The following is a 72,089-nucleotide window of genomic DNA, read 5'->3' on the forward strand; positions in this document are numbered from 1 at the left end:
CTTCTCTCCCAGCACAAAGCCCCTCCAAGCCTCTACACATACAGGTACTACCAATACAAAAACAGACACAAATACCTTCTCCTCCAACAGAACTCCCACTCAAACTCCCCTGTTTACAGCTCTGTTTGCTAGCTCCTGTGCCGCTGCAGCTGTCTGTTCCGCTGCCTGACTGGCTGCTACCTTTATAGGACCCCTAGTCAGTGAAGCCCCGCCCCCTAATCAGGGTTCAGCTTCTCTCCCAGCACAAAGCCCCTCCAAGCCTCTACATATACAGATACTACCAATACAAAAAACCACACAAATACCTTCTCCTCCAACAGAACTCCCACTCAAACTCCCCTGCTTACAGCTCTGTTTGCTAGCTCCTGTGCCGCTGCCTGACTGGCTGCTCCCTTTCTAGGACCCCTAATCAGTGAAGCCCCGCCCCCTAATCAGGGCCCAGCTTCTCTCCCATCACAAAGCCCCTCCAAGCCTCTACACATACAGATAATACCAATACAAAAAGACACACAAATACCTTCTCCTCCAAAAGAACTCCCACTCAAACCCCCCTGTTTACAGCTCAGTTTGCTAGCTCCTGTGCCGCTGCAGCTGTCTGTGCCGCTGCCTGACTGGCTGCTCCCTTTATAGGACACCTAGTCAGTGAAGCCCCGCCCCCTAATCAGGGCTCAGCTTCTCTCGCAGCACCTAGCCCCTCCAAGCCTCTACACATACAGATACTACCAATACAAAAACACACACAAATACCTTCTCCTCCAACAGAACTCCCACTCAAACTCCCCTGTTCACAGCTCTGTTTGCTAGCTCCTGTGCCGCTGCCTGACTGGCTGCTACCTTTATAGGACCCCTCGTCAGTGAAGCCCCGCCCCCTAATCAGGGCTCAGCTTCTCTCGCAGCACCTAGCCCCTCCAAGCCTCTACACATACAGATACTACCAATACAAAAACACACACAAATACCTTCTCCTCCAACAGAACTCCCACTCAAACTCCCCTGTTCACAGCTCTGTTTGCTAGCTCCTGTGCCGCTGCCTGACTGGCTGCTACCTTTATAGGACCCCTAGTCAGTGAAGCCCCGCCCCCTAATCAGGGCTCAGCTTCTCTCGCAGCACCTAGCCACTGCAAGCCTCTACACATACAGATACTACCAATACAAAAACACACAAATACCTTCTCCTCCAACAGAACTCCCACTCAAACTCCCCTGTTCACAGCTCTGTTTGCTAGCTCCTGTGCCGCTGCCTGACTGGCTGCTACCTTTATAGGACCCCTAGTCAGTGAAGCCCCGCCCCCTAATCAGGGCTCAGCTTCTCTCGCAGCACCTAGCCACTCCAAGCCTCTACACATACAGATACTACCAATACAAAAACACACACAAATACCTTCTCCTCCAACAGAACTCCCACTCAAACTCCCCTGTTCACAGCTCTGTTTGCTAGCTCCTGTGCCGCTGCCTGACTGGCTGCTACCTTTATAGGACCCCTAGTCAGTGAAGCCCCGCCCCCTAATCAGGGCTCAGCTTCTCTCCCAGCACAAAGCCCCTCCAAGCCTCTACATATACAGATACTACCAATACAAAAAAACACACAAATACCTTCTCCAACAGAACTCCCACTCAAACTCCCCTGTTCACAGCTCTGTTTGCTAGCTCCTGTGCCACTGCAGCTGTCTGTGCCGCTGCCTGACTGGCTGCTACCTTTATAGGACCCCTAGTCAGTGAAGCCCCGCCCCTAATCAGGGCTCAGCTTCTCTCACAGCACCTAGCCCCTCCAAGCCTCTACACATACAGATAATACCAATACAAAAACACACACAAATACCTTCTCCTCCTACAGAACTCCCACTCAAACGCCCCTGTTCACAGCTCTGTTTGCTAGCTCCTGTGCCACTGCAGCTGTCTGTTCCGCTGCCTGACTGGTTGCTACCTTTATAGGACCCCTAGTCAGTGAAGCCCCGCCCCCTAATCAGGGCTCAGCTTCTCTCCCAGCACAAAGCCCCTCCAAGCCTCTACACATACAGATACTACCAATACAAAACCAAACACACACAAATACCTTCTCCTCCAACAGAACTCCCACTCAAACTCCCCTGTTTAGAGCTCTGTTTGCTAGCTCCTGTGCCGCTGCCTGACAGGCAGCTAGCTTTATAGGACCCCTTGTCAGTGGAGCCCCGCCCCCTAATCAGGGTTCAGCTTCTCTGCCAGCACAAAGCCCCTCCAAGCCTCTACACATACAGATACTACCAATACAAAACCAAACACACACAAATACCTTCTCCTCCAACAGAACTCCCACTCAAACTCCCCTGTTTAGAGCTCTGTTTGCTAGCTCCTGTGCCGCTGCAGCTGTCTGTGCCGCTGCCTGACTGGCTGCTACCTTTATAGGACCCCTAGTCAGTGAAGCCCCGCCCCCTAATCAGGGTTCAGCTTCTCTCCAAGCACAAAGCTCCGCCAAACCCCGACACATACAGATACTACCAATAAAAAACCAAACACACACAAATACCATCTCCTCCAACAGAACTCCCACTCAAACTCCCCTGCTTACAGCTCTGTTTGCTAGCTCCTGTGCCGCTGCCTGACTGGCTCCAACCTTTATAGGACCCCTAGTCAGTGAAGCCCCGCCCCCTAATCAGGGCTCAGTTTCTCTCACAGCACCTAGCCCCTCCAAGCCTCTACACATACAGATACTACCAATACAAAAACACACACAAATACCTTCTCCTCCAACAGAACTCCCACTCAAACTCCCATGTTCACAGCTCTGTTTGCTAGCTCCTGTGCCGCTGCCTGACTGGCTGCTACCTTTATAGGACCCCTCGTCAGTGAAGCCCCGCCCCCTAATCAGGGCTCAGCTTCTCTCGCAGCACCTAGCCCCTCCAAGCCTCTACACATACAGATACTACCAATACAAAAACACACACAAATACCTTCTCCTCCAACAGAACTCCCACTCAAACTCCCCTGTTCACAGCTCTGTTTGCTAGCTCCTGTGCCGCTGCCTGACTGGCTGCTACCTTTATAGGACCCCTAGTCAGTGAAGCCCCGCCCCCTAATCAGGGCTCAGCTTCTCTCCCAGCACAAAGCCCCTCCAAGCCTCTACACATACAGATACTACCAATACAAAACCAAACACACACAAATACCTTCTCCTCCAACAGAACTCCCACTCAAACTCCCCTGTTCACAGCTCTGTTTGCTAGCTCCTGTGCCGCTGCCTGACTGGCTGCTACCTTTATAGGACCCCTAGTCAGTGAAGCCCCGCCCCCTAATCAGGGCTCAGCTTCTCTCGCAGCACCTAGCCACTGCAAGCCTCTACACATACAGATACTACCAATACAAAAACACACAAATACCTTCTCCTCCAACAGAACTCCCACTCAAACTCGCCTGTTTAGAGCTCTGTTTGCTAGCTCCTGTGCCGCTGCAGCTGTCTGTGCCGCTGCCTGACTGGCTGCTAGCTTTATAGGACGCCTAGTCAGTGAAGCCCCGCCCCCTAATCAGGGCTCAGCTTCTCTCCCAGCACAAAGCCCCTTCAAACCTCTACACATACAGGAACTACCAATACAAAAACACACACAAATACCTTCTCCTCCAACAGAACTCCCACTCAAACTCCCCTGTTTCCAGCTCTGTTTCCTAGCTCCTGTGCCGCTGCAGCTGTCTCTTCCGCTGCCTGACTGGCTGCTACCTTTATAGGATCGCTAGTCAGTGAAGCCCCGCCCCCTAATCAGGGTTCAGCTTCTCTCCCAGCACAAAGCCCCTCCAAGCCTCTACATATACAGATACTACCAATACAAAAAAACACACAAATACCTTCTCCTCCAACAGAACTCCCACTCAAACTCCCCTGCTTACAGCTCTGTTTGCTAGCTCCTGTGCCGCTGCCTGACTGGCTGCTACCTTTATAGGACCCCTCGTCAGTGAAGCCCCGCCCCCTAATCAGGGTTCAGCTTCTCTCCCAGCACAAAGCCCCTCCAAGCCTCTACATATACAGATACTACCAATACAAAAAAACACACAAATACCTTCTCCTCCAACAGAACTCCCACTCAAACTCCCCTGTTCACAGCTCTGTTTGCTAGCTCCTGTGCCACTGCAGCTGTCTGTGCCGCTGCCTGACTGGCTGCTACCTTTATAGGACCCCTAGTCAGTGAAGCCCCGCCCCTAATCAGGGCTCAGCTTCTCTCACAGCACCTAGCCCCTCCAAGCCTCTACACATACAGATAATACCAATACAAAAAAACACACAAATACCTTCTCCTCCAACAGAACTCCCACTCAAACGCCCCTGTTCACAGCTCTGTTTGCTAGCTCCTGTGCCACTGCAGCTGTCTGTTCCACTGCCTGACTGGCTGCTACATTTATAGGACCCCTAGTCAGTGAAGCCCCGCCCCCTAATCAGGGTTCAGCTTCTCTCCAAGCACAAAGCTCCGCCAAACCCCGACACATACAGATACTACCAATAAAAAACCAAACACACACAAATACCATCTCCTCCAACAACTCCCACTCAAACTCCCCTGTTCACAGCTCTGTTTGCTAGCTCCTGTGCCACTGCAGCTGTCTGTGCCGCTGCCTGACTGGCTGCTCCCTTTCTAGGACCCCTAATCAGTGAAGCCCCGCCCCCTAAACAGGGCCCAGCTTCTCTCCCAGCACAAAGCCCCTCCAAGCCTCTACACATACAGATAATACCAATACAAAAACACACACAAATACGTTCTCCTCCAACAGAACTCCCACTCAAACTCCCCTGTTTACAGGTCTGTTTGCTAGCTCCTGTGCCGCTGCCTGACTGGCTGCTACCTTTATAGGACCCCTAGTCAGTGAAGCCCCGCCCCCTAATCAGGGCTCTGCTTCTCTCGCAGCACCTAGCCCCTCCAAGCCTCTACACATACAGATAATACCAATACAAAAACACACACAAATACGTTCTCCTCCAACAGAACTCCCACTCAAACTCCCCTGTTTACAGGTCTGTTTGCTAGCTCCTGTGCCGCTGCCTGACTGGCTGCTACCTTTATAGGACCCCTAGTCAGTGAAGCCCCGCCCCCAAACCAGGGCTCAGCTTCTCTCCCAGCACAAAGCCCCTCCAAGCCTCTACACATACAGGTACTACCAATACAAAAACAGACACAAATACCTTCTCCTCCAACAGAACTCCCACTCAAACTCCCCTGTTTACAGCTCTGTTTGCTAGCTCCTGTGCCGCTGCAGCTGTCTGTTCCGCTGCCTGACTGGCTGCTACCTTTATAGGACCCCTAGTCAGTGAAGCCCCGCCCCCTAATCAGGGTTCAGCTTCTCTCCCAGCACAAAGCCCCTCCAAGCCTCTACATATACAGATACTACCAATACAAAAAACCACACAAATACCTTCTCCTCCAACAGAACTCCCACTCAAACTCCCCTGCTTACAGCTCTGTTTGCTAGCTCCTGTGCCGCTGCCTGACTGGCTGCTCCCTTTCTAGGACCCCTAATCAGTGAAGCCCCGCCCCCTAATCAGGGCCCAGCTTCTCTCCCATCACAAAGCCCCTCCAAGCCTCTACACATACAGATAATACCAATACAAAAAGACACACAAATACCTTCTCCTCCAAAAGAACTCCCACTCAAACCCCCCTGTTTACAGCTCAGTTTGCTAGCTCCTGTGCCGCTGCAGCTGTCTGTGCCGCTGCCTGACTGGCTGCTCCCTTTATAGGACCCCTAGTCAGTGAAGCCCCGCCCCCTAATCAGGGCCCAGCTTCTCTCCCAGCACAAAGCCCCTCCAAGCCTCTACACATACAGATAATACCAATACAAAAACACACACAAATACCTTCTCCTCCAACAGAACTCCCACTCAAACGCCCCTGTTCACAGCTCTGTTTGCTAGCTCCTGTGCCACTGCAGCTGTCTGTTCCGCTGCCTGACTGGCTGCTACCTTTATAGGACCCCTAGTCAGTGAAGCCCCGCCCCCTAATCAGGGCTCAGCTTCTCTCCCAGCACAAAGCCCCTCCAAGCCTCTACACATACAGATACTACCAATACAAAACCAAACACACACAAATACCTTCTCCTCCAACAGAACTCCCACTCAAACTCCCCTGTTTAGAGCTCTGTTTGCTTGCTCCTGTGCCGCTGCCTGACAGGCAGCTAGCTTTATAGGACCCCTAGTCAGTGGAGCCCCGCCCCCTAATCAGGGTTCAGCTTCTCTGCCAGCACAAAGCCCCTCCAAGCCTCTACACATACAGATACTACCAATACAAAACCAAACACACACAAATACCTTCTCCTCCAAAAGAACTCCCACTCAAACTCCCCTGCTTACAGCTCTGTTTGCTAGCTCCTGTGCCGCTGCCTGACTGGCTCCAACCTTTGTAGGACCCCTAGTCAGTGAAGCCCCGCCCCCTAATCAGGGCTCAGTTTCTCTCACAGCACCTAGCCCCTCCAAGCCTCTACACATACAGATACTACCAATACAAAAACACACACAAATACCTTCTCCTCCAACAGAACTCCCACTCAAACTCCCCTGTTCACAGCTCTGTTTGCTAGCTCCTGTGCCGCTGCCTGACTGGCTGCTACCTTTATAGGACCCCTAGTCAGTGAAGCCCCGCCCCCTAATCAGGGCCCAGCTTCTCTCCCAGCACAAAGCCCCTCCAAGCCTCTACACATACAGATAATACCAATACAAAAACACACACAAATACGTTCTCCTCCAACAGAACTCCCACTCAAACTCCCCTGTTTACAGGTCTGTTTGCTAGCTCCTGTGCCGCTGCCTGACTGGCTGCTACCTTTATAGGACCCCTAGTCAGTGAAGCCCCGCCCCCAAACCAGGGCTCAGCTTCTCTCCCAGCACAAAGCCCCTCCAAGCCTCTACACATACAGGTACTACCAATACAAAAACAGACACAAATACCTTCTCCTCCAACAGAACTCCCACTCAAACTCCCCTGTTTACAGCTCTGTTTGCTAGCTCCTGTGCCGCTGCAGCTGTCTGTTCCGCTGCCTGACTGGCTGCTACCTTTATAGGACCCCTAGTCAGTGAAGCCCCGCCCCCTAATCAGGGTTCAGCTTCTCTCCCAGCACAAAGCCCCTCCAAGCCTCTACATATACAGATACTACCAATACAAAAAAACACACAAATACCTTCTCCTCCAACAGAACTCCCACTCAAACTCCCCTGCTTACAGCTCTGTTTGCTAGCTCCTGTGCCGCTGCCTGACTGGCTGCTCCCTTTCTAGGACCCCTAATCAGTGAAGCCCCGCCCCCTAATCAGGGCCCAGCTTCTCTCCCATCACAAAGCCCCTCCAAGCCTCTACACATACAGATAATACCAATACAAAAAGACACACAAATACCTTCTCCTCCAAAAGAACTCCCACTCAAACCCCCCTGTTTACAGCTCAGTTTGCTAGCTCCTGTGCCGCTGCAGCTGTCTGTGCCGCTGCCTGACTGGCTGCTCCCTTTATAGGACACCTAGTCAGTGAAGCCCCGCCCCCTAATCAGGGCCCAGCTTCTCTCCCAGCACAAAGCCCCTCCAAGCCTCTACACATACAGATAATACCAATACAAAAACACACACAAATACCTTCTCCTCCAACAGAACTCCCACTCAAACTCCCATGTTCACAGCTCTGTTTGCTAGCTCCTGTGCCGCTGCCTGACTGGCTGCTACCTTTATAGGACCCCTCGTCAGTGAAGCCCCGCCCCCTAATCAGGGCTCAGCTTCTCTCGCAGCACCTAGCCCCTCCAAGCCTCTACACATACAGATACTACCAATACAAAAACACACACAAATACCTTCTCCTCCAACAGAACTCCCACTCAAACTCCCCTGTTCACAGCTCTGTTTGCTAGCTCCTGTGCCGCTGCCTGACTGGCTGCTACCTTTATAGGACCCCTAGTCAGTGAAGCCCCGCCCCCTAATCAGGGCTCAGCTTCTCTCGCAGCACCTAGCCACTGCAAGCCTCTACACATACAGATACTACCAATACAAAAACACACAAATACCTTCTCCTCCAACAGAACTCCCACTCAAACTCCCCTGTTCACAGCTCTGTTTGCTAGCTCCTGTGCCGCTGCCTGACTGGCTGCTACCTTTATAGGACCCCTAGTCAGTGAAGCCCCGCCCCCTAATCAGGGCTCAGCTTCTCTCGCAGCACCTAGCCACTCCAAGCCTCTACACATACAGATACTACCAATACAAAAACACACACAAATACCTTCTCCTCCAACAGAACTCCCACTCAAACTCCCCTGTTCACAGCTCTGTTTGCTAGCTCCTGTGCCGCTGCCTGACTGGCTGCTACCTTTATAGGACCCCTAGTCAGTGAAGCCCCGCCCCCAAATCAGGGCTCAGCTTCTCTCCCAGCACAAAGCCCCTCCAAGCCTCTACATATACAGATACTACCAATACAAAAAAACACACAAATACCTTCTCCAACAGAACTCCCACTCAAACTCCCCTGTTCACAGCTCTGTTTGCTAGCTCCTGTGCCACTGCAGCTGTCTGTGCCGCTGCCTGACTGGCTGCTACCTTTATAGGACCCCTAGTCAGTGAAGCCCCGCCCCTAATCAGGGCTCAGCTTCTCTCACAGCACCTAGCCCCTCCAAGCCTCTACACATACAGATAATACCAATACAAAAACACACACAAATACCTTCTCCTCCAACAGAACTCCCACTCAAACGCCCCTGTTCACAGCTCTGTTTGCTAGCTCCTGTGCCACTGCAGCTGTCTGTTCCGCTGCCTGACTGGCTGCTACCTTTATAGGACCCCTAGTCAGTGAAGCCCCGCCCCCTAATCAGGGCTCAGCTTCTCTCCCAGCACAAAGCCCCTCCAAGCCTCTACACATACAGATACTACCAATACAAAACCAAACACACACAAATACCTTCTCCTCCAACAGAACTCCCACTCAAACTCCCCTGTTTAGAGCTCTGTTTGCTAGCTCCTGTGCCGCTGCCTGACAGGCAGCTAGCTTTATAGGACCCCTTGTCAGTGGAGCCCCGCCCCCTAATCAGGGTTCAGCTTCTCTGCCAGCACAAAGCCCCTCCAAGCCTCTACACATACAGATACTACCAATACAAAACCAAACACACACAAATACCTTCTCCTCCAACAGAACTCCCACTCAAACTCCCCTGTTTAGAGCTCTGTTTGCTAGCTCCTGTGCCGCTGCAGCTGTCTGTGCCGCTGCCTGACTGGCTGCTACCTTTATAGGACCCCTAGTCAGTGAAGCCCCGCCCCCTAATCAGGGTTCAGCTTCTCTCCAAGCACAAAGCTCCGCCAAACCCCGACACATACAGATACTACCAATAAAAAACCAAACACACACAAATACCATCTCCTCCAACAGAACTCCCACTCAAACTCCCCTGCTTACAGCTCTGTTTGCTAGCTCCTGTGCCGCTGCCTGACTGGCTCCAACCTTTATAGGACCCCTAGTCAGTGAAGCCCCGCCCCCTAATCAGGGCTCAGTTTCTCTCACAGCACCTAGCCCCTCCAAGCCTCTACACATACAGATACTACCAATACAAAAACACACACAAATACCTTCTCCTCCAACAGAACTCCCACTCAAACTCCCATGTTCACAGCTCTGTTTGCTAGCTCCTGTGCCGCTGCCTGACTGGCTGCTACCTTTATAGGACCCCTCGTCAGTGAAGCCCCGCCCCCTAATCAGGGCTCAGCTTCTCTCGCAGCACCTAGCCCCTCCAAGCCTCTACACATACAGATACTACCAATACAAAAACACACACAAATACCTTCTCCTCCAACAGAACTCCCACTCAAACTCCCCTGTTCACAGCTCTGTTTGCTAGCTCCTGTGCCGCTGCCTGACTGGCTGCTACCTTTATAGGACCCCTAGTCAGTGAAGCCCCGCCCCCTAATCAGGGCTCAGCTTCTCTCCCAGCACAAAGCCCCTCCAAGCCTCTACACATACAGATACTACCAATACAAAACCAAACACACACAAATACCTTCTCCTCCAACAGAACTCCCACTCAAACTCCCCTGTTTAGAGCTCTGTTTGCTAGCTCCTGTGCCGCTGCAGCTGTCTGTGCCGCTGCCTGACTGGCTGCTACCTTTATAGGACCCCTAGTCAGTGAAGCCCCGCCCCCTAATCAGGGCTCAGCTTCTCTCGCAGCACCTAGCCCCTCCAAGCCTCTACACATACAGATACTACCAATACAAAAACACACACAAATACCTTCTCCTCCAACAGAACTCCCACTCAAACTCCCCTGTTCACAGCTCTGTTTGCTAGCTCCTGTGCCGCTGCCTGACTGGCTGCTACCTTTATAGGACCCCTAGTCAGTGAAGCCCCGCCCCCTAATCAGGGCTCAGCTTCTCTCGCAGCACCTAGCCACTGCAAGCCTCTACACATACAGATACTACCAATACAAAAACACACAAATACCTTCTCCTCCAACAGAACTCCCACTCAAACTCCCCTGTTCACAGCTCTGTTTGCTAGCTCCTGTGCCGCTGCCTGACTGGCTGCTACCTTTATAGGACCCCTAGTCAGTGAAGCCCCGCCCCCTAATCAGGGCTCAGCTTCTCTCGCAGCACCTAGCCACTCCAAGCCTCTACACATACAGATACTACCAATACAAAAACACACACAAATACCTTCTCCTCCAACAGAACTCCCACTCAAACTCCCCTGTTCACAGCTCTGTTTGCTAGCTCCTGTGCCGCTGCCTGACTGGCTGCTACCTTTATAGGACCCCTAGTCAGTGAAGCCCCGCCCCCTAATCAGGGCTCAGCTTCTCTCCCAGCACAAAGCCCCTCCAAGCCTCTACATATACAGATACTACCAATACAAAAAAACACACAAATACCTTCTCCAACAGAACTCCCACTCAAACTCCCCTGTTCACAGCTCTGTTTGCTAGCTCCTGTGCCACTGCAGCTGTCTGTGCCGCTGCCTGACTGGCTGCTACCTTTATAGGACCCCTAGTCAGTGAAGCCCCGCCCCTAATCAGGGCTCAGCTTCTCTCACAGCACCTAGCCCCTCCAAGCCTCTACACATACAGATAATACCAATACAAAAACACACACAAATACCTTCTCCTCCAACAGAGCTCCCACTCAAACGCCCCTGTTCACAGCTCTGTTTGCTAGCTCCTGTGCCACTGCAGCTGTCTGTTCCGCTGCCTGACTGGCTGCTACCTTTATAGGACCCCTAGTCAGTGAAGCCCCGCCCCCTAATCAGGGCTCAGCTTCTCTCCCAGCACAAAGCCCCTCCAAGCCTCTACACATACAGATACTACCAATACAAAACCAAACACACACAAATACCTTCTCCTCCAACAGAACTCCCACTCAAACTCCCCTGTTTAGAGCTCTGTTTGCTAGCTCCTGTGCCGCTGCCTGACAGGCAGCTAGCTTTATAGGACCCCTTGTCAGTGGAGCCCCGCCCCCTAATCAGGGTTCAGCTTCTCTGCCAGCACAAAGCCCCTCCAAGCCTCTACACATACAGATACTACCAATACAAAACCAAACACACACAAATACCTTCTCCTCCAACAGAACTCCCACTCAAACTCCCCTGTTTAGAGCTCTGTTTGCTAGCTCCTGTGCCGCTGCAGCTGTCTGTGCCGCTGCCTGACTGGCTGCTACCTTTATAGGACCCCTAGTCAGTGAAGCCCCGCCCCCTAATCAGGGTTCAGCTTCTCTCCAAGCACAAAGCTCCGCCAAACCCCGACACATACAGATACTACCAATAAAAAACCAAACACACACAAATACCATCTCCTCCAACAGAACTCCCACTCAAACTCCCCTGCTTACAGCTCTGTTTGCTAGCTCCTGTGCCGCTGCCTGACTGGCTCCAACCTTTATAGGACCCCTAGTCAGTGAAGCCCCGCCCCCTAATCAGGGCTCAGTTTCTCTCACAGCACCTAGCCCCTCCAAGCCTCTACACATACAGATACTACCAATACAAAAACACACACAAATACCTTCTCCTCCAACAGAACTCCCACTCAAACTCCCCTGTTCACAGCTCTGTTTGCTAGCTCCTGTGCCGCTGCCTGACTGGCTGCTACCTTTATAGGACCCCTAGTCAGTGAAGCCCCGCCCCCTAATCAGGGCCCAGCTTCTCTCCCAGCACAAAGCCCCTCCAAGCCTCTACACATACAGATAATACCAATACAAAAACACACACAAATACGTTCTCCTCCAACAGAACTCCCACTCAAACTCCCCTGTTTACAGGTCTGTTTGCTAGCTCCTGTGCCGCTGCCTGACTGGCTGCTACCTTTATAGGACCCCTAGTCAGTGAAGCCCCGCCCCCAAACCAGGGCTCAGCTTCTCTCCCAGCACAAAGCCCCTCCAAGCCTCTACACATACAGGTACTACCAATACAAAAACAGACACAAATACCTTCTCCTCCAACAGAACTCCCACTCAAACTCCCCTGTTTACAGCTCTGTTTGCTAGCTCCTGTGCCGCTGCAGCTGTCTGTTCCGCTGCCTGACTGGCTGCTACCTTTATAGGACCCCTAGTCAGTGAAGCCCCGCCCCCTAATCAGGGTTCAGCTTCTCTCCCAGCACAAAGCCCCTCCAAGCCTCTACATATACAGATACTACCAATACAAAAAACCACACAAATACCTTCTCCTCCAACAGAACTCCCACTCAAACTCCCCTGCTTACAGCTCTGTTTGCTAGCTCCTGTGCCGCTGCCTGACTGGCTGCTCCCTTTCTAGGACCCCTAATCAGTGAAGCCCCGCCCCCTAATCAGGGCCCAGCTTCTCTCCCATCACAAAGCCCCTCCAAGCCTCTACACATACAGATAATACCAATACAAAAAGACACACAAATACCTTCTCCTCCAAAAGAACTCCCACTCAAACCCCCCTGTTTACAGCTCAGTTTGCTAGCTCCTGTGCCGCTGCAGCTGTCTGTGCCGCTGCCTGACTGGCTGCTCCCTTTATAGGACACCTAGTCAGTGAAGCCCCGCCCCCTAATCAGGGCCCAGCTTCTCTCCCAGCACAAAGCCCCTCCAAGCCTCTACACATACAGATAATACCAATACAAAAACACACACAAATACCTTCTCCTCCAACAGAACTCCCACTCAAACTCCCATGTTCACAGCTCTGTTTGCTAGCTCCTGTGCCGCTGCCTGACTGGCTGCTACCTTTATAGGACCCCTCGTCAGTGAAGCCCCGCCCCCTAATCAGGGCTCAGCTTCTCTCGCAGCACCTAGCCCCTCCAAGCCTCTACACATACAGATACTACCAATACAAAAACACACACAAATACCTTCTCCTCCAACAGAACTCCCACTCAAACTCCCCTGTTCACAGCTCTGTTTGCTAGCTCCTGTGCCGCTGCCTGACTGGCTGCTACCTTTATAGGACCCCTAGTCAGTGAAGCCCCGCCCCCTAATCAGGGCTCAGCTTCTCTCCCAGCACAAAGCCCCTCCAAGCCTCTACACATACAGATAATACCAATACAAAAACACACACAAATACGTTCTCCTCCAACAGAACTCCCACTCAAACTCCCCTGTTCACAGCTCTGTTTGCTAGCTCCTGTGCCGCTGCCTGACTGGCTGCTACCTTTATAGGACCCCTAGTCAGTGAAGCCCCGCCCCCTAATCAGGGCTCAGCTTCTCTCCCAGCACAAAGCCCCTTCAAGCCTCTACACATACAGATACTACCAATACAAAACCAAACACACACAAATACCTTCTCCTCCAACAGAACTCCCACTCAAACTCCCCTGTTTACAGCTCTGTTTGCTAGCTCCTGTGGCGCTGCAGCTGTCTGTTCCGCTGCCTGACTGGCTGCTACCTTTATAGGACCCCTAGTCAGTGAAGCCCCGCCCCCTAATCAGGGTTCAGCTTCTCTCCAAGCACAAAGCCCCGCCAAACCCCTTCACATACAGATACTTCCAATAAAAAACCAAACACACATAAATACCTTCTCCTCCAACAGAACTCCCACTCAAACTCCCCTGCTTACAGCTCTGTTTGCTAGCTCCTGTGCCGCTGCCTGACTGGCTCCTACCTTTATAGGACCGCTAGTCAGTGAAGCCCCGCCCCCTAATCAGGGCTCAGCTTCTGTCCCAGCACAAAGCCCGTACACAAACAGATACTACCAATACAAAACCGAACACACACAAATACCTTCTCCTCCAACAGAACTCCCACTCAAACTGCCCTGTTTACAGGTCTGTTTGCAAGCTCCTATGCCGCTGCCTGACGGGCTGCTACCTTTATAGGACCCCTAGTCAGTGAAGCCCCGCCCCCTAATCAGGGCTCAGCTTCTCTCGCAGCACCTAGCCACTGCAAGCCTCTACACATACAGATACTACCAATACAAAAACACACAAATACCTTCTCCTCCAACAGAACTCCCACTCAAACTCCCCTGTTCACAGCTCTGTTTGCTAGCTCCTGTGCCGCTGCCTGACTGGCTGCTACCTTTATAGGACCCCTAGTCAGTGAAGCCCCGCCCCCTAATCAGGGCTCAGCTTCTCTCGCAGCACCTAGCCACTCCAAGCCTCTACACATACAGATACTACCAATACAAAAACACACACAAATACCTTCTCCTCCAACAGAACTCCCACTCAAACTCCCCTGTTCACAGCTCTGTTTGCTAGCTCCTGTGCCGCTGCCTGACTGGCTGCTACCTTTATAGGACCCCTAGTCAGTGAAGCCCCGCCCCCTAATCAGGGCTCAGCTTCTCTCCCAGCACAAAGCCCCTCCAAGCCTCTACATATACAGATACTACCAATACAAAAAAACACACAAATACCTTCTCCAACAGAACTCCCACTCAAACTCCCCTGTTTACAGCTCTGTTTGTTAGCTCCTGTGCCGCTGCCTGACTGGCAGCTAGCTTTATAGGACCCCTAGTCAGTGAAGCCCCGCCCCCTAATCAGGGCTCAGCTTCTCTCCCAGCACAAAGCCCCTCCAAGCCTCTACACATACAGATAATACCAATACAGAAAAACACACAAATACCTTCTCCTCCAAAAGAACTCCCACTCAAACTCCCCTGCTTACAGCTCTGTTTGCTAGCTCCTGTGCCGCTGCCTGACTGGCTCCAACCTTTATAGGACCCCTAGTCAGTGAAGCCCCGCCCCCTAATCAGGGCTCAGTTTCTCTCACAGCACCTAGCCCCTCCAAGCCTCTACACATACAGATACTACCAATACAAAAACACACACAAATACTTTCTCCTCCAACAGAACTCCCACTCAAACTCCCCTGTTCACAGCTCTGTTTGCTAGCTCCTGTGCCACTGCAGCTGTCTGTGCCGCTGCCTGACTGGCTGCTAGCTTTATAGGACCCCTAGTCAGTGAAGCCCCGCCCCTAATCAGGGCTCAGCTTCTCTCACAGCACCTAGCCCCTCCAAGCCTCTACACATACAGATAATACCAATACAAAAACACACACAAATACCTTCTCCTCCAACAGAACTCCCACTCAAACTCCCCTGTTTAGAGCTCTGTTTGCTAGCTCCTGTGCCGCTGCAGCTGTCTGTGCCGCTGCCTGACTGGCTGCTACCTTTATAGGACCCCTAGTCAGTGAAGCCCCGCCCCCTAATCAGGGTTCAGCTTCTCTCCAAGCACAAAGCTCCGCCAAACCCCGACACATACAGATACTACCAATAAAAAACCAAACACACACAAATACCATCTCCTCCAACAACTCCCACTCAAACTCCCCTGTTCACAGCTCTGTTTGCTAGCTCCTGTGCCACTGCAGCTGTCTGTGCCGCTGCCTGACTGGCTGCTCCCTTTCTAGGACCCCTAATCAGTGAAGCCCCGCCCCCTAATCAGCGCCCAGCTTCTCTCCCAGCACAAAGCCCCTCCAAGCCTCTACACATACAGATAATACCAATACAAAAACACACACAAATACGTTCTCCTCCAACAGAACTCCCACTCAAACTCCCCTGTTTACAGGTCTGTTTGCTAGCTCCTGTGCCGCTGCCTGACTGGCTGCTACCTTTATAGGACCCCTAGTCAGTGAAGCCCCGCCCCCTAATCAGGGCTCTGCTTCTCTCGCAGCACCTAGCCCCTCCAAGCCTCTACACATACAGATACTACCAATACAAAAACACACACAAATACCTTCTCCTCCAACAGAACTCCCACTCAAACTCCCCTGTTCACAGCTCTGTTTGCTAGCTCCTGTGCCGCTGCCTGACTGGCTGCTACCTTTATAGGACCCCTAGTCAGTGAAGCCCCGCCCCCTAATCAGGGCTCAGCTTCTCTCCCAGCACAAAGCCCCTCCAAGCCTCTACATATACAGATACTACCAATACAAAAACACACACAAATACGTTCTCCTCCAACAGAACTCCCACTCAAACTCCCCTGTTTACAGGTCTGTTTGCTAGCTCCTGTGCCGCTGCCTGACTGGCTGCTACCTTTATAGGACCCCTAGTCAGTGAAGCCCCGCCCCCAAACCAGGGCTCAGCTTCTCTCCCAGCACAAAGCCCCTCCAAGCCTCTACACATACAGGTACTACCAATACAAAAACAGACACAAATACCTTCTCCTCCAACAGAACTCCCACTCAAACTCCCCTGTTTACAGCTCTGTTTGCTAGCTCCTGTGCCGCTGCAGCTGTCTGTTCCGCTGCCTGACTGGCTGCTACCTTTATAGGACCCCTAGTCAGTGAAGCCCCGCCCCCTAATCAGGGTTCAGCTTCTCTCCCAGCACAAAGCCCCTCCAAGCCTCTACATATACAGATACTACCAATACAAAAAACCACACAAATACCTTCTCCTCCAACAGAACTCCCACTCAAACTCCCCTGCTTACAGCTCTGTTTGCTAGCTCCTGTGCCGCTGCCTGACTGGCTGCTCCCTTTCTAGGACCCCTAATCAGTGAAGCCCCGCCCCCTAATCAGGGCCCAGCTTCTCTCCCATCACAAAGCCCCTCCAAGCCTCTACACATACAGATAATACCAATACAAAAAGACACACAAATACCTTCTCCTCCAAAAGAACTCCCACTCAAACCCCCCTGTTTACAGCTCAGTTTGCTAGCTCCTGTGCCGCTGCAGCTGTCTGTGCCGCTGCCTGACTGGCTGCTCCCTTTATAGGACACCTAGTCAGTGAAGCCCCGCCCCCTAATCAGGGCCCAGCTTCTCTCCCAGCACAAAGCCCCTCCAAGCCTCTACACATACAGATAATACCAATACAAAAACACACACAAATACCTTCTCCTCCAACAGAACTCCCACTCAAACTCCCATGTTCACAGCTCTGTTTGCTAGCTCCTGTGCCGCTGCCTGACTGGCTGCTACCTTTATAGGACCCCTCGTCAGTGAAGCCCCGCCCCCTAATCAGGGCTCAGCTTCTCTCGCAGCACCTAGCCCCTCCAAGCCTCTACACATACAGATAATACCAATACAAAAACAGACACAAATACCTTCTCCTCCAACAGAACTCCCACTCAAACTCCCCTGTTCACAGCTCTGTTTGCTAGCTCCTGTGCCGCTGCCTGACTGGCTGCTACCTTTATAGGACCCCTCGTCAGTGAAGCCCCGCCCCCTAATCAGGGCTCAGCTTCTCTCGCAGCACCTAGCCCCTCCAAGCCTCTACACATACAGATACTACCAATACAAAAACACACACAAATACCTTCTCCTCCAACAGAACTCCCACTCAAACTCCCCTGTTCACAGCTCTGTTTGCTAGCTCCTGTGCCGCTGCCTGACTGGCTGCTACCTTTATAGGACCCCTAGTCAGTGAAGCCCCGCCCCCTAATCAGGGCTCAGCTTCTCTCCCAGCACAAAGCCCCTCCAAGCCTCTACACATACAGATAATACCAATACAAAAACACACACAAATACGTTCTCCTCCAACAGAACTCCCACTCAAACTCCCCTGTTCACAGCTCTGTTTGCTAGCTCCTGTGCCGCTGCCTGACTGGCTGCTACCTTTATAGGACCCCTAGTCAGTGAAGCCCCGCCCCCTAATCAGGGCTCAGCTTCTCTCCCAGCACAAAGCCCCTTCAAGCCTCTACACATACAGATACTACCAATACAAAACCAAACACACACAAATACCTTCTCCTCCAACAGAACTCCCACTCAAACTCCCCTGTTTACAGCTCTGTTTGCTAGCTCCTGTGGCGCTGCAGCTGTCTGTTCCGCTGCCTGACTGGCTGCTACCTTTATAGGACCCCTAGTCAGTGAAGCCCCGCCCCCTAATCAGGGTTCAGCTTCTCTCCAAGCACAAAGCCCCGCCAAACCCCTTCACATACAGATACTTCCAATAAAAAACCAAACACACATAAATACCTTCTCCTCCAACAGAACTCCCACTCAAACTCCCCTGCTTACAGCTCTGTTTGCTAGCTCCTGTGCCGCTGCCTGACTGGCTCCTACCTTTATAGGACCGCTAGTCAGTGAAGCCCCGCCCCCTAATCAGGGCTCAGCTTCTGTCCCAGCACAAAGCCCGTACACAAACAGATACTACCAATACAAAACCGAACACACACAAATACCTTCTCCTCCAACAGAACTCCCACTCAAACTGCCCTGTTTACAGGTCTGTTTGCTAGCTCCTGTGCCGCTGCCTGACTGGCTGGTACCTTTATAGGACCCCTAGTCAGTGAAGCCCCGCCCCCTAATCAGGGCTCAGCTTCTCTCCCAGCACAGAGCCCCTCCAAGCCTCTACACATAGAGATACTACCAATACAAAACCAAACACACACAAATACCTTCTCCTCCAACAGAACTCCCACTCAAACTCCCCTGTTTACAGCTCTGTTTGCTAGCTCCTGTGCCGCTGCCTGACTGGCTGCTCCCTTTCTAGGACCCCTTATCAGTGAAGCCCCGCCCCCTAATCAGGGCCCAGCTTCTCTCCCAGCACAAAGCCCCTCCAAGCCTCTACACATACAGATAATACCAATACAAAAACACACACAAATACGTTCTCCTCCAACAGAACTCCCACTCAAACTCCCCTGTTTACAGGTCTGTTTGCAAGCTCCTATGCCGCTGCCTGACGGGCTGCTACCTTTATAGGACCCCTAGTCAGTGAAGCCCCGCCCCCTAATCAGGGCTCAGCTTCTCTCGCAGCACCTAGCCACTGCAAGCCTCTACACATACAGATACTACCAATACAAAAACACACAAATACCTTCTCCTCCAACAGAACTCCCACTCAAACTCCCCTGTTCACAGCTCTGTTTGCTAGCTCCTGTGCCGCTGCCTGACTGGCTGCTACCTTTATAGGACCCCTAGTCAGTGAAGCCCCGCCCCCTAATCAGGGCTCAGCTTCTCTCGCAGCACCTAGCCACTCCAAGCCTCTACACATACAGATACTACCAATACAAAAACACACACAAATACCTTCTCCTCCAACAGAACTCCCACTCAAACTCCCCTGTTCACAGCTCTGTTTGCTAGCTCCTGTGCCGCTGCCTGACTGGCTGCTACCTTTATAGGACCCCTAGTCAGTGAAGCCCCGCCCCCTAATCAGGGCTCAGCTTCTCTCCCAGCACAAAGCCCCTCCAAGCCTCTACATATACAGATACTACCAATACAAAAAAACACACAAATACCTTCTCCAACAGAACTCCCACTCAAACTCCCCTGTTCACAGCTCTGTTTGCTAGCTCCTGTGCCACTGCAGCTGTCTGTGCCGCTGCCTGACTGGCTGCTACCTTTATAGGACCCCTAGTCAGTGAAGCCCCGCCCCTAATCAGGGCTCAGCTTCTCTCACAGCACCTAGCCCCTCCAAGCCTCTACACATACAGATAATACCAATACAAAAACACACACAAATACCTTCTCCTCCAACAGAACTCCCACTCAAACGCCCCTGTTCACAGCTCTGTTTGCTAGCTCCTGTGCCACTGCAGCTGTCTGTTCCGCTGCCTGACTGGCTGCTACCTTTATAGGACCCCTAGTCAGTGAAGCCCCGCCCCCTAATCAGGGCTCAGCTTCTCTCCCAGCACAAAGCCCCTCCAAGCCTCTACACATACAGATACTACCAATACAAAACCAAACACACACAAATACCTTCTCCTCCAACAGAACTCCCACTCAAACTCCCCTGTTTAGAGCTCTGTTTGCTAGCTCCTGTGCCGCTGCCTGACAGGCAGCTAGCTTTATAGGACCCCTAGTCAGTGGAGCCCCGCCCCCTAATCAGGGTTCAGCTTCTCTGCCAGCACAAAGCCCCTCCAAGCCTCTACACATACAGATACTACCAATACAAAACCAAACACACACAAATACCTTCTCCTCCAACAGAACTCCCACTCAAACTCCCCTGTTTAGAGCTCTGTTTGCTAGCTCCTGTGCCGCTGCAGCTGTCTGTGCCGCTGCCTGACTGGCTGCTACCTTTATAGGACCCCTAGTCAGTGAAGCCCCGCCCCCTAATCAGGGTTCAGCTTCTCTCCAAGCACAAAGCTCCGCCAAACCCCGACACATACAGATACTACCAATAAAAAACCAAACACACACAAATACCATCTCCTCCAACAGAACTCCCACTCAAACTCCCCTGTTTACAGCTCTGTTTGTTAGCTCCTGTGCCGCTGCCTGACTGGCAGCTAGCTTTATAGGACCCCTAGTCAGTGAAGCCCCGCCCCCTAATCAGGGCTCAGCTTCTCTCCCAGCACAAAGCCCCTCCAAGCCTCTACACATACAGATAATACCAATACAGAAAAACACACAAATACCTTCTCCTCCAAAAGAACTCCCACTCAAACTCCCCTGCTTACAGCTCTGTTTGCTAGCTCCTGTGCCGCTGCCTGACTGGCTCCAACCTTTATAGGACCCCTAGTCAGTGAAGCCCCGCCCCCTAATCAGGGCTCAGTTTCTCTCACAGCACCTAGCCCCTCCAAGCCTCTACACATACAGATACTACCAATACAAAAACACACACAAATACCTTCTCCTCCAACAGAACTCCCACTCAAACTCCCCTGTTCACAGCTCTGTTTGCTAGCTCCTGTGCCGCTGCCTGACTGGCTGCTACCTTTATAGGACCCCTAGTCAGTGAAGCCCCGCCCCCTAATCAGGGCCCAGCTTCTCTCCCAGCACAAAGCCCCTCCAAGCCTCTACACATACAGATAATACCAATACAAAAACACACACAAATACTTTCTCCTCCAACAGAACTCCCACTCAAACTCCCCTGTTCACAGCTCTGTTTGCTAGCTCCTGTGCCACTGCAGCTGTCTGTGCCGCTGCCTGACTGGCTGCTAGCTTTATAGGACCCCTAGTCAGTGAAGCCCCGCCCCTAATCAGGGCTCAGCTTCTCTCACAGCACCTAGCCCCTCCAAGCCTCTACACATACAGATAATACCAATACAAAAACACACACAAATACCTTCTCCTCCAACAGAACTCCCACTCAAACTCCCCTGTTTAGAGCTCTGTTTGCTAGCTCCTGTGCCGCTGCAGCTGTCTGTGCCGCTGCCTGACTGGCTGCTACCTTTATAGGACCCCTAGTCAGTGAAGCCCCGCCCCCTAATCAGGGTTCAGCTTCTCTCCAAGCACAAAGCTCCGCCAAACCCCGACACATACAGATACTACCAATAAAAAACCAAACACACACAAATACCATCTCCTCCAACAACTCCCACTCAAACTCCCCTGTTCACAGCTCTGTTTGCTAGCTCCTGTGCCACTGCAGCTGTCTGTGCCGCTGCCTGACTGGCTGCTCCCTTTCTAGGACCCCTAATCAGTGAAGCCCCGCCCCCTAATCAGCGCCCAGCTTCTCTCCCAGCACAAAGCCCCTCCAAGCCTCTACACATACAGATAATACCAATACAAAAACACACACAAATACGTTCTCCTCCAACAGAACTCCCACTCAAACTCCCCTGTTTACAGGTCTGTTTGCTAGCTCCTGTGCCGCTGCCTGACTGGCTGCTACCTTTATAGGACCCCTAGTCAGTGAAGCCCCGCCCCCTAATCAGGGCTCTGCTTCTCTCGCAGCACCTAGCCCCTCCAAGCCTCTACACATACAGATACTACCAATACAAAAACACACACAAATACCTTCTCCTCCAACAGAACTCCCACTCAAACTCCCCTGTTCACAGCTCTGTTTGCTAGCTCCTGTGCCGCTGCCTGACTGGCTGCTACCTTTATAGGACCCCTAGTCAGTGAAGCCCCGCCCCCTAATCAGGGCTCAGCTTCTCTCCCAGCACAAAGCCCCTCCAAGCCTCTACATATACAGATACTACCAATACAAAAACACACACAAATACGTTCTCCTCCAACAGAACTCCCACTCAAACTCCCCTGTTTACAGGTCTGTTTGCTAGCTCCTGTGCCGCTGCCTGACTGGCTGCTACCTTTATAGGACCCCTAGTCAGTGAAGCCCCGCCCCCAAACCAGGGCTCAGCTTCTCTCCCAGCACAAAGCCCCTCCAAGCCTCTACACATACAGGTACTACCAATACAAAAACAGACACAAATACCTTCTCCTCCAACAGAACTCCCACTCAAACTCCCCTGTTTACAGCTCTGTTTGCTAGCTCCTGTGCCGCTGCAGCTGTCTGTTCCGCTGCCTGACTGGCTGCTACCTTTATAGGACCCCTAGTCAGTGAAGCCCCGCCCCCTAATCAGGGTTCAGCTTCTCTCCCAGCACAAAGCCCCTCCAAGCCTCTACATATACAGATACTACCAATACAAAAAACCACACAAATACCTTCTCCTCCAACAGAACTCCCACTCAAACTCCCCTGCTTACAGCTCTGTTTGCTAGCTCCTGTGCCGCTGCCTGACTGGCTGCTCCCTTTCTAGGACCCCTAATCAGTGAAGCCCCGCCCCCTAATCAGGGCCCAGCTTCTCTCCCATCACAAAGCCCCTCCAAGCCTCTACACATACAGATAATACCAATACAAAAAGACACACAAATACCTTCTCCTCCAAAAGAACTCCCACTCAAACCCCCCTGTTTACAGCTCAGTTTGCTAGCTCCTGTGCCGCTGCAGCTGTCTGTGCCGCTGCCTGACTGGCTGCTCCCTTTATAGGACACCTAGTCAGTGAAGCCCCGCCCCCTAATCAGGGCCCAGCTTCTCTCCCAGCACAAAGCCCCTCCAAGCCTCTACACATACAGATAATACCAATACAAAAACACACACAAATACCTTCTCCTCCAACAGAACTCCCACTCAAACTCCCATGTTCACAGCTCTGTTTGCTAGCTCCTGTGCCGCTGCCTGACTGGCTGCTACCTTTATAGGACCCCTCGTCAGTGAAGCCCCGCCCCCTAATCAGGGCTCAGCTTCTCTCGCAGCACCTAGCCCCTCCAAGCCTCTACACATACAGATACTACCAATACAAAAACACACACAAATACCTTCTCCTCCAACAGAACTCCCACTCAAACTCCCCTGTTCACAGCTCTGTTTGCTAGCTCCTGTGCCGCTGCCTGACTGGCTGCTACCTTTATAGGACCCCTAGTCAGTGAAGCCCCGCCCCCTAATCAGGGCTCAGCTTCTCTCCCAGCACAAAGCCCCTCCAAGCCTCTACACATACAGATAATACCAATACAAAAACACACACAAATACGTTCTCCTCCAACAGAACTCCCACTCAAACTCCCCTGTTCACAGCTCTGTTTGCTAGCTCCTGTGCCGCTGCCTGACTGGCTGCTACCTTTATAGGACCCCTAGTCAGTGAAGCCCCGCCCCCTAATCAGGGCTCAGCTTCTCTCCCAGCACAAAGCCCCTTCAAGCCTCTACACATACAGATACTACCAATACAAAACCAAACACACACAAATACCTTCTCCTCCAACAGAACTCCCACTCAAACTCCCCTGTTTACAGCTCTGTTTGCTAGCTCCTGTGGCGCTGCAGCTGTCTGTTCCGCTGCCTGACTGGCTGCTACCTTTATAGGACCCCTAGTCAGTGAAGCCCCGCCCCCTAATCAGGGTTCAGCTTCTCTCCAAGCACAAAGCCCCGCCAAACCCCTTCACATACAGATACTTCCAATAAAAAACCAAACACACATAAATACCTTCTCCTCCAACAGAACTCCCACTCAAACTCCCCTGCTTACAGCTCTGTTTGCTAGCTCCTGTGCCGCTGCCTGACTGGCTCCTACCTTTATAGGACCGCTAGTCAGTGAAGCCCCGCCCCCTAATCAGGGCTCAGCTTCTGTCCCAGCACAAAGCCCGTACACAAACAGATACTACCAATACAAAACCGAACACACACAAATACCTTCTCCTCCAACAGAACTCCCACTCAAACTGCCCTGTTTACAGCTCTGTTTGCTAGCTCCTGTGCCGCTGCCTGACTGGCTGGTACCTTTATAGGACCCCTAGTCAGTGAAGCCCCGCCCCCTAATCAGGGCTCAGCTTCTCTCCCAGCACAGAGCCCCTCCAAGCCTCTACACATACAGATACTACCAATACAAAACCAAACACACACAAATACCTTCTCCTCCAACAGAACTCCCACTCAAACTCCCCTGTTTACAGCTCTGTTTGCTAGCTCCTGTGCCGCTGCCTGACTGGCTGCTCCCTTTCTAGGACCCCTAATCAGTGAAGCCCCGCCCCCTAATCAGGGCCCAGCTTCTCTCCCAGCACAAAGCCCCTCCAAGCCTCTACACATACAGATAATACCAATACAAAAACACACACAAATACGTTCTCCTCCAACAGAACTCCCACTCAAACTCCCCTGTTTACAGGTCTGTTTGCAAGCTCCTATGCCGCTGCCTGACGGGCTGCTACCTTTATAGGACCCCTAGTCAGTGAAGCCCCGCCCCCTAATCAGGGCTCAGCTTCTCTCGCAGCACCTAGCCACTGCAAGCCTCTACACATACAGATACTACCAATACAAAAACACACAAATACCTTCTCCTCCAACAGAACTCCCACTCAAACTCCCCTGTTCACAGCTCTGTTTGCTAGCTCCTGTGCCGCTGCCTGACTGGCTGCTACCTTTATAGGACCCCTAGTCAGTGAAGCCCCGCCCCCTAATCAGGGCTCAGCTTCTCTCGCAGCACCTAGCCACTCCAAGCCTCTACACATACAGATACTACCAATACAAAAACACACACAAATACCTTCTCCTCCAACAGAACTCCCACTCAAACTCCCCTGTTCACAGCTCTGTTTGCTAGCTCCTGTGCCGCTGCCTGACTGGCTGCTACCTTTATAGGACCCCTAGTCAGTGAAGCCCCGCCCCCTAATCAGGGCTCAGCTTCTCTCCCAGCACAAAGCCCCTCCAAGCCTCTACATATACAGATACTACCAATACAAAAAAACACACAAATACCTTCTCCAACAGAACTCCCACTCAAACTCCCCTGTTCACAGCTCTGTTTGCTAGCTCCTGTGCCACTGCAGCTGTCTGTTCCGCTGCCTGACTGGCTGCTACCTTTATAGGACCCCTAGTCAGTGAAGCCCCGCCCCCTAATCAGGGCTCAGCTTCTCTCCCAGCACAAAGCCCCTCCAAGCCTCTACACATACAGATACTACCAATACAAAACCAAACACACACAAATACCTTCTCCTCCAACAGAACTCCCACTCAAACTCCCCTGTTTAGAGCTCTGTTTGCTAGCTCCTGTGCCGCTGCCTGACAGGCAGCTAGCTTTATAGGACCCCTAGTCAGTGGAGCCCCGCCCCCTAATCAGGGTTCAGCTTCTCTGCCAGCACAAAGCCCCTCCAAGCCTCTACACATACAGATACTACCAATACAAAACCAAACACACACAAATACCTTCTCCTCCAACAGAACTCCCACTCAAACTCCCCTGTTTAGAGCTCTGTTTGCTAGCTCCTGTGCCGCTGCAGCTGTCTGTGCCGCTGCCTGACTGGCTGCTACCTTTATAGGACCCCTAGTCAGTGAAGCCCCGCCCCCTAATCAGGGTTCAGCTTCTCTCCAAGCACAAAGCTCCGCCAAACCCCGACACATACAGATACTACCAATAAAAAACCAAACACACACAAATACCATCTCCTCCAACAGAACTCCCACTCAAACTCCCCTGTTTACAGCTCTGTTTGTTAGCTCCTGTGCCGCTGCCTGACTGGCAGCTAGCTTTATAGGACCCCTAGTCAGTGAAGCCCCGCCCCCTAATCAGGGCTCAGCTTCTCTCCCAGCACAAAGCCCCTCCAAGCCTCTACACATACAGATAATACCAATACAGAAAAACACACAAATACCTTCTCCTCCAAAAGAACTCCCACTCAAACTCCCCTGCTTACAGCTCTGTTTGCTAGCTCCTGTGCCGCTGCCTGACTGGCTCCAACCTTTGTAGGACCCCTAGTCAGTGAAGCCCCGCCCCCTAATCAGGGCTCAGTTTCTCTCACAGCACCTAGCCCCTCCAAGCCTCTACACATACAGATACTACCAATACAAAAACACACACAAATACCTTCTCCTCCAACAGAACTCCCACTCAAACTCCCCTGTTCACAGCTCTGTTTGCTAGCTCCTGTGCCGCTGCCTGACTGGCTGCTACCTTTATAGGACCCCTAGTCAGTGAAGCCCCGCCCCCTAATCAGGGCCCAGCTTCTCTCCCAGCACAAAGCCCCTCCAAGCCTCTACACATACAGATAATACCAATACAAAAACACACACAAATACGTTCTCCTCCAACAGAACTCCCACTCAAACTCCCCTGTTTACAGGTCTGTTTGCTAGCTCCTGTGCCGCTGCCTGACTGGCTGCTACCTTTATAGGACCCCTAGTCAGTGAAGCCCCGCCCCCAAACCAGGGCTCAGCTTCTCTCCCAGCACAAAGCCCCTCCAAGCCTCTACACATACAGGTACTACCAATACAAAAACAGACACAAATACCTTCTCCTCCAACAGAACTCCCACTCAAACTCCCCTGTTTACAGCTCTGTTTGCTAGCTCCTGTGCCGCTGCAGCTGTCTGTTCCGCTGCCTGACTGGCTGCTACCTTTATAGGACCCCTAGTCAGTGAAGCCCCGCCCCCTAATCAGGGTTCAGCTTCTCTCCCAGCACAAAGCCCCTCCAAGCCTCTACATATACAGATACTACCAATACAAAAAACCACACAAATACCTTCTCCTCCAACAGAACTCCCACTCAAACTCCCCTGCTTACAGCTCTGTTTGCTAGCTCCTGTGCCGCTGCCTGACTGGCTGCTCCCTTTCTAGGACCCCTAATCAGTGAAGCCCCGCCCCCTAATCAGGGCCCAGCTTCTCTCCCATCACAAAGCCCCTCCAAGCCTCTACACATACAGATAATACCAATACAAAAAGACACACAAATACCTTCTCCTCCAAAAGAACTCCCACTCAAACCCCCCTGTTTACAGCTCAGTTTGCTAGCTCCTGTGCCGCTGCAGCTGTCTGTGCCGCTGCCTGACTGGCTGCTCCCTTTATAGGACACCTAGTCAGTGAAGCCCCGCCCCCTAATCAGGGCCCAGCTTCTCTCCCAGCACAAAGCCCCTCCAAGCCTCTACACATACAGATAATACCAATACAAAAACACACACAAATACCTTCTCCTCCAACAGAACTCCCACTCAAACTCCCATGTTCACAGCTCTGTTTGCTAGCTCCTGTGCCGCTGCCTGACTGGCTGCTACCTTTATAGGACCCCTCGTCAGTGAAGCCCCGCCCCCTAATCAGGGCTCAGCTTCTCTCGCAGCACCTAGCCCCTCCAAGCCTCTACACATACAGATACTACCAATACAAAAACACACACAAATACCTTCTCCTCCAACAGAACTCCCACTCAAACTCCCCTGTTCACAGCTCTGTTTGCTAGCTCCTGTGCCGCTGCCTGACTGGCTGCTACCTTTATAGGACCCCTAGTCAGTGAAGCCCCGCCCCCTAATCAGGGCTCAGCTTCTCTCGCAGCACCTAGCCACTGCAAGCCTCTACACATACAGATACTACCAATACAAAAACACACACAAATACCTTCTCCTCCAACAGAACTCCCACTCAAACTCCCCTGTTCACAGCTCTGTTTGCTAGCTCCTGTGCCGCTGCCTGACTGGCTGCTACCTTTATAGGACCCCTAGTCAGTGAAGCCCCGCCCCCTAATCAGGGCTCAGCTTCTCTCCCAACACAAAGCCCCTCCAAGCCTCTACATATACAGATACTACCAATACAAAAAAACACACAAATACCTTCTCCAACAGAACTCCCACTCAAACTCCCCTGTTCACAGCTCTGTTTGCTAGCTCCTGTGCCACTGCAGCTGTCTGTGCCGCTGCCTGACTGGCTGCTACCTTTATAGGACCCCTAGTCAGTGAAGCCCCGCCCCTAATCAGGGCTCAGCTTCTCTCACAGCACCTAGCCCCTCCAAGCCTCTACACATACAGATAATACCAATACAAAAACACACACAAATACCTTCTCCTCCAACAGAACTCCCACTCAAACGCCCCTGTTCACAGCTCTGTTTGCTAGCTCCTGTGCCACTGCAGCTGTCTGTTCCGCTGCCTGACTGGCTGCTACCTCTATAGGACCCCTAGTCAGTGAAGCCCCGCCCCCTAATCAGGGCTCAGCTTCTCTCCCAGCACAAAGCCCCTCCAAGCCTCTACACATACAGATACTACCAATACAAAACCAAACACACACAAATACCTTCTCCTCCAACAGAACTCCCACTCAAACTCCCCTGTTTAGAGCTCTGTTTGCTAGCTCCTGTGCCGCTGCCTGACAGGCAGCTAGCTTTATAGGACCCCTTGTCAGTGGAGCCCCGCCCCCTAATCAGGGTTCAGCTTCTCTGCCAGCACAAAGCCCCTCCAAGCCTCTACACATACAGATACTACCAATACAAAACCAAACACACACAAATACCTTCTCCTCCAACAGAACTCCCACTCAAACTCCCCTGCTTACAGCTCTGTTTGCTAGCTCCTGTGCCGCTGCCTGACTGGCTCCAACCTTTATAGGACCCCTAGTCAGTGAAGCCCCGCCCCCTAATCAGGGCTCAGTTTCTCTCACAGCACCTAGCCCCTCCAAGCCTCTACACATACAGATACTACCAATACAAAAACACACACAAATACCTTCTCCTCCAACAGAACTCCCACTCAAACTCCCCTGTTCACAGCTCTGTTTGCTAGCTCCTGTGCCACTGCCTGACTGGCTGCTACCTTTATAGGACCCCTAGTCAGTGAAGCCCCGCCCCCTAATCAGGGCCCAGCTTCTCTCCCAGCACAAAGCCCCTCCAAGCCTCTACACATACAGATACTACCAATACAAAACCAAACACACACAAATACCTTCTCCTCCAACAGAACTCCCACTCAAACTCCCCTGTTTACAGCTCTGTTTGCTAGCTCCTGTGGCGCTGCAGCTGTCTGTTCCGCTGCCTGACTGGCTGCTACCTTTATAGGACCCCTAGTCAGTGAAGCCCCGCCCCCTAATCAGGGTTCAGCTTCTCTCCAAGCACAAAGCCCCGCCAAACCCCTTCACATACAGATACTTCCAATAAAAAACCAAACACACATAAATACCTTCTCCTCCAACAGAACTCCCACTCAAACTCCCCTGCTTACAGCTCTGTTTGCTAGCTCCTGTGCCGCTGCCTGACTGGCTCCTACCTTTATAGGACCGCTAGTCAGTGAAGCCCCGCCCCCTAATCAGGGCTCAGCTTCTGTCCCAGCACAAAGCCCGTACACAAACAGATACTACCAATACAAAACCGAACACACACAAATACCTTCTCCTCCAACAGAACTCCCACTCAAACTGCCCTGTTTACAGGTCTGTTTGCTAGCTCCTGTGCCGCTGCCTGACTGGCTGGTACCTTTATAGGACCCCTAGTCAGTGAAGCCCCGCCCCCTGATCAGGGCTCAGCTTCTCTCCCAGCACAGAGCCCCTCCAAGCCTCTACACATACAGATACTACCAATACAAAACCAAACACACACAAATACCTTCTCCTCCAACAGAACTCCCACTCAAACTCCCCTGTTTACAGCTCTGTTTGCTAGCTCCTGTGCCGCTGCCTGACTGGCTGCTCCCTTTCTAGGACCCCTAATCAGTGAAGCCCCGCCCCCTAATCAGGGCCCAGCTTCTCTCCCAGCACAAAGCCCCTCCAAGCCTCTACACATACAGATAATACCAATACAAAAACACACACAAATACGTTCTCCTCCAACAGAACTCCCACTCAAACTCCCCTGTTTACAGGTCTGTTTGCAAGCTCCTATGCCGCTGCCTGACGGGCTGCTACCTTTATAGGACCCCTAGTCAGTGAAGCCCCGCCCCCTAATCAGGGCTCAGCTTCTCTCGCAGCACCTAGCCACTGCAAGCCTCTACACATACAGATACTACCAATACAAAAACACACAAATACCTTCTCCTCCAACAGAACTCCCACTCAAACTCCCCTGTTCACAGCTCTGTTTGCTAGCTCCTGTGCCGCTGCCTGACTGGCTGCTACCTTTATAGGACCCCTAGTCAGTGAAGCCCCGCCCCCTAATCAGGGCTCAGCTTCTCTCGCAGCACCTAGCCACTCCAAGCCTCTACACATACAGATACTACCAATACAAAAACACACACAAATACCTTCTCCTCCAACAGAACTCCCACTCAAACTCCCCTGTTCACAGCTCTGTTTGCTAGCTCCTGTGCCGCTGCCTGACTGGCTGCTACCTTTATAGGACCCCTAGTCAGTGAAGCCCCGCCCCCTAATCAGGGCTCAGCTTCTCTCCCAGCACAAAGCCCCTCCAAGCCTCTACATATACAGATACTACCAATACAAAAAAACACACAAATACCTTCTCCAACAGAACTCCCACTCAAACTCCCCTGTTCACAGCTCTGTTTGCTAGCTCCTGTGCCACTGCAGCTGTCTGTGCCGCTGCCTGACTGGCTGCTACCTTTATAGGACCCCTAGTCAGTGAAGCCCCGCCCCTAATCAGGGCTCAGCTTCTCTCACAGCACCTAGCCCCTCCAAGCCTCTACACATACAGATAATACCAATACAAAAACACACACAAATACCTTCTCCTCCAACAGAACTCCCACTCAAACGCCCCTGTTCACAGCTCTGTTTGCTAGCTCCTGTGCCACTGCAGCTGTCTGTTCCGCTGCCTGACTGGCTGCTACCTTTATAGGACCCCTAGTCAGTGAAGCCCCGCCCCCTAATCAGGGCTCAGCTTCTCTCCCAGCACAAAGCCCCTCCAAGCCTCTACACACACAGATACTACCAATACAAAACCAAACACACACAAATACCTTCTCGTCCAACAGAACTCCCACTCAAACTCCCCTGTTTAGAGCTCTGTTTGCTAGCTCCTGTGCCGCTGCAGCTGTCTGTGCCGCTGCCTGACTGGCTGCTACCTTTATAGGACCCCTAGTCAGTGAAGCCCCGCCCCCTAATCAGGGTTCAGCTTCTCTCCAAGCACAAAGCTCCGCCAAACCCCGACACATACAGATACTACCAATAAAAAACCAAACACACACAAATACCATCTCCTCCAACAACTCCCACTCAAACTCCCCTGTTTACAGCTCTGTTTGCTAGCTCCTGTGCCGCTGCCTGACTGGCAGCTAGCTTTATAGGACCCCTAGTCAGTGAAGCCCCGCCCCCTAATCAGGGCTCAGCTTCTCTCCCAGCACAAAGCCCCTCCAAGCCTCTACACATACAGATACTACCAATACAAAAAACCACACAAATACCTTCTCCTCCAAAAGAACTCCCACTCAAACTCCCCTGCTTACAGCTCTGTTTGCTAGCTCCTGTGCCGCTGCCTGACTGACTCCTACCTTTATAGGACCCCTAGTCAGTGAAGCCCCGCCCCCTAATCAGGGCTCAGCTTCTCTCGCAGCACCTAGCCCCTCCAAGCCTCTACACATACAGATACTACCAATACAAAAACACACACAAATACCTTCTCCTCCAACAGAACTCCCACTCAAACTCCCCTCTTTACAGCTCTGTTTGCTAGCTCCTGTGCCACTGCAGCTGTCTGTGCCGCTGCCTGACTGGCTGCTCCCTTTCTAGGACCCCTAATCAGTGAAGCCCCGCCCCCTAATCAGGGCCCAGCTTCTCTCCCAGCACAAAGCCCCTCCAAGCCTCTACACATACAGATAATACCAATACAAAAACACACACAAATACGTTCTCCTCCAACAGAACTCCCACTCAAACTCCCCTGTTTACAGTTCTGTTTGCTAGCTCCTGTGCCGCTGCCTGACGGGCTGCTACCTTTATAGGACCCCTAGTCAGTGAAGCCCCGCCCCCTAATCAGGGCTCAGCTTCTCTCGCAGCACCTAGCCCCTCCAAGCCTCTACACATACAGATACTACCAATACAAAAACACACACAAATACCTTCTCCTCCAACAGAACTCCCACTCAAACTCCCCTGTTCACAGCTCTGTTTGCTAGCTCCTGTGCCGCTGCCTGACGGGCTGCTACCTTTATAGGACCCCTAGTCAGTGAAGCCCCGCCCCCGAATCAGGGCTCAGCTTCTCTCGCAGCACCTAGCCACTCCAAGCCTCTACACATACAGATACTACCAATACAAAAACACACACAAATACCTTCTCCTCCAACAGAACTCCCACTCAAACTCCCCTGTTCACAGCTCTGTTTGCTAGCTCCTGTGCCGCTGCCTGACTGGCTGCTACCTTTATAGGACCCCTAGTCAGTGAATCCCCGCCCCCTAATCAGGGCTCAGCTTCTCTCCCAGCACAAAGCCCCTCCAAGCCTCTACATATACAGATACTACCAATACAAAAAAACACACAAATACCTTCTCCTCCAACAGAACTCCCACTCAAACTCCCCTCTTTACAGCTCTGTTTGCTAGCTCCTGTGCCACTGCAGCTGTCTGTGCCGCTGCCTGACTGGCTGCTCCCTTTCTAGGGCCCCTAATCAGTGAAGCCCCGCCCCCTAATCAGGGCCCAGCTTCTCTCCCAGCACAAAGCCCCTCCAAGCCTCTACACATACAGATACTACCAATACAAAACCAAACACACACAAATACCTTCTCCTACAACAGAACTCCCACTCAAACTCCCCTGTTTACAGCTCTGTTTGCTAGCTCCTGTGCCGCTGCAGCTGTCTGTTCCGCTGCCTGACTGGCTGCTACCTTTATAGGATCCCTAGTCAGTGAAGCCCCGCCCCCTAATCAGGGTTCAGCTTCTCTCCCAGCACAAAGCCCCTCCAAGCCTCTACATATACAGATACTACCAATACAAAAAAACACACAAATACCTTCTCCTCCAACAGAACTCCCACTCAAACTCCCCTGCTTACAGCTCTGTTTGCTAGCTCCTGTGCCGCTGCCTGACTGGCTGCTACCTTTATAGGACCCCTAGTCAGTGAAGCCCCGCCCCCTAATCAGGGTTCAGCTTCTCTCCAAGCACAAAGCTCCGCCAAACCCCGACACATACAGATACTACCAATAAAAAACCAAACACACACAAATACCATCTCCTCCAACAACTCCCACTCAAACTCCCCTGTTCACAGCTCTGTTTGCTAGCTCCTGTGCCACTGCAGCTGTCTGTGCCGCTGCCTGACTGGCTGCTACCTTTATAGGACCCCTAGTCAGTGAAGCCCCGCCCCCTAATCAGGGCCCAGCTTCTCTCCCAGCACAAAGCCCCTCCAAGCCTCTACACATACAGATAATACCAATACAAAAACACACACAAATACTTTCTCCTCCAACAGAACTCCCACTCAAACTCCCCTGTTTACAGGTCTGTTTGGTAGCTCCTATGCCGCTGCCTGACGGGCTGCTACCTTTATAGGACCCCTAGTCAGTGAAGCCCCGCCCCCTAATCAGGGCTCAGCTTCTCTCGCAGCACCTCGCCCCTCCAAGGCTCTACACATACAGATACTACCAATACAAAAACACACACAAATACCTTCTCCTCCAACAGAACTCCCACTCAAACTCCCCTGTTCACAGCTCTGTTTGCTAGCTCCTGTGCCGCTGCCTGACTGGCTGCTACCTTTATAGGACCCCTAGTCAGTGAAGCCCCGCCCCTAATCAGGGCTCAGCTTCTCTCACAGCACCTAGCCCCTCCAAGCCTCTACACATACAGATAATACCAATACAAAAACACACACAAATACCTTCTCCTCCAACAGAACTCCCACTCAAACGCCCCTGTTCACAGCTCTGTTTGCTAGCTCCTGTGCCACTGCAGCTGTCTGTTCCGCTGCCTGACTGGTTGCTACCTTTATAGGACCCCTAGTCAGTGGAGCCCCGCCCCCTAATCAGGGTTCAGCTTCTCTGCCAGCACAAAGCCCCTCCAAGCCTCTACACATACAGATACTACCAATACAAAACCAAACACACACAAATACCTTCTCCTCCAACAGAACTCCCACTCAAACTCCCCTGTTTAGAGCTCTGTTTGCTAGCTCCTGTGCCGCTGCAGCTGTCTGTGCCGCTGCCTGACTGGCTGCTACCTTTATAGGACCCCTAGTCAGTGAAGCCCCGCCCCCTAATCAGGGTTCAGCTTCTCTCCAAGCACAAAGCTCCGCCAAACCCCGACACATACAGATACTACCAATAAAAAACCAAACACACACAAATACCATCTCCTCCAACAGAACTCCCACTCAAACTCCCCTGTTTACAGCTCTGTTTGTTAGCTCCTGTGCCGCTGCCTGACTGGCAGCTAGCTTTATAGGACCCCTAGTCAGTGAAGCCCCGCCCCCTAATCAGGGCTCAGCTTCTCTCCCAGCACAAAGCCCCTCCAAGCCTCTACACATACAGATAATACCAATACAGAAAAACACACAAATACCTTCTCCTCCAAAAGAACTCCCACTCAAACTCCCCTGCTTACATCTCTGTTTGCTAGCTCCTGTGCCACTGCAGCTGTCTGTGCCGCTGCCTGACTGGCTGCTAGCTTTATAGGACCCCTAGTCAGTGAAGCCCCGCCCCTAATCAGGGCTCAGCTTCTCTCACAGCACCTAGCCCCTCCAAGCCTCTACACATACAGATAATACCAATACAAAAACACACACAAATACCTTCTCCTCCAACAGAACTCCCACTCAAACGCCCCTGTTCACAGCTCTGTTTGCTAGCTCCTGTGCCACTGCAGCTGTCTGTTCCGCTGCCTGACTGGCTGCTACCTTTATAGGACCCCTAGTCAGTGAAGCCCCGCCCCCTAACCAGGGTTCAGCTTCTCTCCAAGCACAAAGCTCCGCCAAACCCCGACACATACAGATACTACCAATAAAAAACCAAACACACACAAATACCATCTCCTCCAACAACTCCCACTCAAACTCCCCTGTTTACAGCTCTGTTTGCTAGCTCCTGTGCCGCTGCCTGACTGGCAGCTAGCTTTATAGGACCCCTAGTCAGTGAAGCCCCGCCCCCTAATCAGGGCTCAGCTTCTCTCCCAGCACAAAGCCCCTCCAAGCCTCTACACATACAGATACTACCAATACAAAAAACCACACAAATACCTTCTCCTCCAAAAGAACTCCCACTCAAACTCCCCTGCTTACAGCTCTGTTTGCTAGCTCCTGTGCCGCTGCCTGACTGACTCCTACCTTTATAGGACCCCTAGTCAGTGAAGCCCCGCCCCCTAATCAGGGCTCAGCTTCTCTCGCAGCACCTAGCCCCTCCAAGCCTCTACACATACAGATACTACCAATACAAAAACACACACAAATACCTTCTCCTCCAACAGAACTCCCACTCAAACTCCCCTGTTCACAGCTCTGTTTTCTAGCTCCTGTGCCGCTGCCTGACTGGCTGCTACCTTTATAGGACCCCTAGTCAGTGAAGCCCCGCCCCCTAATCAGGGCCCAGCTTCTCTCCCAGCACAAAGCCCCTCCAAGCCTCTACACATACAGATAATACCAATACAAAAACACACACAAATACCTTCTCCTCCAACAGAACTCCCACTCAAACTCCCCTGTTTACAGGTCTGTTTGCTAGCTCCTGTGCCGCTGCCTGACGGGCTGCTACCTTTATAGGACCCCTAGTCAGTGAAGCCCCGCCCCCTAATCAGGGCTCAGCTTCTCTCGCAGCACCTAGCCCCTCCAAGCCTCTACACATACAGATACTACCAATACAAAAACACACACAAATACCTTCTCCTCCAACAGAACTCCCACTCAAACTCCCCTGTTCACAGCTCTGTTTGCTAGCTCCTGTGCCGCTGCCTGACGGGCTGCTACCTTTATAGGACCCCTAGTCAGTGAAGCCCCGCCCCCGAATCAGGGCTCAGCTTCTCTCGCAGCACCTAGCCACTCCAAGCCTCTACACATACAGATACTACCAATACAAAAACACACACAAATACCTTCTCCTCCAACAGAACTCCCACTCAAACTCCCCTGTTCACAGCTCTGTTTGCTAGCTCCTGTGCCGCTGCCTGACTGGCTGCTCCCTTTCTAGGGCCCCTAATCAGTGAAGCCCCGCCCCCTAATCAGGGCCCAGCTTCTCTCCCAGCACAAAGCCCCTCCAAGCCTCTACACATACAGATACTACCAATACAAAACCAAACACACACAAATACCTTCTCCTACAACAGAACTCCCACTCAAACTCCCCTGTTTACAGCTCTGTTTGCTAGCTCCTGTGCCGCTGCAGCTGTCTGTGCCGCTGCCTGACTGGCTGCTAGCTTTATAGGACCCCTAGTCAGTGAAGCCCCGCCCCCTAATCAGGGCTCAGCTTCTCTCCCAGCACAAAGACCCTTCAAACCTCTACACATACAGGAACTACCAATACAAAAACACACACAAATACCTTCTCCTCCAACAGAACTCCCACTCAAACTCCCCTGTTTACAGCTCTGTTTGCTAGCTCCTGTGCCGCTGCAGCTGTCTGTTCCGCTGCCTGACTGGCTGCTACCTTTATAGGATCCCTAGTCAGTGAAGCCCCGCCCCCTAATCAGGGTTCAGCTTCTCTCCCAGCACAAAGCCCCTCCAAGCCTCTACATATACAGATACTACCAATACAAAAACACACACAAATACCTTCTCCTCCAACAGAACTCCCACTCAAACTCCCCTGCTTACAGCTCTGTTTGCTAGCTCCTGTGCCGCTGACTGACTGGCTGCTACCTTTATAGGACCCCTAGTCAGTGAAGCCCCGCCCCCTAATCAGGGTTCAGCTTCTCTCCAAGCACAAAGCTCCGCCAAACCCCGACACATACAGATACTACCAATAAAAAACCAAACACACACAAATACCATCTCCTCCAACAACTCCCACTCAAACTCCCCTGTTCACAGCTCTGTTTGCTAGCTCCTGTGCCACTGCAGCTGTCTGTGCCGCTGCCTGACTGGCTGCTACCTTTATAGGACCCCTAGTCAGTGAAGCCCCGCCCCCTAATCAGGGCCCAGCTTCTCTCCCAGCACAAAGCCCCTCCAAGCCTCTACACATACAGATAATACCAATACAAAAACACACACAAATACTTTCTCCTCCAACAGAACTCCCACTCAAACTCCCCTGTTTACAGGTCTGTTTGCTAGCTCCTATGCCGCTGCCTGACGGGCTGCTACCTTTATAGGACCCCTAGTCAGTGAAGCCCCGCCCCCTAATCAGGGCTCAGCTTCTCTCGCAGCACCTCGCCCCTCCAAGGCTCTACACATACAGATACTACCAATACAAAAACACACACAAATACCTTCTCCTCCAACAGAACTCCCACTCAAACTCCCCTGTTCACAGCTCTGTTTGCTAGCTCCTGTGCCGCTGCCTGACTGGCTGCTACCTTTATAGGACCCCTAGTCAGTGAAGCCCCGCCCCTAATCAGGGCTCAGCTTCTCTCACAGCACCTAGCCCCTCCAAGCCTCTACACATACAGATAATACCAATACAAAAAAACACACAAATACCTTCTCCTCCAACAGAACTCCCACTCAAACGCCTCTGTTCACAGCTCTGTTTGCTAGCTCCTGTGCCACTGCAGCTGTCTGTTCCGCTGCCTGACTGGCTGCTACCTTTATAGGACCCCTAGTCAGTGAAGCCCCGCCCCCTAATCAGGGTTCAGCTTCTCTCCAAGCACAAAGCTCCGCCAAACCCCGACACATACAGATACTACCAATAAAAAACCAAACACACACAAATACCATCTCCTCCAACAACTCCCACTCAAACTCCCCTGTTCACAGCTCTGTTTGCTAGCTCCTGTGCCACTGCAGCTGTCTGTGCCGCTGCCTGACTGGCTGCTCCCTTTCTAGGACCCCTAATCAGTGAAGCCCCGCCCCCTAAACAGGGCCCAGCTTCTCTCACAGCACAAAGCCCCTCCAAGCCTCTACACATACAGATAATACCAATACAAAAACACACACAAATACGTTCTCCTCCAACAGAACTCCCACTCAAACTCCCCTGTTTACAGGTCTGTTTGCTAGCTCCTGTGCCGCTGCCTGACTGGCTGCTACCTTTATAGGACCCCTAGTCAGTGAAGCCCCGCCCCCTAATCAGGGCTCTGCTTCTCTCGCAGCACCTAGCCCCTCCAAGCCTCTACACATACAGATAATACCAATACAAAAACACACACAAATACGTTCTCCTCCAACAGAACTCCCACTCAAACTCCCCTGTTTACAGGTCTGTTTGCTAGCTCCTGTGCCGCTGCCTGACTGGCTGCTACCTTTATAGGACCCCTAGTCACTGAAGCCCCGCCCCCAAACCAGGGCTCAGCTTCTCTCCCAGCACAAAGCCCCTCCAAGCCTCTACACATACAGGTACTACCAATACAAAAACAGACACAAATACCTTCTCCTCCAACAGAACTCCCACTCAAACTCCCCTGTTCACAGCTCTGTTTGCTAGCTCCTGTGCCACTGCAGCTGTCTGTGCCGCTGCCTGACTGGCTGCTCCCTTTATAGGACACCTAGTCAGTGAAGCCCCGGCCCCTAATCAGGGCTCAGCTTCTCTCGCAGCACCTAGCCCCTCCAAGCCTCTACACATACAGATACTACCAATACAAAAACACACACAAATACCTTCTCCTCCAACAGAACTCCCACTCAAACTCCCCTGTTCACAGCTCTGTTTGCTAGCTCCTGTGCCGCTGCCTGACTGGCTGCTACCTTTATAGGACCCCTAGTCAGTGAAGCCCCGCCCCCTAATCAGGGCTCAGCTTCTCTCGCAGCACCTAGCCCCTCCAAGCCTCTACACATACAGATACTACCAATACAAAAACACACACGAATACCTTCTCCTCCAACAGAACTCCCACTCAAACTCCCCTGTTCACAGCTCTGTTTGCTAGCTCCTGTGCCACTGCCTGACTGGCTGCTCCCTTTCTAGGACCCCTAATCAGTGAAGCCCCGCCCCCTAATCAGGGCCCAGCTTCTCTCCCATCACAAAGCCCCTCCAAGCCTAAACACATACAGATAATACCAATACAAAAACACACACAAATACCTTCTCCTCCAAAAGAACTCCCACTCAAACCCCCCTGTTTACAGCTCAGTTTGCTAGCTCCTGTGCCGCTGCAGCTGTCTGTGCCGCTGCCTGACTGGCTGCTCCCTTTATAGGACACCTAGTCAGTGAAGTCCCGCCCCCTAATCAGGGCCCAGCTTCTCTCCCAGCACAAAGCCCCTCCAAGCCTCTACACATACAGATAATACCAATACAAAAACACACACAAATACCTTCTCCTCCAACAGAACTCCCACTCAAACTCCCCTGTTCACAGCTCTGTTTGCTAGCTCCTGTGCCGCTGCCTGACTGGCTGCTACCTTTATAGGACCCCTCGTCAGTGAAGCCCCGCCCCCTAATCAGGGCTCAGCTTCTCTCGCAGCACCTAGCCCCTCCAAGCCTCTACACATACAGATAATACCAATACAAAAAAACACACAAATACCTTCTCCTCCAACAGAACTCCCACTCAAACTCCCCTGCTTACAGCTCTGTTTGCTAGCTCCTGTGCCGCTGCCTGACTGGCTGCTACCTTTATAGGACCCCTAGTCAGTGAAGCCCCGCCCCCTAATCAGGGTTCAGCTTCTCTCCAAGCACAAAGCTCCGCCAAACCCCGACACATACAGATACTACCAATAAAAAACCAAACACACACAAATACCATCTCCTCCAACAACTCCCACTCAAACTCCCCTGTTCACAGCTCTGTTTGCTAGCTCCTGTGCCACTGCAGCTGTCTGTGCCGCTGCCTGACTGGCTGCTACCTTTATAGGACCCCTAGTCAGTGAAGCCCCGCCCCCTAATCAGGGCCCAGCTTCTCTCCCAGCACAAAGCCCCTCCAAGCCTCTACACATACAGATAATACCAATACAAAAACACACACAAATACTTTCTCCTCCAACAGAACTCCCACTCAAACTCCCCTGTTTACAGGTCTGTTTGCTAGCTCCTATGCCGCTGCCTGACGGGCTGCTACCTTTATAGGACCCCTAGTCAGTGAAGCCCCGCCCCCTAATCAGGGCTCAGCTTCTCTCGCAGCACCTCGCCCCTCCAAGGCTCTACACATACAGATACTACCAATACAAAACCACACACAAATACCTTCTCCTCCAACAGAACTCCCACTCAAACTCCCCTGTTCACAGCTCTGTTTGCTAGCTCCTGTGCCGCTGCCTGACTGGCTGCTACCTTTATAGGACCCCTAGTCAGTGAAGCCCCGCCCCTAATCAGGGCTCAGCTTCTCTCACAGCACCTAGCCCCTCCAAGCCTCTACACATACAGATAATACCAATACAAAAACACACACAAATACGTTCTCCTCCAACAGAACTCCCACTCAAACTCCCCTGTTTACAGGTCTGTTTGCTAGCTCCTGTGCCGCTGCCTGACTGGCTGCTACCTTTATAGGACCCCTAGTCACTGAAGCCCCGCCCCCAAACCAGGGCTCAGCTTCTCTCCCAGCACAAAGCCCCTCCAAGCCTCTACACATACAGGTACTACCAATACAAAAACAGACACAAATACCTTCTCCTCCAACAGAACTCCCACTCAAACTCCCCTGTTCACAGCTCTGTTTGCTAGCTCCTGTGCCACTGCAGCTGTCTGTGCCGCTGCCTGACTGGCTGCTCCCTTTATAGGACACCTAGTCAGTGAAGCCCCGCCCCCTAATCAGGGCTCAGCTTCTCTCGCAGCACCTAGTCCCTCCAAGCCTCTACACATACAGATACTACCAATACAAAAACACACACGAATACCTTCTCCTCCAACAGAACTCCCACTCAAACTCCCCTGTTCACAGCTCTGTTTGCTAGCTCCTGTGCCACTGCCTGACTGGCTGCTCCCTTTCTAGGACCCCTAATCAGTGAAGCCCCGCCCCCTAATCAGGGCCCAGCTTCTCTCCCATCACAAAGCCCCTCCAAGCCTAAACACATACAGATAATACCAATACAAAAACACACACAAATACCTTCTCCTCCAAAAGAACTCCCACTCAAACCCCCCTGTTTACAGCTCAGTTTGCTAGCTCCTGTGCCGCTGCAGCTGTCTGTGCCGCTGCCTGACTGGCTGCTCCCTTTATAGGACACCTAGTCAGTGAAGCCCCGCCCCCTAATCAGGGCCCAGCTTCTCTCCCAGCACAAAGCCCCTCCAAGCCTCTACACATACAGATAATACCAATACAAAAACACACACAAATACCTTCTCCTCCAACAGAACTCCCACTCAAACTCCCCTGTTCACAGCTCTGTTTGCTAGCTCCTGTGCCGCTGCCTGACTGGCTGCTACCTTTATAGGACCCCTCGTCAGTGAAGCCCCGCCCCCTAATCAGGGCTCAGCTTCTCTCGCAGCACCTAGCCCCTCCAAGCCTCTACACATACAGATACTACCAAAACAAAAAAACACACAAATACCTTCTCCTCCAACAGAACTCCCACTCAAACTCCCCTGCTTACAGCTCTGTTTGCTAGCTCCTGTGCCGCTGCCTGACTGGCTGCTACCTTTATAGGACCCCTAGTCAGTGAAGCCCCGCCCCCTAATCAGGGTTCAGCTTCTCTCCAAGCACAAAGCTCCGCCAAACCCCGACACATACAGATACTACCAATAAAAAACCAAACACACACAAATACCATCTCCTCCAACAACTCCCACTCAAACTCCCCTGTTCACAGCTCTGTTTGCTAGCTCCTGTGCCACTGCAGCTGTCTGTGCCGCTGCCTGCCTGGCTGCTACCTTTATAGGACCCCTAGTCAGTGAAGCCCCGCCCCCTAATCAGGGCCCAGCTTCTCTCCCAGCACAAAGCCCCTCCAAGCCTCTACACATACAGATAATACCAATACAAAAACACACACAAATACTTTCTCCTCCAACAGAACTCCCACTCAAACTCCCCTGTTTACAGGTCTGTTTGCTAGCTCCTATGCCGCTGCCTGACGGGCTGCTACCTTTATAGGACCCCTAGTCAGTGAAGCCCCGCCCCCTAATCAGGGCTCAGCTTCTCTCGCAGCACCTCGCCCCTCCAAGGCTCTACACATACAGATACTACCAATACAAAACCACACACAAATACCTTCTCCTCCAACAGAACTCCCACTCAAACTCCCCTGTTCACAGCTCTGTTTGCTAGCTCCTGTGCCGCTGCCTGACTGGCTGCTACCTTTATAGGACCCCTAGTCAGTGAAGCCCCGCCCCTAATCAGGGCTCAGCTTCTCTCACAGCACCTAGCCCCTCCAAGCCTCTACACATACAGATAATACCAATACAAAAACACACACAAATACCTTCTCCTCCAACAGAACTCCCACTCAAACGCCCCTGTTCACAGCTCTGTTTGCTAGCTCCTGTGCCACTGCAGCTGTCTGTTCCGCTGCCTGACTGGCTGCTACCTTTATAGGACCCCTAGTCAGTGGAGCCCCGCCCCCTAATCAGGGTTCAGCTTCTCTGCCAGCACAAAGCCCCTCCAAGCCTCTACACATACAGATACTACCAATACAAAACCAAACACACACAAATACCTTCTCCTCCAACAGAACTCCCACTCAAACTCCCCTGTTTAGAGCTCTGTTTGCTAGCTCCTGTGCCGCTGCAGCTGTCTGTGCCGCTGCCTGACTGGCTGCTACCTTTATAGGACCCCTAGTCAGTGAAGCCCCGCCCCCTAATCAGGGTTCAGCTTCTCTCCAAGCACAAAGCTCCGCCAAACCCCGACACATACAGATACTACCAATAAAAAACCAAACACACACAAATACCATCTCCTCCAACAGAACTCCCACTCAAACTCCCCTGTTTACAGCTCTGTTTGTTAGCTCCTGTGCCGCTGCCTGACTGGCAGCTAGCTTTATAGGACCCCTAGTCAGTGAAGCCCCGCCCCCTAATCAGGGCTCAGCTTCTCTCCCAGCACAAAGCCCCTCCAAGCCTCTACACATACAGATAATACCAATACAGGAAAACACACAAATACCTTCTCCTCCAAAAGAACTCCCACTCAAACTCCCCTGCTTACAGCTCTGTTTGCTAGCTCCTGTGCCACTGCAGCTGTCTGTGCCGCTGCCTGACTGGCTGCTAGCTTTATAGGACCCCTAGTCAGTGAAGCCCCGCCCCTAATCAGGGCTCAGCTTCTCTCACAGCACCTAGCCCCTCCAAGCCTCTACACATACAGATAATACCAATACAAAAACACACACAAATACCTTCTCCTCCAACAGAACTCCCACTCAAACGCCCCTGTTCACAGCTCTGTTTGCTAGCTCCTGTGCCACTGCAGCTGTCTGTTCCGCTGCCTGACTGGCTGCTACCTTTATAGGACCCCTAGTCAGTGAAGCCCCGCCCCCTAATCAGGGCTCAGCTTCTCTCCCAGCACAAAGCCCCTCCAAGCCTCTACACACACAGATACTACCAATACAAAACCAAACACACACAAATACCTTCTCGTCCAACAGAACTCCCACTCAAACTCCCCTGTTTAGAGCTCTGTTTGCTAGCTCCTGTGCCACTGCAGCTGTCTGTGCCGCTGCCTGACTGGCTGCTACCTTTATAGGACCCCTAGTCAGTGAAGCCCCGCCCCCTAATCAGGGTTCAGCTTCTCTCCAAGCACAAAGCTCCGCCAAACCCCGACACATACAGATACTACCAATAAAAAACCAAACACACACAAATACCTTCTCCTCCAAAAGAACTCCCACTCAAACTCCCCTGCTTACAGCTCTGTTTGCTAGCTCCTGTGCCGCTGCCTGACTGACTCCTACCTTTATAGGACCCCTAGTCAGTGAAGCCCCGCCCCCTAATCAGGGCTCAGCTTCTCTCGCAGCACCTAGCCCCTCCAAGCCTCTACACATACAGATACTACCAATACAAAAACACACACAAATACCTTCTCCTCCAACAGAACTCCCACTCAAACTCCCCTGTTCACAGCTCTGTTTTCTAGCTCCTGTGCCGCTGCCTGACTGGCTGCTACCTTTATAGGACCCCTAGTCAGTGAAGCCCCGCCCCCTAATCAGGGCTCAGCTTCTCTCCCAGCACAAAGCCCCTCCAAGCCTCTACACATACAGATAATACCAATACAAAAACACACACAAATACGTTCTCCTCCAACAGAACTCCCACTCAAACTCCCCTCTTTACAGCTCTGTTTGCTAGCTCCTGTGCCACTGCAGCTGTCTGTGCCGCTGCCTGACTGGCTGCTCCCTTTCTAGGACCCCTAATCAGTGAAGCCCCGCCCCCTAATCAGGGCCCAGCTTCTCTCCCAGCACAAAGCCCCTCCAAGCCTCTACACATACAGATAATACCAATACAAAAACACACACAAATACGTTCTCCTCCAACAGAACTCCCACTCAAACTCCCCTGTTTACAGGTCTGTTTGCTAGCTCCTGTGCCGCTGCCTGACGGGCTGCTACCTTTATAGGACCCCTAGTCAGTGAAGCCCCGCCCCCTAATCAGGGCTCAGCTTCTCTCGCAGCACCTAGCCCCTCCAAGCCTCTACACATACAGATACTACCAATACAAAAACACACACAAATACCTTCTCCTCCAACAGAACTCCCACTCAAACTCCCCTGTTCACAGCTCTGTTTGCTAGCTCCTGTGCCGCTGCCTGACGGGCTGCTACCTTTATAGGACCCCTAGTCAGTGAAGCCCCGCCCCCGAATCAGGGCTCAGCTTCTCTCGCAGCACCTAGCCACTCCAAGCCTCTACACATACAGATACTACCAATACAAAAACACACACAAATACCTTCTCCTCCAACAGAACTCCCACTCAAACTCCCCTGTTCACAGCTCTGTTTGCTAGCTCCTGTGCCGCTGCCTGACTGGCTGCTACCTTTATAGGACCCCTAGTCAGTGAATCCCCGCCCCCTAATCAGGGCTCAGCTTCTCTCCCAGCACAAAGCCCCTCCAAGCCTCTACATATACAGATACTACCAATACAAAAAAACACACAAATACCTTCTCCTCCAACAGAACTCCCACTCAAACTCCCCTCTTTACAGCTCTGTTTGCTAGCTCCTGTGCCACTGCAGCTGTCTGTGCCGCTGCCTGACTGGCTGCTCCCTTTCTAGGGCCCCTAATCAGTGAAGCCCCGCCCCCTAATCAGGGCCCAGCTTCTCTCCCAGCACAAAGCCCCTCCAAGCCTCTACACATACAGATACTACCAATACAAAACCAAACACACACAAATACCTTCTCCTACAACAGAACTCCCACTCAAACTCCCCTGTTTACAGCTCTGTTTGCTAGCTCCTGTGCCGCTGCAGCTGTCTGTGCCGCTGCCTGACTGGCTGCTAGCTTTATAGGACCCCTAGTCAGTGAAGCCCCGCCCCCTAATCAGGGCTCAGCTTCTCTCCCAGCACAAAGACCCTTCAAACCTCTACACATACAGGAACTACCAATACAAAAACACACACAAATACCTTCTCCTCCAACAGAACTCCCACTCAAACTCCCCTGTTTACAGCTCTGTTTGCTAGCTCCTGTGCCGCTGCAGCTGTCTGTTCCGCTGCCTGACTGGCTGCTACCTTTATAGGATCCCTAGTCAGTGAAGCCCCGCCCCCTAATCAGGGTTCAGCTTCTCTCCCAGCACAAAGCCCCTCCAAGCCTCTACATATACAGATACTACCAATACAAAAAAACACACAAATACCTTCTCCTCCAACAGAACTCCCACTCAAACTCCCCTGCTTACAGCTCTGTTTGCTAGCTCCTGTGCCGCTGCCTGACTGGCTGCTACGTTTATAGGACCCCTAGTCAGTGAAGCCCCGCCCCCTAATCAGGGTTCAGCTTCTCTCCAAGCACAAAGCTCCGCCAAACCCCGACACATACAGATACTACCAATAAAAAACCAAACACACACAAATACCATCTCCTCCAACAACTCCCACTCAAACTCCCCTGTTCACAGCTCTGTTTGCTAGCTCCTGTGCCACTGCAGCTGTCTGTGCCGCTGCCTGACTGGCTGCTCCCTTTCTAGGACCCCTAGTCAGTGAAGCCCCGCCCCCTAATCAGGGCCCAGCTTCTCTCCCAGCACAAAGCCCCTCCAAGCCTCTACACATACAGATAATACCAATACAAAAACACACACAAATACTTTCTCCTCCAACAGAACTCCCACTCAAACTCCCCTGTTTACAGGTCTGTTTGCTAGCTCCTATGCCGCTGCCTGACGGGCTGCTACCTTTATAGGACCCCTAGTCAGTGAAGCCCCGCCCCCTAATCAGGGCTCAGCTTCTCTCGCAGCACCTCGCCCCTCCAAGCCTCTACACATACAGATACTACCAATACAAAACCAAACACACACAAATACCTTCTCCTACAACAGAACTCCCACTCAAACTCCCCTGTTTACAGCTCTGTTTGCTAGCTCCTGTGCCGCTGCAGCTGTCTGTGCCGCTGCCTGACTGGCTGCTAGCTTTATAGGACCCCTAGTCAGTGAAGCCCCGCCCCCTAATCAGGGCTCAGCTTCTCTCGCAGCACCTCGCCCCTCCAAGGCTCTACACATACAGATACTACCAATACAAAAACACACACAAATACCTTCTCCTCCAACAGAACTCCCACTCAAACTCCCCTGTTCACAGCTCTGTTTGCTAGCTCCTGTGCCGCTGCCTGACTGGCTGCTACCTTTATAGGACCCCTAGTCAGTGAAGCCCCGCCCCTAATCAGGGCTCAGCTTCTCTCACAGCACCTAGCCCCTCCAAGCCTCTACACATACAGATAATACCAATACAAAAACACACACAAATACCTTCTCCTCCAACAGAACTCCCACTCAAACTCCCCTGTTCACAGCTCTGTTTGCTAGCTCCTGTGCCACTGCAGCTGTCTGTTCCGCTGCCTGACTGGCTGCTACCTTTATAGGACCCCTAGTCAGTGAAGCCCCGCCCCCTAATCAGGGCTCAGCTTCTCTCCCAGCACAAAGCCCCTCCAAGCCTCTACACATACAGATACTACCAATACAAAACCAAACACACACAAATACCTTCTCCTCCAACAGAACTCCCACTCAAACTCCCCTGTTTAGAGCTCTGTTTGCTAGCTCCTGTGCCGCTGCCTGACAGGCAGCTAGCTTTATAGGACCCCTAGTCAGTGGAGCCCCGCCCCCTAATCAGGGTTCAGCTTCTCTCCCAGCACAAAGCCCCTCCAAGCCTCTACACATACAGATAATACCAATACAGAAAAACACACAAATACCTTCTCCTCCAAAAGAACTCCCACTCAAACTCCCCTGCTTACAGCTCTGTTTGCTAGCTCCTGTGCCACTGCAGCTGTCTGTGCCGCTGCCTGACTGGCTGCTAGCTTTATAGGACCCCTAGTCAGTGAAGCCCCGCCCCTAATCAGGGCTCAGCTTCTCTCACAGCACCTAGCCCCTCCAAGCCTCTACACATACAGATAATACCAATACAAAAACACACACAAATACCTTCTCCTCCAACAGAACTCCCACTCAAACGCCCCTGTTCACAGCTCTGTTTGCTAGCTCCTGTGCCACTGCAGCTGTCTGTTCCGCTGCCTGACTGGCTGCTACCTTTATAGGACCCCTAGTCAGTGAAGCCCCGCCCCCTAATCAGGGCTCAGCTTCTCTCCCAGCACAAAGCCCCTCCAAGCCTCTACACACACAGATACTACCAATACAAAACCAAACACACACAAATACCTTCTCGTCCAACAGAACTCCCACTCAAACTCCCCTGTTTAGAGCTCTGTTTGCTAGCTCCTGTGCCACTGCAGCTGTCTGTGCCGCTGCCTGACTGGCTGCTACCTTTATAGGACCCCTAGTCAGTGAAGCCCCGCCCCCTAATCAGGGTTCAGCTTCTCTCCAAGCACAAAGCTCCGCCAAACCCCGACACATACAGATACTACCAATAAAAAACCAAACACACACAAATACCATCTCCTCCAACAACTCCCACTCAAACTCCCCTGTTTACAGCTCTGTTTGCTAGCTCCTGTGCCGCTGCCTGACTGGCAGCTAGCTTTATAGGACCCCTAGTCAGTGAAGCCCCGCCCCCTAATCAGGGCTCAGCTTCTCTCCCAGCACAAAGCCCCTCCAAGCCTCTACACATACAGATACTACCAATACAAAAAACCACACAAATACCTTCTCCTCCAAAAGAACTCCCACTCAAACTCCCCTGCTTACAGCTCTGTTTGCTAGCTCCTGTGCCGCTGCCTGACTGACTCCTACCTTTATAGGACCCCTAGTCAGTGAAGCCCCGCCCCCTAATCAGGGCTCAGCTTCTCTCGCAGCACCTAGCCCCTCCAAGCCTCTACACATACAGATACTACCAATACAAAAACACACACAAATACCTTCTCCTCCAACAGAACTCCCACTCAAACTCCCCTGTTCACAGCTCTGTTTTCTAGCTCCTGTGCCGCTGCCTGACTGGCTGCTACCTTTATAGGACCCCTAGTCAGTGAAGCCCCGCCCCCTAATCAGGGCTCAGCTTCTCTCCCAGCACAAAGCCCCTCCAAGCCTCTACACATACAGATAATACCAATACAAAAACACACACAAATACGTTCTCCTCCAACAGAACTCCCACTCAAACTCCCCTCTTTACAGCTCTGTTTGCTAGCTCCTGTGCCACTGCAGCTGTCTGTGCTGCTGCCTGACTGGCTGCTCCCTTTCTAGGACCCCTAATCAGTGAAGCCCCGCCCCCTAATCAGGGCCCAGCTTCTCTCCCAGCACAAAGCCCCTCCAAGCCTCTACACATACAGATAATACCAATACAAAAACACACACAAATACGTTCTCCTCCAACAGAACTCCCACTCAAACTCCCCTGTTTACAGGTCTGTTTGCTAGCTCCTGTGCCGCTGCCTGACGGGCTGCTACCTTTATAGGACCCCTAGTCAGTGAAGCCCCGCCCCCTAATCAGGGCTCAGCTTCTCTCGCAGCACCTAGCCCCTCCAAGCCTCTACACATACAGATACTACCAATACAAAAACACACACAAATACCTTCTCCTCCAACAGAACTCCCACTCAAACTCCCCTGTTCACAGCTCTGTTTGCTAGCTCCTGTGCCGCTGCCTGACGGGCTGCTACCTTTATAGGACCCCTAGTCAGTGAAGCCCCGCCCCCGAATCAGGGCTCAGCTTCTCTCGCAGCACCTAGCCACTCCAAGCCTCTACACATACAGATACTACCAATACAAAAACACACACAAATACCTTCTCCTCCAACAGAACTCCCACTCAAACTCCCCTGTTCACAGCTCTGTTTGCTAGCTCCTGTGCCGCTGCCTGACTGGCTGCTACCTTTATAGGACCCCTAGTCAGTGAATCCCCGCCCCCTAATCAGGGCTCAGCTTCTCTCCCAGCACAAAGCCCCTCCAAGCCTCTACATATACAGATACTACCAATACAAAAAAACACACAAATACCTTCTCCTCCAACAGAACTCCCACTCAAACTCCCCTCTTTACAGCTCTGTTTGCTAGCTCCTGTGCCACTGCAGCTGTCTGTGCCGCTGCCTGACTGGCTGCTACCTTTATAGGACCCCTAGTCAGTGAAGCCCCGCCCCCTAATCAGGGTTCAGCTTCTCTCCAAGCACAAAGCTCCGCCAAACCCCGACACATACAGATACTACCAATACAAAACCAAACACACACAAATACCATCTCCTCCAACAACTCCCACTCAAACTCCCCTGTTCACAGCTCTGTTTGCTAGCTCCTGTGCCACTGCAGCTGTCTGTGCCGCTGCCTGACTGGCTGCTACCTTTATAGGACCCCTAGTCAGTGAAGCCCCGCCCCCTAATCAGGGCCCAGCTTCTCTCCCAGCACAAAGCCCCTCCAAGCCTCTACACATACAGATAATACCAATACAAAAACACACACAAATACTTTCTCCTCCAACAGAACTCCCACTCAAACTCCCCTGTTTACAGGTCTGTTTGCTAGCTCCTATGCCGCTGCCTGACGGGCTGCTACCTTTATAGGACCCCTAGTCAGTGAAGCCTCGCCCCCTAATCAGGGCTCAGCTTCTCTCGCAGCACCTCGCCCCTCCAAGGCTCTACACATACAGATACTACCAATACAAAAACACACACAAATACCTTCTCCTCCAACAGAACTCCCACTCAAACTCCCCTGTTCACAGCTCTGTTTGCTAGCTCCTGTGCCGCTGCCTGACTGGCTGCTACCTTTATAGGACCCCTAGTCAGTGAAGCCCCGCCCCTAATCAGGGCTCAGCTTCTCTCACAGCACCTAGCCCCTCCAAGCCTCTACACATACAGATAATACCAATACAAAAACACACACAAATACCTTCTCCTCCAACAGAACTCCCACTCAAACGCCCCTGTTCACAGCTCTGTTTGCTAGCTCCTGTGCCACTGCAGCTGTCTGTGCCGCTGCCTGACTTGCTGCTAGCTTTATAGGGCCCCTAATCAGTGAAGCCCCGCCCCCTAATCAGGGCCCAGCTTCTCTCCCAGCACAAAGCCCCTCCAAGCCTCTACACATACAGATACTACCAATACAAAACCAAACACACACAAATACCTTCTCCTACAACAGAACTCCCACTCAAACTCCCCTGTTTACAGCTCTGTTTGCTAGCTCCTGTGCCGCTGCAGCTGTCTGTGCCGCTGCCTGACTGGCTGCTAGCTTTATAGGACCCCTAGTCAGTGAAGCCCCGCCCCCTAATCAGGGTTCAGCTTCTCTCCAAGCACAAAGCTCCGCCAAACCCCGACACATACAGATACTACCAATAAAAAACCAAACACACACAAATACCATCTCCTCCAACAACTCCCACTCAAACTCCCCTGTTTACAGCTCTGTTTGCTAGCTCCTGTGCCGCTGCCTGACTGGCAGCTAGCTTTATAGGACCCCTAGTCAGTGAAGCCCCGCCCCCTAATCAGGGCTCAGCTTCTCTCCCAGCACAAAGCCCCTCCAAGCCTCTACACATACAGATACTACCAATACAAGAAACCACACAAATACCTTCTCCTCCAAAAGAACTCCCACTCAAACTCCCTTGCTTACAGCTCTGTTTGCTAGCTCCTGTGCCGCTGCCTGACTGACTCCTACCTTTATAGGACCCCTAGTCAGTGAAGCCCCGCCCCCTAATCAGGGCTCAGCTTCTCTCGCAGCACCTAGCCCCTCCAAGCCTCTACACATACAGATACTACCAATACAAAAACACACACAAATACCTTCTCCTCCAACAGAACTCCCACTCAAACTCCCCTGTTCACAGCTCTGTTTTCTAGCTCCTGTGCCGCTGCCTGACTGGCTGCTACCTTTATAGGACCCCTAGTCAGTGAAGCCCCGCCCCCTAATCAGGGCTCAGCTTCTCTCCCAGCACAAAGCCCCTCCAAGCCTCTACACATACAGATAATACCAATACAAAAACACACACAAATACGTTCTCCTCCAACAGAACTCCCACTCAAACTCCCCTCTTTACAGCTCTGTTTGCTAGCTCCTGTGCCACTGCAGCTGTCTGTGCCGCTGCCTGACTGGCTGCTCCCTTTCTAGGACCCCTAATCAGTGAAGCCCCGCCCCCTAATCAGGGCCCAGCTTCTCTCCCAGCACAAAGCCCCTCCAAGCCTCTACACATACAGATAATACCAATACAAAAACACACACAAATACGTTCTCCTCCAACAGAACTCCCACTCAAACTCCCCTGTTTACAGGTCTGTTTGCTAGCTCCTGTGCCGCTGCCTGACTGACTCCTACCTTTATAGGACCCCTAGTCAGTGAAGCCCCGCCCCCTAATCAGGGCTCAGCTTCTCTCGCAGCACCTAGCCCCTCCAAGCCTCTACACATACAGATACTACCAATACAAAAACACACACAAATACCTTCTCCTCCAACAGAACTCCCACTCAAACTCCCCTGTTCACAGCTCTGTTTTCTAGCTCCTGTGCCGCTGCCTGACTGGCTGCTACCTTTATAGGACCCCTAGTCAGTGAAGCCCCGCCCCCTAATCAGGGCTCAGCTTCTCTCCCAGCACAAAGCCCCTCCAAGCCTCTACACATACAGATAATACCAATACAAAAACACACACAAATACGTTCTCCTCCAACAGAACTCCCACTCAAACTCCCCTCTTTACAGCTCTGTTTGCTAGCTCCTGTGCCACTGCAGCTGTCTGTGCCGCTGCCTGACTGGCTGCTCCCTTTCTAGGACCCCTAATCAGTGAAGCCCCGCCCCCTAATCAGGGCCCAGCTTCTCTCCCAGCACAAAGCCCCTCCAAGCCTCTACACATACAGATAATACCAATACAAAAACACACACAAATACGTTCTCCTCCAACAGAACTCCCACTCAAACTCCCCTGTTCACAGCTCTGTTTGCTAGCTCCTGTGCCGCTGCCTGACGGGCTGCTACCTTTAGAGGACCCCTAGTCAGTGAAGCCCCGCCCCCGAATCAGGGCTCAGCTTCTCTCGCAGCACCTAGCCACTCCAAGCCTCTACACATACAGATACTACCAATACAAAAACACACACAAATACCTTCTCCTCCAACAGAACTCCCACTCAAACTCCCCTGTTCACAGCTCTGTTTGCTAGCTCCTGTGCCGCTGCCTGACTGGCTGCTACCTTTATAGGACCCCTAGTCAGTGAATCCCCGCCCCCTAATCAGGGCTCAGCTTCTCTCCCAGCACAAAGCCCCTCCAAGCCTCTACATATACAGATACTACCAATACAAAAAAACACACAAATACCTTCTCCTCCAACAGAACTCCCACTCAAACTCCCCTCTTTACAGCTCTGTTTGCTAGCTCCTGTGCCACTGCAGCTGTCTGTGCCGCTGCCTGACTGGCTGCTCCCTTTCTAGGGCCCCTAATCAGTGAAGCCCCGCCCCCTAATCAGGGCCCAGCTTCTCTCCCAGCACAAAGCCCCTCCAAGCCTCTACACATACAGATACTACCAATACAAAACCAAACACACACAAATACCTTCTCCTACAACAGAACTCCCACTCAAACTCCCCTGTTTACAGCTCTGTTTGCTAGCTCCTGTGCCGCTGCAGCTGTCTGTGCCGCTGCCTGACTGGCTGCTAGCTTTATAGGACCCCTAGTCAGTGAAGCCCCGCCCCCTAATCAGGGCTCAGCTTCTCTCCCAGCACAAAGACCCTTCAAACCTCTACACATACAGGAACTACCAATACAAAAACACACACAAATACCTTCTCCTCCAACAGAACTCCCACTCAAACTCCCCTGTTTACAGCTCTGTTTGCTAGCTCCTGTGCCGCTGCAGCTGTCTGTTCCGCTGCCTGACTGGCTGCTACCTTTATAGGATCCCTAGTCAGTGAAGCCCCGCCCCCTAATCAGGGTTCAGCTTCTCTCCCAGCACAAAGCCCCTCCAAGCCTCTACATATACAGATACTACCAATACAAAAAAACACACAAATACCTTCTCCTCCAACAGAACTCCCACTCAAACTCCCCTGCTTACAGCTCTGTTTGCTAGCTCCTGTGCCGCTGCCTGACTGGCTGCTACGTTTATAGGACCCCTAGTCAGTGAAGCCCCGCCCCCTAATCAGGGTTCAGCTTCTCTCCAAGCACAAAGCTCCGCCAAACCCCGACACATACAGATACTACCAATAAAAAACCAAACACACACAAATACCATCTCCTCCAACAACTCCCACTCAAACTCCCCTGTTCACAGCTCTGTTTGCTAGCTCCTGTGCCACTGCAGCTGTCTGTGCCGCTGCCTGACTGGCTGCTCCCTTTCTAGGACCCCTAGTCAGTGAAGCCCCGCCCCCTAATCAGGGCCCAGCTTCTCTCCCAGCACAAAGCCCCTCCAAGCCTCTACACATACAGATAATACCAATACAAAAACACACACAAATACTTTCTCCTCCAACAGAACTCCCACTCAAACTCCCCTGTTTACAGGTCTGTTTGCTAGCTCCTATGCCGCTGCCTGACGGGCTGCTACCTTTATAGGACCCCTAGTCAGTGAAGCCCCGCCCCCTAATCAGGGCTCAGCTTCTCTCGCAGCACCTCGCCCCTCCAAGCCTCTACACATACAGATACTACCAATACAAAACCAAACACACACAAATACCTTCTCCTACAACAGAACTCCCACTCAAACTCCCCTGTTTACAGCTCTGTTTGCTAGCTCCTGTGCCGCTGCAGCTGTCTGTGCCGCTGCCTGACTGGCTGCTAGCTTTATAGGACCCCTAGTCAGTGAAGCCCCGCCCCCTAATCAGGGCTCAGCTTCTCTCGCAGCACCTCGCCCCTCCAAGGCTCTACACATACAGATACTACCAATACAAAAACACACACAAATACCTTCTCCTCCAACAGAACTCCCACTCAAACTCCCCTGTTCACAGCTCTGTTTGCTAGCTCCTGTGCCGCTGCCTGACTGGCTGCTACCTTTATAGGACCCCTAGTCAGTGAAGCCCCGCCCCTAATCAGGGCTCAGCTTCTCTCACAGCACCTAGCCCCTCCAAGCCTCTACACATACAGATAATACCAATACAAAAACACACACAAATACCTTCTCCTCCAACAGAACTCCCACTCAAACTCCCCTGTTCACAGCTCTGTTTGCTAGCTCCTGTGCCACTGCAGCTGTCTGTTCCGCTGCCTGACTGGCTGCTACCTTTATAGGACCCCTAGTCAGTGAAGCCCCGCCCCCTAATCAGGGCTCAGCTTCTCTCCCAGCACAAAGCCCCTCCAAGCCTCTACACATACAGATACTACCAATACAAAACCAAACACACACAAATACCTTCTCCTCCAACAGAACTCCCACTCAAACTCCCCTGTTTAGAGCTCTGTTTGCTAGCTCCTGTGCCGCTGCCTGACAGGCAGCTAGCTTTATAGGACCCCTAGTCAGTGGAGCCCCGCCCCCTAATCAGGGTTCAGCTTCTCTCCCAGCACAAAGCCCCTCCAAGCCTCTACACATACAGATAATACCAATACAGAAAAACACAAAAATACCTTCTCCTCCAAAAGAACTCCCACTCAAACTCCCCTGCTTACAGCTCTGTTTGCTAGCTCCTGTGCCACTGCAGCTGTCTGTGCCGCTGCCTGACTGGCTGCTAGCTTTATAGGACCCCTAGTCAGTGAAGCCCCGCCCCTAATCAGGGCTCAGCTTCTCTCACAGCACCTAGCCCCTCCAAGCCTCTACACATACAGATAATACCAATACAAAAACACACACAAATACCTTCTCCTCCAACAGAACTCCCACTCAAACGCCCCTGTTCACAGCTCTGTTTGCTAGCTCCTGTGCCACTGCAGCTGTCTGTTCCGCTGCCTGACTGGCTGCTACCTTTATAGGACCCCTAGTCAGTGAAGCCCCGCCCCCTAATCAGGGCTCAGCTTCTCTCCCAGCACAAAGCCCCTCCAAGCCTCTACACACACAGATACTACCAATACAAAACCAAACACACACAAATACCTTCTCGTCCAACAGAACTCCCACTCAAACTCCCCTGTTTAGAGCTCTGTTTGCTAGCTCCTGTGCCACTGCAGCTGTCTGTGCCGCTGCCTGACTGGCTGCTACCTTTATAGGACCCCTAGTCAGTGAAGCCCCGCCCCCTAATCAGGGTTCAGCTTCTCTCCAAGCACAAAGCTCCGCCAAACCCCGACACATACAGATACTACCAATAAAAAACCAAACACACACAAATACCATCTCCTCCAACAACTCCCACTCAAACTCCCCTGTTTACAGCTCTGTTTGCTAGCTCCTGTGCCGCTGCCTGACTGGCAGCTAGCTTTATAGGACCCCTAGTCAGTGAAGCCCCGCCCCCTAATCAGGGCTCAGCTTCTCTCCCAGCACAAAGCCCCTCCAAGCCTCTACACATACAGATACTACCAATACAAAAAACCACACAAATACCTTCTCCTCCAAAAGAACTCCCACTCAAACTCCCCTGCTTACAGCTCTGTTTGCTAGCTCCTGTGCCGCTGCCTGACTGACTCCTACCTTTATAGGACCCCTAGTCAGTGAAGCCCCGCCCCCTAATCAGGGCTCAGCTTCTCTCGCAGCACCTAGCCCCTCCAAGCCTCTACACATACAGATACTACCAATACAAAAACACACACAAATACCTTCTCCTCCAACAGAACTCCCACTCAAACTCCCCTGTTCACAGCTCTGTTTTCTAGCTCCTGTGCCGCTGCCTGACTGGCTGCTACCTTTATAGGACCCCTAGTCAGTGAAGCCCCGCCCCCTAATCAGGGCTCAGCTTCTCTCCCAGCACAAAGCCCCTCCAAGCCTCTACACATACAGATAATACCAATACAAAAACACACACAAATACGTTCTCCTCCAACAGAACTCCCACTCAAACTCCCCTCTTTACAGCTCTGTTTGCTAGCTCCTGTGCCACTGCAGCTGTCTGTGCTGCTGCCTGACTGGCTGCTCCCTTTCTAGGACCCCTAATCAGTGAAGCCCCGCCCCCTAATCAGGGCCCAGCTTCTCTCCCAGCACAAAGCCCCTCCAAGCCTCTACACATACAGATAATACCAATACAAAAACACACACAAATACGTTCTCCTCCAACAGAACTCCCACTCAAACTCCCCTGTTTACAGGTCTGTTTGCTAGCTCCTGTGCCGCTGCCTGACGGGCTGCTACCTTTATAGGACCCCTAGTCAGTGAAGCCCCGCCCCCTAATCAGGGCTCAGCTTCTCTCGCAGCACCTAGCCCCTCCAAGCCTCTACACATACAGATACTACCAATACAAAAACACACACAAATACCTTCTCCTCCAACAGAACTCCCACTCAAACTCCCCTGTTCACAGCTCTGTTTGCTAGCTCCTGTGCCGCTGCCTGACTGGCTGCTACCTTTATAGGACCCCTAGTCAGTGAATCCCCGCCCCCTAATCAGGGCTCAGCTTCTCTCCCAGCACAAAGCCCCTCCAAGCCTCTACATATACAGATACTACCAATACAAAAAAACACACAAATACCTTCTCCTCCAACAGAACTCCCACTCAAACTCCCCTCTTTACAGCTCTGTTTGCTAGCTCCTGTGCCACTGCAGCTGTCTGTGCCGCTGCCTGACTGGCTGCTCCCTTTCTAGGGCCCCTAATCAGTGAAGCCTCGCCCCCTAATCAGGGCCCAGCTTCTCTCCCAGCACAAAGCCCCTCCAAGCCTCTACACATACAGATACTACCAATACAAAACCAAACACACACAAATACCTTCTCCTACAACAGAACTCCCACTCAAACTCCCCTGTTTACAGCTCTGTTTGCTAGCTCCTGTGCCGCTGCAGCTGTCTGTTCCGCTGCCTGACTGGCTGCTACCTTTATAGGATCCCTAGTCAGTGAAGCCCCGCCCCCTAATCAGGGTTCAGCTTCTCTCCCAGCACAAAGCCCCTCCAAGCCTCTACATATACAGATACTACCAATACAAAAAAACACACAAATACCTTCTCCTCCAACAGAACTCCCACTCAAACTCCCCTGCTTACAGCTCTGTTTGCTAGCTCCTGTGCCGCTGCCTGACTGGCTGCTACCTTTATAGGACCCCTAGTCAGTGAAGCCCCGCCCCCTAATCAGGGTTCAGCTTCTCTCCAAGCACAAAGCTCCGCCAAACCCCGACACATACAGATACTACCAATAAAAAACCAAACACACACAAATACCATCTCCTCCAACAACTCCCACTCAAACTCCCCTGTTCACAGCTCTGTTTGCTAGCTCCTGTGCCACTGCAGCTGTCTGTGCCGCTGCCTGACTGGCTGCTACCTTTATAGGACACCTAGTCAGTGAAGCCCCGCCCCCTAATCAGGGCCCAGCTTCTCTCCCAGCACAAAGCCCCTCCAAGCCTCTACACATACAAATAATACCAATACAAAAACACACACAAATACTTTCTCCTCCAACAGAACTCCCACTCAAACTCCCCTGTTTACAGGTCTGTTTGCTAGCTCCTATGCCGCTGCCTGACGGGCTGCTACCTTTATAGGACCCCTAGTCAGTGAAGCCTCGCCCCCTAATCAGGGCTCAGCTTCTCTCGCAGCACCTCGCCCCTCCAAGGCTCTACACATACAGATACTACCAATACAAAAACACACACAAATACCTTCTCCTCCAACAGAACTCCCACTCAAACTCCCCTGTTCACAGCTCTGTTTGCTAGCTCCTGTGCCGCTGCCTGACTGGCTGCTACCTTTATAGGACCCCTAGTCAGTGAAGCCCCGCCCCTAATCAGGGCTCAGCTTCTCTCACAGCACCTAGCCCCTCCAAGCTTCTACACATACAGATAATACCAATACAAAAACACACACAAATACCTTCTCCTCCAACAGAACTCCCACTCAAACGCCCCTGTTCACAGCTCTGTTTGCTAGCTCCTGTGCCACTGCAGCTGTCTGTTCCGCTGCCTGACTGGCTGCTACCTTTATAGGACCCCTAGTCAGTGGAGCCCCGCCCCCTAATCAGGGTTCAGCTTCTCTGCCAGCACAAAGCCCCTCCAAGCCTCTACACATACAGATACTACCAATACAAAACCAAACACACACAAATACCTTCTCCTCCAACAGAACTCCCACTCAAACTCCCCTGTTTAGAGCTCTGTTTGCTAGCTCCTGTGCCGCTGCAGCTGTCTGTGCCGCTGCCTGACTGGCTGCTACCTTTATAGGACCCCTAGTCAGTGAAGCCCCGCCCCCTAATCAGGGTTCAGCTTCTCTCCAAGCACAAAGCTCCGCCAAACCCCGACACATACAGATACTACCAATAAAAAACCAAACACACACAAATACCATCTCCTCCAACAGAACTCCCACTCAAACTCCCCTGTTTACAGCTCTGTTTGTTAGCTCCTGTGCCGCTGCCTGACTGGCAGCTAGCTTTATAGGACCCCTAGTCAGTGAAGCCCCGCCCCCTAATCAGGGCTCAGCTTCTCTCCCAGCACAAAGCCCCTCCAAGCCTCTACACATACAGATAATACCAATACAGAAAAACACACAAATACCTTCTCCTCCAAAAGAACTCCCACTCAAACTCCCCTGCTTACAGCTCTGTTTGCTAGCTCCTGTGCCACTGCAGCTGTCTGTGCCGCTGCCTGACTGGCTGCTAGCTTTATAGGACCCCTAGTCAGTGAAGCCCCGCCCCTAATCAGGGCTCAGCTTCTCTCACAGCACCTAGCCCCTCCAAGCCTCTACACATACAGATAATACCAATACAAAAACACACACAAATACCTTCTCCTCCAACAGAACTCCCACTCAAACGCCCCTGTTCACAGCTCTGTTTGCTAGCTCCTGTGCCACTGCAGCTGTCTGTTCCGCTGCCTGACTGGCTGCTACCTTTATAGGACCCCTAGTCAGTGAAGCCCCGCCCCCTAATCAGGGCTCAGCTTCTCTCCCAGCACAAAGCCCCTCCAAGCCTCTACACACACAGATACTACCAATACAAAACCAAACACACACAAATACCTTCTCGTCCAACAGAACTCCCACTCAAACTCCCCTGTTTAGAGCTCTGTTTGCTAGCTCCTGTGCCACTGCAGCTGTCTGCCGCTGCCTGACTGGCTGCTACCTTTATAGGACCCCTAGTCAGTGAAGCCCCGCCCCCTAATCAGGGTTCAGCTTCTCTCCAAGCACAAAGCTCCGCCAAACCCCGACACATACAGATACTACCAATAAAAAACCAAACACACACAAATACCATCTCCTCCAACAACTCCCACTCAAACTCCCCTGTTTACAGCTCTGTTTGCTAGCTCCTGTGCCGCTGCCTGACTGGCAGCTAGCTTTATAGGACCCCTAGTCAGTGAAGCCCCGCCCCCTAATCAGGGCTCAGCTTCTCTCCCAGCACAAAGCCCCTCCAAGCCTCTACACATACAGATACTACCAATACAAAAAACCACACAAATACCTTCTCCTCCAAAAGAACTCCCACTCAAACTCCCCTGCTTACAGCTCTGTTTGCTAGCTCCTGTGCCGCTGCCTGACTGACTCCTACCTTTATAGGACCCCTAGTCAGTGAAGCCCCGCCCCCTAATCAGGGCTCAGCTTCTCTCGCAGCACCTAGCCCCTCCAAGCCTCTACACATACAGATACTACCAATACAAAAACACACACAAATACCTTCTCCTCCAACAGAACTCCCACTCAAACTCCCCTGTTCACAGCTCTGTTTTCTAGCTCCTGTGCCGCTGCCTGACTGGCTGCTACCTTTATAGGACCCCTAGTCAGTGAAGCCCCGCCCCCTAATCAGGGCTCAGCTTCTCTCCCAGCACAAAGCCCCTCCAAGCCTCTACACATACAGATAATACCAATACAAAAACACACACAAATACGTTCTCCTCCAACAGAACTCCCACTCAAACTCCCCTCTTTACAGCTCTGTTTGCTAGCTCCTGTGCCACTGCAGCTGTCTGTGCCGCTGCCTGACTGGCTGCTCCCTTTCTAGGACCCCTAATCAGTGAAGCCCCGCCCCCTAATCAGGGCCCAGCTTCTCTCCCAGCACAAAGCCCCTCCAAGCCTCTACACATACAGATAATACCAATACAAAAACACACACAAATACGTTCTCCTCCAACAGAACTCCCACTCAAACTCCCCTGTTTACAGGTCTGTTTGCTAGCTCCTGTGCCGCTGCCTGACGGGCTGCTACCTTTATAGGACCCCTAGTCAGTGAAGCCCCGCCCCCGAATCAGGGCTCAGCTTCTCTCGCAGCACCTAGCCACTCCAAGCCTCTACACATACAGATACTACCAATACAAAAACACACACAAATACCTTCTCCTCCAACAGAACTCCCACTCAAACTCCCCTGTTCACAGCTCTGTTTGCTAGCTCCTGTGCCACTGCCTGACTGGCTGCTACCTTTATAGGACCCCTAGTCAGTGAATCCCCGCCCCCTAATCAGGGCTCAGCTTCTCTCCCAGCACAAAGCCCCTCCAAGCCTCTACATATACAGATACTACCAATACAAAAAAACACACAAATACCTTCTCCTCCAACAGAACTCCCACTCAAACTCCCCTCTTTACAGCTCTGTTTGCTAGCTCCTGTGCCACTGCAGCTGTCTGTGCCGCTGCCTGACTTGCTGCTAGCTTTATAGGGCCCCTAATCAGTGAAGCCCCGCCCCCTAATCAGGGCCCAGCTTCTCTCCCAGCACAAAGCCCCTCCAAGCCTCTACACATACAGATACTACCAATACAAAACCAAACACACACAAATACCTTCTCCTACAACAGAACTCCCACTCAAACTCCCCTGTTTACAGCTCTGTTTGCTAGCTCCTGTGCCGCTGCAGCTGTCTGTGCCGCTGCCTGACTGGCTGCTAGCTTTATAGGACCCCTAGTCAGTGAAGCCCCGCCCCCTAATCAGGGCTCAGCTTCTCTCCCAGCACAAAGACCCTTCAAACCTCTACACATACAGGAACTACCAATACAAAAACACACACAAATACCTTCTCCTCCAACAGAACTCCCACTCAAACTCCCCTGTTTACAGCTCTGTTTGCTAGCTCCTGTGCCGCTGCAGCTGTCTGTTCCGCTGCCTGACTGGCTGCTACCTTTATAGGATCCCTAGTCAGTGAAGCCCCGCCCCCTAATCAGGGTTCAGCTTCTCTCCCAGCACAAAGCCCCTCCAAGCCTCTACATATACAGATACTACCAATACAAAAAAACACACAAATACCTTCTCCTCCAACAGAACTCCCACTCAAACTCCCCTGCTTACAGCTCTGTTTGCTAGCTCCTGTGCCGCTGCCTGACTGGCTGCTACCTTTATAGGACCCCTAGTCAGTGAAGCCCCGCCCCCTAATCAGGGTTCAGCTTCTCTCCAAGCACAAAGCTCCGCCAAACCCCGACACATACAGATACTACCAATAAAAAACCAAACACACACAAATACCATCTCCTCCAACAGAACTCCCACTCAAACTCCCCTGTTTACAGCTCTGTTTGTTAGCTCCTGTGCCGCTGCCTGACTGGCAGCTAGCTTTATAGGACCCCTAGTCAGTGAAGCCCCGCCCCCTAATCAGGGCTCAGCTTCTCTCCCAGCACAAAGCCCCTCCAAGCCTCTACACATACAGATAATACCAATACAGAAAAACACACAAATACCTTCTCCTCCAAAAGAACTCCCACTCAAACTCCCCTGCTTACAGCTCTGTTTGCTAGCTCCTGTGCCGCTGCCTGACTGGCTCCAACCTTTATAGGACCCCTAGTCAGTGAAGCCCCGCCCCCTAATCAGGGCTCAGTTTCTCTCACAGCACCTAGCCCCTCCAAGCCTCTACACATACAGATACTACCAATACAAAAACACACACAAATACCTTCTCCTCCAACAGAACTCCCACTCAAACTCCCCTGTTCACAGCTCTGTTTGCTAGCTCCTGTGCCGCTGCCTGACTGGCTGCTACCTTTATAGGACCCCTAGTCAGTGAAGCCCCGCCCCCTAATCAGGGCCCAGCTTCTCTCCCAGCACAAAGCCCCTCCAAGCCTCTACACATACAGATAATACCAATACAAAAACACACACAAATACTTTCTCCTCCAACAGAACTCCCACTCAAACTCCCCTGTTCACAGCTCTGTTTGCTAGCTCCTGTGCCACTGCAGCTGTCTGTGCCGCTGCCTGACTGGCTGCTAGCTTTATAGGACCCCTAGTCAGTGAAGCCCCGCCCCTAATCAGGGCTCAGCTTCTCTCACAGCACCTAGCCCCTCCAAGCCTCTACACATACAGGTAATACCAATACAAAAACACACACAAATACCTTCTCCTCCAACAGAACTCCCACTCAAACGCCCCTGTTCACAGCTCTGTTTGCTAGCTCCTGTGCCACTGCAGCTGTCTGTTCCGCTGCCTGACTGGCTGCTACCTTTATAGGACCCCTAGTCAGTGAAGCCCCGCCCCCTAATCAGGGCTCAGCTTCTCTCCCAGCACAAAGCCCCTCCAAGCCTCTACACACACAGATACTACCAATACAAAACCAAAAACACACAAATACCTTCTCGTCCAACAGAACTCCCACTCAAACTCCCCTGTTTAGAGCTCTGTTTGCTAGCTCCTGTGCCGCTGCAGCTGTCTGTGCCGCTGCCTGACTGGCTGCTACCTTTATAGGACCCCTAGTCAGTGAAGCCCCGCCCCCTAATCAGGGTTCAGCTTCTCTCCAAGCACAAAGCTCCGCCAAACCCCGACACATACAGATACTACCAATAAAAAACCAAACACACACAAATACCATCTCCTCCAACAACTCCCACTCAAACTCCCCTGTTTACAGCTCTGTTTGCTAGCTCCTGTGCCGCTGCCTGACTGGCAGCTAGCTTTATAGGACCCCTAGTCAGTGAAGCCCCGCCCCCTAATCAGGGCTCAGCTTCTCTCCCAGCACAAAGCCCCTCCAAGCCTCTACACATACAGATACTACCAATACAAAAAACCACACAAATACCTTCTCCTCCAAAAGAACTCCCACTCAAACTCCCCTGCTTACAGCTCTGTTTGCTAGCTCCTGTGCCGCTGCCTGACTGACTCCTACCTTTATAGGACCCCTAGTCAGTGAAGCCCCGCCCCCTAATCAGGGCTCAGCTTCTCTCGCAGCACCTAGCCCCTCCAAGCCTCTACACGTACAGATACTACCAATACAAAAACACACACAAATACCTTCTCCTCCAACAGAACTCCCACTCAAACTCCCCTCTTTACAGCTCTGTTTGCTAGCTCCTGTGCCACTGCAGCTGTCTGTGCCGCTGCCTGACTGGCTGCTCCCTTTCTAGGACCCCTAATCAGTGAAGCCCCGCCCCCTAATCAGGGTCCAGCTTCTCTCCCAGCACAAAGCCCCTCCAAGCCTCTACACATACAGATAATACCAATACAAAAACACACACAAATACGTTCTCCTCCAACAGAACTCCCACTCAAACTCCCCTGTTTACAGGTCTGTTTGCTAGCTCCTGTGCCGCTGCCTGACGGGCTGCTACCTTTATAGGACCCCTAGTCAGTGAAGCCCCGCCCCCTAATCAGGGCTCAGCTTCTCTCGCAGCACCTAGCCCCTCCAAGCCTCTACACATACAGATACTACCAATACAAAAACACACACAAATACCTTCTCCTCCAACAGAACTCCCACTCAAACTCCCCTGTTCACAGCTCTGTTTGCTAGCTCCTGTGCCGCTGCCTGACGGGCTGCTACCTTTATAGGACCCCTAGTCAGTGAAGCCCCGCCCCCGAATCAGGGCTCAGCTTCTCTCGCAGCACCTAGCCACTCCAAGCCTCTACACATACAGATACTACCAATACAAAAACACACACAAATACCTTCTCCTCCAACAGAACTCCCACTCAAACTCCCCTGTTCACAGCTCTGTTTGCTAGCTCCTGTGCCGCTGCCTGACTGGCTGCTACCTTTATAGGACCCCTAGTCAGTGAATCCCCGCCCCCTAATCAGGGCTCAGCTTCTCTCCCAGCACAAAGCCCCTCCAAGCCTCTACATATACAGATACTACCAATACAAAAAAACACACAAATACCTTCTCCTCCAACAGAACTCCCACTCAAACTCCCCTCTTTACAGCTCTGTTTGCTAGCTCCTGTGCCACTGCAGCTGTCTGTGCCGCTGCCTGACTGGCTGCTCCCTTTCTAGGGCCCCTAATCAGTGAAGCCCCGCCCCCTAATCAGGGCCCAGCTTCTCTCCCAGCACAAAGCCCCTCCAAGCCTCTACACATACAGATACTACCAATACAAAACCAAACACACACAAATACCTTCTCCTACAACAGAACTCCCACTCAAACTCCCCTGTTTACAGCTCTGTTTGCTAGCTCCTGTGCCGCTGCAGCTGTCTGTTCCGCTGCCTGACTGGCTGCTACCTTTATAGGATCCCTAGTCAGTGAAGCCCCGCCCCCTAATCAGGGTTCAGCTTCTCTCCCAGCACAAAGCCCCTCCAAGCCTCTACATATACAGATACTACCAATACAAAAAAACACACAAATACCTTCTCCTCCAACAGAACTCCCACTCAAACTCCCCTGCTTACAGCTCTGTTTGCTAGCTCCTGTGCCGCTGCCTGACTGGCTGCTACCTTTATAGGACCCCTAGTCAGTGAAGCCCCGCCCCCTAATCAGGGTTCAGCTTCTCTCCAAGCACAAAGCTCCGCCAAACCCCGACATACAGATACTACCAATAAAAAACCAAACACACACAAATACCATCTCCTCCAACAACTCCCACTCAAACTCCCCTGTTCACAGCTCTGTTTGCTAGCTCCTGTGCCACTGCAGCTGTCTGTGCCGCTGCCTGACTGGCTGCTACCTTTATAGGACCCCTAGTCAGTGAAGCCCCGCCCCCTAATCAGGGCCCAGCTTCTCTCCCAGCACAAAGCCCCTCCAAGCCTCTACACATACAGATAATACCAATACAAAAACACACACAAATACTTTCTCCTCCAACAGAACTCCCACTCAAACTCCCCTGTTTACAGGTCTGTTTGCTAGCTCCTATGCCGCTGCCTGACGGGCTGCTACCTTTATAGGACCCCTAGTCAGTGAAGCCCCGCCCCCTAATCAGGGCTCAGCTTCTCTCGCAGCACCTCGCCCCTCCAAGGCTCTACACATACAGATACTACCAATACAAAAACACACACAAATACCTTCTCCTCCAACAGAACTCCCACTCAAACTCCCCTGTTCACAGCTCTGTTTGCTAGCTCCTGTGCCGCTGCCTGACTGGCTGCTACCTTTATAGGACCCCTAGTCAGTGAAGCCCCGCCCCTAATCAGGGCTCAGCTTCTCTCACAGCACCTAGCCCCTCCAAGCCTCTACACATACAGATAATACCAATACAAAAACACACACAAATACCTTCTCCTCCAACAGAACTCCCACTCAAACGCCCCTGTTCACAGCTCTGTTTGCTAGCTCCCGTGCCACTGCAGCTGTCTGTTCCGCTGCCTGACTGGTTGCTACCTTTATAGGACCCCTAGTCAGTGGAGCCCCGCCCCCTAATCAGGGTTCAGCTTCTCTGCCAGCACAAAGCCCCTCCAAGCCTCTACACATACAGATACTACCAATACAAAACCAAACACACACAAATACCTTCTCCTCCAACAGAACTCCCACTCAAACTCCCCTGTTTAGAGCTCTGTTTGCTAGCTCCTGTGCCGCTGCAGCTGTCTGTGCCGCTGCCTGACTGGCTGCTACCTTTATAGGACCCCTAGTCAGTGAAGCCCCGCCCCCTAATCAGGGTTCAGCTTCTCTCCAAGCACAAAGCTCCGCCAAACCCCGACACATACAGATACTACCAATAAAAAACCAAACACACACAAATACCATCTCCTCCAACAGAACTCCCACTCAAACTCCCCTGTTTACAGCTCTGTTTGTTAGCTCCTGTGCCGCTGCCTGACTGGCAGCTAGCTTTATAGGACCCCTAGTCAGTGAAGCCCCGCCCCCTAATCAGGGCTCAGCTTCTCTCCCAGCACAAAGCCCCTCCAAGCCTCTACACATACAGATAATACCAATACAGAAAAACACACAAATACCTTCTCCTCCAAAAGAACTCCCACTCAAACTCCCCTGCTTACAGCTCTGTTTGCTAGCTCCTGTGCCACTGCAGCTGTCTGTGCCGCTGCCTGACTGGCTGCTAGCTTTATAGGACCCCTAGTCAGTGAAGCCCCGCCCCTAATCAGGGCTCAGCTTCTCTCACAGCACCTAGCCCCTCCAAGCCTCTACACATACAGATAATACCAATACAAAAACACACACAAATACCTTCTCCTCCAACAGAACTCCCACTCAAACGCCCCTGTTCACAGCTCTGTTTGCTAGCTCCTGTGCCACTGCAGCTGTCTGTTCCGCTGCCTGACTGGCTGCTACCTTTATAGGACCCCTAGTCAGTGAAGCCCCGCCCCCTAATCAGGGCTCAGCTTCTCTCCCAGCACAAAGCCCCTCCAAGCCTCTACACACACAGATACTACCAATACAAAACCAAACACACACAAATACCTTCTCGTCCAACAGAACTCCCACTCAAACTCCCCTGTTTAGAGCTCTGTTTGCTAGCTCCTGTGCCACTGCAGCTGTCTGTGCCGCTGCCTGACTGGCTGCTACCTTTATAGGACCCCTAGTCAGTGAAGCCCCGCCCCCTAACCAGGGTTCAGCTTCTCTCCAAGCACAAAGCTCCGCCAAACCCCGACACATACAGATACTACCAATAAAAAACCAAACACACACAAATACCATCTCCTCCAACAACTCCCACTCAAACTCCCCTGTTTACAGCTCTGTTTGCTAGCTCCTGTGCCGCTGCCTGACTGGCAGCTAGCTTTATAGGACCCCTAGTCAGTGAAGCCCCGCCCCCTAATCAGGGCTCAGCTTCTCTCCCAGCACAAAGCCCCTCCAAGCCTCTACACATACAGATACTACCAATACAAAAAACCACACAAATACCTTCTCCTCCAAAAGAACTCCCACTCAAACTCCCCTGCTTACAGCTCTGTTTGCTAGTTCCTGTGCCGCTGCCTGACTGACTCCTACCTTTATAGGACCCCTAGTCAGTGAAGCCCCGCCCCCTAATCAGGGCTCAGCTTCTCTCGCAGCACCTAGCCCCTCCAAGCCTCTACACATACAGATACTACCAATACAAAAACACACACAAATACCTTCTCCTCCAACAGAACTCCCACTCAAACTCCCCTGTTCACAGCTCTGTTTTCTAGCTCCTGTGCCGCTGCCTGACTGGCTGCTACCTTTATAGGACCCCTAGTCAGTGAAGCCCCGCCCCCTAATCAGGGCCCAGCTTCTCTCCCAGCACAAAGCCCCTCCAAGCCTCTACACATACAGATAATACCAATACAAAAACACACACAAATACGTTCTCCTCCAACAGAACTCCCACTCAAACTCCCCTGTTTACAGGTCTGTTTGCTAGCTCCTGTGCCGCTGCCTGACGGGCTGCTACCTTTATAGGACCCCTAGTCAGTGAAGCCCCGCCCCCTAATCAGGGCTCAGCTTCTCTCGCAGCACCTAGCCCCTCCAACCCTCTACACATACAGATACTACCAATACAAAAACACACACAAATACCTTCTCCTCCAACAGAACTCCCACTCAAACTCCCCTGTTCACAGCTCTTTTTGCTAGCTCCTGTGCCGCTGCCTGACGGGCTGCTACCTTTATAGGACCCCTAGTCAGTGAAGCCCCGCCCCCGAATCAGGGCTCAGCTTCTCTCGCAGCACCTAGCCACTCCAAGCCTCTACACATACAGATACTACCAATACAAAAACACACACAAATACCTTCTCCTCCAACAGAACTCCCACTCAAACTCCCCTGTTCACAGCTCTGTTTGCTAGCTCCTGTGCCGCTGCCTGACTGGCTGCTCCCTTTCTAGGGCCCCTAATCAGTGAAGCCCCGCCCCCTAATCAGGGCCCAGCTTCTCTCCCAGCACAAAGCCCCTCCAAGCCTCTACACATACAGATACTACCAATACAAAACCAAACACACACAAATACCTTCTCCTACAACAGAACTCCCACTCAAACTCCCCTGTTTACAGCTCTGTTTGCTAGCTCCTGTGCCGCTGCAGCTGTCTGTGCCGCTGCCTGACTGGCTGCTAGCTTTATAGGACCCCTAGTCAGTGAAGCCCCGCCCCCTAATCAGGGCTCAGCTTCTCTCCCAGCACAAAGCCCCTCCAAGCCTCTACACATACAGATACTACCAATACAAAACCAAACACACACAAATACCTTCTCCTCCAACAGAACTCCCACTCAAACTCCCCTGCTTACAGCTCTGTTTGCTAGCTCCTGTGCCGCTGCCTGACTGGCTGCTACCTTTATAGGACCCCTAGTCAGTGAAGCCCCGCCCCCTAATCAGGGTTCAGCTTCTCTCCAAGCACAAAGCTCCGCCAAACCCCGACACATACAGATACTACCAATAAAAAACCAAACACACACAAATACCATCTCCTCCAACAACTCCCACTCAAACTCCCCTGTTCACAGCTCTGTTTGCTAGCTCCTGTGCCACTGCAGCTGTCTGTGCCGCTGCCTGACTGGCTGCTACCTTTATAGGACCCCTAGTCAGTGAAGCCCCGCCCCCTAATCAGGGCCCAGCTTCTCTCCCAGCACAAAGCCCCTCCAAGCCTCTACACATACAGATAATACCAATACAAAAACACACACAAATACTTTCTCCTCCAACAGAACTCCCACTCAAACTCCCCTGTTTACAGGTCTGTTTGCTAGCTCCTATGCCGCTGCCTGACGGGCTGCTACCTTTATAGGACCCCTAGTCAGTGAAGCCCCGCCCCCTAATCAGGGCTCAGCTTCTCTCGCAGCACCTCGCCCCTCCAAGGCTCTACACATACAGATACTACCAATACAAAAACACACACAAATACCTTCTCCTCCAACAGAACTCCCACTCAAACTCCCCTGTTCACAGCTCTGTTTGCTAGCTCCTGTGCCGCTGCCTGACTGGCTGCTACCTTTATAGGACCCCTAGTCAGTGAAGCCCCGCCCCTAATCAGGGCTCAGCTTCTCTCACAGCACCTAGCCCCTCCAAGCCTCTACACATACAGATAATACCAATACAAAAACACACACAAATACCTTCTCCTCCAACAGAACTCCCACTCAAACGCCCCTGTTCACAGCTCTGTTTGCTAGCTCCTGTGCCACTGCAGCTGTCTGTTCCGCTGCCTGACTGGCTGCTACCTTTATAGGACCCCTAGTCAGTGAATCCCCGCCCCCTAATCAGGGCCCAGTTTCTCTCCCAGCACAAAGCCCCTCCAAGCCTCTACACATACAGATACTACCAATACAAAACCAAACACACACAAATACCTTCTCCTACAACAGAACTCCCACTCAAACTCCCCTGTTTAGAGCTCTGTTTGCTTGCTCCTGTGCCGCTGCAGCTGTCTGTGCCGCTGCCTGACTGGCTGCTAGCTTTATAGGACCCCTAGTCAGTGAAGCCCCGCCCCCTAATCAGGGCTCAGCTTCTCTCCCAGCACAAAGCCCCTTCAAACCTCTACACATACAGGAACTACCAATACAAAAACACACACAAATACCTTCTCCTCCAACAGAACTCCCACTCAAACTCCCCTGTTTACAGCTCTGTTTGCTAGCTCCTGTGCCACTGCAGCTGTCTGTTCCGCTGCCTGACTGGCTGCTACCTTTATAGGACCCCTAGTCAGTGAAGCCCCGCCCCCTAATCAGGGCTCAGCTTCTCTCCCAGCACAAAGCCCCTCCAAGCCTCTACACATACAGATACTACCAATACAAAACCAAACACACACAAATACCTTCTCCTCCAACAGAACTCCCACTCAAACTCCCCTGTTTAGAGCTCTGTTTGCTAGCTCCTGTGCCGCTGCCTGACAGGCAGCTAGCTTTATAGGACCCCTAGTCAGTGGAGCCCCGCCCCCTAATCAGGGTTCAGCTTCTCTCCCAGCACAAAGCCCCTCCAAGCCTCTACACATACAGATAATACCAATACAGAAAAACACAAAAATACCTTCTCCTCCAAAAGAACTCCCACTCAAACTCCCCTGCTTACAGCTCTGTTTGCTAGCTCCTGTGCCACTGCAGCTGTCTGTGCCGCTGCCTGACTGGCTGCTAGCTTTATAGGACCCCTAGTCAGTGAAGCCCCGCCCCTAATCAGGGCTCAGCTTCTCTCACAGCACCTAGCCCCTCCAAGCCTCTACACATACAGATAATACCAATACAAAAACACACACAAATACCTTCTCCTCCAACAGAACTCCCACTCAAACGCCCCTGTTCACAGCTCTGTTTGCTAGCTCCTGTGCCACTGCAGCTGTCTGTTCCGCTGCCTGACTGGCTGCTACCTTTATAGGACCCCTAGTCAGTGAAGCCCCGCCCCCTAATCAGGGCTCAGCTTCTCTCCCAGCACAAAGCCCCTCCAAGCCTCTACACACACAGATACTACCAATACAAAACCAAACACACACAAATACCTTCTCGTCCAACAGAACTCCCACTCAAACTCCCCTGTTTAGAGCTCTGTTTGCTAGCTCCTGTGCCACTGCAGCTGTCTGTGCCGCTGCCTGACTGGCTGCTACCTTTATAGGACCCCTAGTCAGTGAAGCCCCGCCCCCTAATCAGGGTTCAGCTTCTCTCCAAGCACAAAGCTCCGCCAAACCCCGACACATACAGATACTACCAATAAAAAACCAAACACACACAAATACCATCTCCTCCAACAACTCCCACTCAAACTCCCCTGTTTACAGCTCTGTTTGCTAGCTCCTGTGCCGCTGCCTGACTGGCAGCTAGCTTTATAGGACCCCTAGTCAGTGAAGCCCCGCCCCCTAATCAGGGCTCAGCTTCTCTCCCAGCACAAAGCCCCTCCAAGCCTCTACACATACAGATACTACCAATACAAAAAACCACACAAATACCTTCTCCTCCAAAAGAACTCCCACTCAAACTCCCCTGCTTACAGCTCTGTTTGCTAGCTCCTGTGCCGCTGCCTGACTGACTCCTACCTTTATAGGACCCCTAGTCAGTGAAGCCCCGCCCCCTAATCAGGGCTCAGCTTCTCTCGCAGCACCTAGCCCCTCCAAGCCTCTACACATACAGATACTACCAATACAAAAACACACACAAATACCTTCTCCTCCAACAGAACTCCCACTCAAACTCCCCTGTTCACAGCTCTGTTTTCTAGCTCCTGTGCCGCTGCCTGACTGGCTGCTACCTTTATAGGACCCCTAGTCAGTGAAGCCCCGCCCCCTAATCAGGGCTCAGCTTCTCTCCCAGCACAAAGCCCCTCCAAGCCTCTACACATACAGATAATACCAATACAAAAACACACACAAATACGTTCTCCTCCAACAGAACTCCCACTCAAACTCCCCTCTTTACAGCTCTGTTTGCTAGCTCCTGTGCCACTGCAGCTGTCTG

The sequence above is a fragment of the Lepidochelys kempii genome, chromosome 17 (genome assembly GCF_965140285.1).
Source record: "Lepidochelys kempii isolate rLepKem1 chromosome 17, rLepKem1.hap1, whole genome shotgun sequence".
Taxonomy (NCBI): domain Eukaryota; kingdom Metazoa; phylum Chordata; order Testudines; family Cheloniidae; genus Lepidochelys; species Lepidochelys kempii.